The sequence below is a fragment of the Rhipicephalus sanguineus genome, chromosome 2, assembly GCF_013339695.2.
Source record: "Rhipicephalus sanguineus isolate Rsan-2018 chromosome 2, BIME_Rsan_1.4, whole genome shotgun sequence".
NCBI classification, from domain to species: domain Eukaryota; kingdom Metazoa; phylum Arthropoda; class Arachnida; order Ixodida; family Ixodidae; genus Rhipicephalus; species Rhipicephalus sanguineus.
The window spans coordinates 161,365,078-161,437,166 of record NC_051177.1 but is presented as its reverse complement, the minus strand read 5'-3'; positions in this window follow the sequence as shown (position 1 = coordinate 161,437,166).

Below are 72,089 nucleotides of genomic sequence, written 5' to 3'. Positions count from 1 at the left end.
TGGGCAATGGTGTCGATGATTTCTTGCTTGGTAACTGTCAACGATGATATACCTTCGGACGTTCGTCACCAAGGCTGTTCAGTTGCTTCATGCAGGTGCCAATACGTTTTCTAGGACCTCAACAGTTGCTTCCCTTATACGCATAGAACGGACTATCGAAACGTCTCTAAAATATTTGCAGAACTATTGTTCGGAAATCTTACTATTTAGCAGCCATATAGAGAGTTCACATGCAGCAGTACAACTCTGTAATTTGTCCATCCAGAGTAAGTCTAAAAGAGCAATGATGTCACTGGTTCCAAATGTATCTCATTTCAAGGCGCGGTGCATAAACGTTGCAATAATCAGGTGCCGCGAAAAGCTTCCACTCAGAATCTGCGTTTCCACATTACTAATAAAAAAGATATAGAAACACGCGCGAATGTCGTGAACTCTACTACTGTTACTAACGGATAAATGAAACAATCAAGCTTATGCCCCAGGTCGTGAGCCGCCTTCACCGAGGGACCCCATTAGTTAGAGAATCTCCCGGAGGCGCTAGACCAGAACATCCTAATGACCAAAACATTGCCCCTGGGAATGATTAAATAGCCTCTCGCTGTCATTTTATTCCTACTCACCATTCGCTGTACAGTACAGCACTTGTCCCTCAAAGCCCGAAGACTTAACATAAGCCTTTTCCCAATGGTCTTGCAATCGTGTTTACTCGGCTTAACGTAATGATTATATTCGACCATTATCAGCGTAAATATGCGTGATCGACGCCAGCAACAAGTTCGAGTTGCCATTAGTTTCGTTCAACTGGCTCAATATTGTGCGTGTTGCACGGTCTACCTTATTTAGTGATTAAGATACTTGCACTGAACCATTTCACCACAGGTGCACACTTTCTTTGTTATTGAAGGAGACCGTCGGTTATCAGGCCTAGACAATACATAGAGGAGCGGAAAGTTTAACCCTTGAGGTCAGAAATGTCACTCGGCATGAAATTTAAGAAACAAGATCATGGGTAACAGTGGAATGGTATGAGATGTACCAAACATTTACCTATGGAAGCCGCAGATATCAATAAAAGGTATCACTGCTCACCTTAATCAACGAACATTCTCAGCTACATAAGTTACGTATCAAACCGAAATTAGTCAAAAATCATTGTTCAAGAATTCGAGTGATGATGTTGCGGAGTGATGATGATAACGTGGCGGAGAAAACAAAGCTCACCGACCATAACTGTGGGTGAGATTTAAAGCTCCTAGCTGAATTTTGCTATCACTTATAAAAAAAAGCAACTCGGCGGCAGCAGGTGCCTTCAAAATCTTTGACGTCACGTGAAACTCTTGAAAAATATTGCATTAAAGTAGTGCCGCAATTAATTCATCATTATGACTCGCGCCTTACGAAGGTTATGTTTTTTTCGTATTTTATTACAGCAATGGGCTTTTACAATAAACGTGTTAGCTTTCTTTTTTGTTGTTGTTGTTGATTGGCTGCGTTCCTGCTTGCGGAGAAGCATGAACAACATCAGTCATCTCGAATGTTTGAAAGCCTACATAACTTAAAATGTGAATGACGTTACGCCTTCGAATACTTATTATTATTGTTATGGCTTTGTGTGCTGTCTGTTGCATGTGTAGGGAACCCTTCCTAACGTAAGGTTCAGTTAGGCTACAGTTAAATTTCTCGCGCGTAATTCCTGTCCCCTCCAACGTCCCAGCGATTGAGTGCAGCAATAAGTCCTAAGTATACAGAAAATGCAGTTTCGCACGTATGTGTCTTATTCAATGCACTCATATATATATATATATATATATATATATATATATATATATATATATATATATATATATATATATATAAGGTTTCGAAAGAATGTTCCTGGCTATTGGTTTAATTATATGAAAGAAAACTAGTCACAGTGAAAAACATAACAACATTTATTCTGAGCTCTCGGCCGGGATTCTTTGATAAAGGCCGGTCCCCGGCCGAAAGCTCAGAATAAATGTTGTTATGTTTTTCACTGTGACTAGTTTTCTTTCATATATATATATATATATATATATATATATATCGTATAACCAGTAAAATAGACGAAAAATGTCCGGTTTCCTAGCTATATCTAGAACTTCAAGCGGGACCTGATGAATGTACACAAGGAGGAGATTATTTAACTTTTCTAAGTTGTGTGTCGGGACGTACAATTCTTAGCCTAGAGAGGCAACTCCGCTTTGAACGTGCGCTAAAATAGTGCTGTTGAGCTTATTGTGTAGTGATATATGAGAGCTTGTATAATACATATTCGTGTTGGGCAGTTATAGCATCGTTTGACGTGGATGCGCCCATGTTGACAGCTAGTGGCATGTCCCCATCGCGACGACTAACGCCCATGATCATGATTAAACCGTTATGGTAGCTGAAGTGGCGAACACATATTTGGACACCACGAATCGTGAATCCCGCAAAAAGGTTACATCAACAAGCTCATAATCAGCACTGGTACACGATATGCGCTAATTGAAAACTTCGTCAATTAAGGACAGAAACGGCACGGTGTGCGCTTTCTAGTAATGGGTAACCGCCGCCAGTGCTCTTGCATACACTACCACATTGCGCTTCAGCAACACGGGAGGCAGAGGTTCGTAGCTTGATCCGCAAACGCGTGCGTCCCGCTGGCTTCTGTCTCGCTTCAACAAGGCACGACATTCGCCCGTCGAAATCGTATCCTTTCTGAAACGCGTATTCCATCAGTTTAGTTAGTCGGCGCTCTCGCAATCGAAGCAGTCGGCGGCGGAGAAATCCCGTTGGTGCATGTTGAAGCCGTGCTACTCCGATAATCCGGTGCATGCTGACACGAAGCGAAAGGAAAGGAACGTAACTGCGTGTAGGGTGCCTCGGTGACGCCAGCGCGGCCAGTGTCCCTCGTTGTTATCGAGATGCTTTAACCAAGACCTCCGATATGGGGCGCAATCTCGGAATAAGCGCTAGTAAGTGTCCATCGTTATTGCATTACTTTTTTTCACCTCCTACAGCCGGCACCGCCCCACTCTGCCCCGCTTACCTACACCGCCAAGAGAGAGCACCGTGCGGGAGAGAATGTCTGAAAGATATAACGCGCGCTCGTCAAGTGCCCGGCATCTGCAAAGTTAGCTTAGTTGGTTAATGTCGGGCGCTTATCGTCGCGGACGCAGGGTGGTGGGTTCGATTCCTAGCGGCGAATCTTTTTGATGGTTTTTTTTTTTTCTTACCCGTTGGCGTCCATTTGATCAATACCATAATCGTAACGGAAGTACTTGGTGCACACCGGCATAAAACATTTTCGTGTTAAAAATAGCGGGAAGTTTGCGATAAGTCGCGCAAAGCTTGACACAGCAAAGCACGGACCCGTCGCTGCGCGTGTTCCCCGTCGACCGACACGTCAAGCTTCGAGACGCGTGGCTTCCTCCTCCCGAATACGCACCCTGATTATGCACTACACAGCGGAGGTTGGGAGCGACGTCTCTGTCGGTGGGCGTGGCTTAGTTACTGCGCATGCGCGGCTTGGCCAGATGGTGCGGTAACTGCTCGCTTGACGACGCAATTATTGATTTTTCTTTCTTTCCCTTTTTTTCTCTCTCCTTCTTTCTCTCTCTATTATTAATGTTCTCCCTGCGTCTATTTTTTTCTTTGTACACTACTTTCTCTCTGTTTCTCTCTTTCTAATTCTTTCCGTGCTATGCTTTACTCTCCCTCCTCCTCGTTTCCCTCTCCTCACCATCACTGTTCTCCTCCTCATGCTCACTTTTCTTTCCCACCCCCTTGCTACAATATACTATAGAAGTTTAGGATATGACCTGTTGGCGTGCCTGGTTAGCCGACTGGTTAGGACGCTAGCCTTCGGATTGAGGGTACGCGGGTTCCAATCCCGCCTCTTGCAGAATTTCTTCTATTTCTCTTTCTTTGTAACCTTCTCTCCGTCTGCCTGTTTGTTTCTCTCTCTCTGTGTGTGTACTATTTATCGAGGTACTATTACTCAGAGCTACGACATGGCCTGTAATCAGGCCATACCGTAGCGGTGAGTAGTGGGATCTGCGCAATTTCAGTGGCACATACCCGTTCATGACGATGATAGTTTTCGGCCACGGTCATACACTTTACGCCGAGCTAGAACAAATTGGTGCTGCTGACGCAATTCGTGCTGCTGACGCAAAGCAGTAAGCATACCAAATGATGCCGCATCAAACGAAAACTGCTGCGGTGGACGGCATACTTGCAAGCGGGCATGTGGAATAAAACATTAAGGACGCTTGAGCTTCGTCTTCAAGATTAGAAAGTGATAGTTTAAATGGGCCCCGTGCGCATCGCCTTCACAATCGCTAGGTGGCTTCGGCTCTGGGTGCATGCTTCAACCGTGTCGAAAGGAAACGAATGCCTGTGCGCGTAACATTGGCCGTTCCGAACTCTCCTAGAATGCCTACTGCAAATACAGTTGCGGTGTGCCCACTTTGCCATAATTATTCATTTTGCGAATCAGTGAAGGGCCCACTGTGCGTCCGTAAAGCAATACACGAACCTACGCTGCTGCTCACTTTGTTGATGCTTTTACTGATGATGATGATTAAGTATGTCTGAGCGCTTGGTTATGAGTGGACCTTTCAAAAACCCACTCCTTGCTCAATGCTCATGCTGCTCTATTGGCTAAAACACCATTTCCGGTGACTCCCAGTGCCTCTCAGCTCACTGGGTGGCCCTGGAAACGCTGTACAGTGTGTCCCACTGTACTACATCGCGCTGGGAGGCGCTGGGACAGCCTGTACAGCGTGTTCGAATAGGTTATGACGCTTGGCGCGATTCTACGCTTCTGCGACGCAATATCACATGAGTTGAGGAGACTGTTGTTACTACATGAGATTCATATAGTGATTTTTCTGAAGCAATTTCGAGCAATCGCATGCGTCTGTGGTAGCACGCCTGCTTGCCACACAGAATGTCTGTGTTTGCTCCTCACTCGAACCAAATATTTTAATTATATATTTTATTTGCACATTGTTATATTTATTGGTCACGGAAAACGCTGATTTTTCACGCACAACCAATGCTACCGACGCCGACACCGCAATTTCTGAGTAACGAGCTCTTAAGCTACCGCGTTAATATAGGAAGAGCAGAAGGAGCCAGTGCCCGGAAAAGGTCCAGCCGAAGGAGGTGGTACGGAGGTGAGAGACAGTTCAACAACGCAGGTACTTCTGGTGAACATTCTTTCGACAGCACTCAATACTGTCATAAGCGAAATCCTCAAGAGTCGTGCGTGACAGAAAGCAGAAGTGTATATTGTAGTCGTTAAAGAGTATGACTCGAAAGAGCAAAAATCAGTAGCACTACAACGAAAATAAAATGGGCTATTTGAGTAAATCTTGCAACATTATATTTCCTAGATACTTCATGGCACATACTGCGAATTATGACTTAAGGCCAGGGCTTTGCGGAGCATATTTACAGAGAATAAAGGCCTGTCGGTGTCGCTGATTTACATCTGTGTGCCATCAAAGGCACCTACCTTGCAGGGCACATTGCTGCTGTGATGAGGAATTATTACTGAGCCCTTTTTTATGGGTGGGCACTTTTAAACAACCGGGACAGTCTTTGCATAATTTAGATTATATGACGCCACGTGTGATTCTATGCTTCTGCACGATGCTAAAACGATTCCTCGGTCGACACGACGAGTGTATTGGGTCTTTTTCTGCAGCAGTCTCAAGCATTGGCGGGGCTCTTGATAGAATACTTGACCACGGCAGAGGATTCCTGGGTTCGGTTGCGGCTTGAACCCTGCATTTTTTCCCCTCATTATGTGTGACGTCTGCAACGAACAGCAGCGGCGGCACTGATGGACGACATAGTAAAATCGGCTGGTGCGGTCAGATAACAGCTTATGTGGTAAAAATGAGGCACGTCGTCCTAATTCTATGTATTGTGTCTGGGTAACTCGGTTCTCAGAGCCCCGCAATAATTGTCATTTCGCCATAGAATAAGAGCAGAGATTGCTAGCATGTTCTCGATGCTAGAATTTCACTGGTTTTAAAGGCCGGAAACCTCGTGAAGAGATTATAGTTGTTGACTTTCGTACAACTGCGAAATCGTGTGTTATAATGATAATCAAGGTACTAACATGTTCTTCTGCATTCCCGAAATTATAATCTCGCCTTCTGATGCAGTAAAAGGTGCAAATGATTTCGTTATGTGCTTTGTTAGTGTTTCAAATTGTAGTACATTTTACAATGACTGTAATATTGTCTAAAACAGCATTTTGTCGTTTCAAAACAGTTCGCATATGAATTATCAGTTTGGTAGTTGCATTAAACACCATGTACGTACGCCTTATAAAAATCGTGCCATCGTTCAAGCTTTCTTCGCAAGCTGCTGAGTCATGGTTCTATAATACTTCCATTCGTCTTTATTTATTTTGATCTGATTGGTTTTAATCCACAGGAACTGTTAGCCCCGCTCGGCGCAGGTCGCGAGGCAATATTTGGAAAGCTTTGCGATCATTACAGCTTGTTCTGTAACGATTGCGCGCAGGGCACGAATAATTTAGTTTATTCCAGTGCTAGCACCAAACCCAGCGATGACGCTGGAAGGTTTGAAAGGACATGCATAAAAACCGACGCATTCAGCCGTCGACGCAGATTAGTCGACGCCCGACGTGCGAGCAGGCCGCTATCAGTGTACAACGAGTGCTTCTTGTACTTTGCGTTTATCTTTTAGTGGGCACAAGCTTGCCCAATAAAGAGTATTCATCTGTAGCAGCTTGTTTTCTGCGTGTTTCACCGTCACAACCACGCGACAATACGAAGGATGCCGCAGAGCTGCGGTAACGTCTGCTAGAACTGTATACTCGATACACTGCCCTTATATATCTCGCACGCTGCACAAAATAAACATTTAAGAGTGTTGAGTGTCACAACACAATGAACAAGTTTTGTGCAAGCTACCAGATCGTTGTCATTGTTCTCGATAAATAGGACATCTAGAATAAAACGGCATCTAGGATAAACTCGATGCCGCTGTACTTATTACGGAATATCATGAAGAGAACTAAGTACGTCGTGCAGCACATACACCCCCTGCGCTCACCCTCCAAAGCTAACTTCGTTAGGTAGCTGGTCTATATCTAAGAGTCAGTGAGAAACAGCAGCCAGATTTAATATGTCTTCTCTGATATATATCCCGTTCTTTGTCGTAAATGTTCTATTTCCTAAACCAATATGTGCAACGATGTTTAACTGACGAGGACCGTGATCCAACGAGGAATGCTCGAACCACGCAGCAGTGGCTTGAAATATGCAGGAACACGCGCGGGTGTTGAAGCTTCCAGGCGCACATCGTATAATGCGGTGCATGAAAATGAAACACACTTATTCGCAAGCAAGGAGCCCAAAAAACAACGCTATTTCGTTGTAGTTTGGAAACTCGCGACGAGGAAAAATGACCTCAGAGGAGGCCACGATGATAGGCCACTGCTATAGGGAATTTCTAAACTTGAAAAACGTAGAACATTTATCCGACATGTGCACTGAAAAACGGGAACTGGTAGCGAGACCTTGAGTGTCGTATAAAAAATTGTTACATGCAGTTCTATCGTAATATTTTGACCTGCTGGAAAGATAATGGTTCGTTAACTGCCATGAACTGAGAATACTAAGGTGGTATTAGAAAGAAAGCAGCCGTACGTTTTCTAGAGCAACAGGCGCCACTAAAATAGACAGTCATGAAGTAATGAAGTCTCTCGAAGGTAAAAGCAATGGTTCATCGTGGGCGCATGCATATGATGTTCATTATGTTAATCTGTACATGAACTCCGATAGCAAGGAGCACACCTGCATCTGTGGTGATATTTAAAGAAAGCACGTGCAGCAACTGTGCCGAGAATATACATAGACGATGTACTTGATCAAACGTAGCTGAATGAAGGCTTGTTTTTGAGAGTCATTTACGGAAAAAATCTAGGCACGCACACTAACCAGCGTAAAAATCAATGATCTACTCCGCATAGAAGTTGCCCACTGCTGAGTGCATATGCGAGGACGACAAGAGCATTCTGTTTCAGATTAGAGCTGAGGATTGACGCATGAAGATTTGCGTGTGCCAACTCCAGTGAGACTCGAAACTGTACAGTTTACGGCCAACGAGACGATTCGGCGGATGAATAGGAACAAGCCGGCTTATTAAAAATTCAGAGTAAAGAGAGCTCACCTTCTGTGACGTGGTACGTGGCCAGTGGCCCCTTGATTGCAAATTGTTTTAAATATCAAATGGTCCCCCTACTTTGTACACTTGGCTGAAAATGGTGCTTTTGCAGTGCGCGTGCGTTCGCAAAATTGGGTCAAGGATTTAACCCGTATATACCCACACAAAAAAGTGTCACGTTGGGAACGAGTCATTGGTGTGTGTTACATTAAATGAGCGTTCAATCAAGGACAGGCTTGACAAACTAGACCTCTGATATAGAGCACTTAAAAAGAATTCAAAACAGCACCCGTTTCACACCTAATGACATTGTTTACATAACGCATTGAGCAGACAATAATTTTGCTTGATTCGCTGCTACGAAAACACGTGAAAATATATTGTAAGTTTTTGTTTCATTGATGTGCGGTGAAAGGCGTGCTCGCGAATCATGTGCGCTTATTTTCATGCAAAGAGGGGTGAAATAGCACGGGCAAAGATGCGCAGATTGAACGAAATGTTTTAAATGTAAAATTAATGATGTAGGAGTACAACGGTAATTAAAGAGGCGAGCTAGTTTCTATGGTATCAATTGTATTTTAACGTAGTAAAGCATCTCTGTGCATATGCATTAAACGGACACTAAAGAGAAAAGCTATTTTTCTCGTATCAGTAAATCATTCTTTCACAATACCAAAATCGCCGCTCTTGCCGCGAGAAGACGCGTGGCAAGGGAGAAAACACGCAAAAAGAAAATGCGCGTGCCGACGGCAGCTTAAAATTCCCGCACCAATCACCACGATGTCAAAGACTTTGACGGCTACTACTATGGTTTAAGTAGCTCCTAATCGGTAAAAATGAAGCACATTGTACCCTGAGAGGGCCAGAGACTTGGCATATCAAGTTCCAGGAAATATCGTCAAGCCCATGCCCACAAAATACGAAATATACACTTTAAAATGCGTGACGTCACACGCGGAGATAATGACGCGAAATTTAAAAAGGAATCTTTGATATTGAGTTTTTGCTTTATTATTAAATCTGCGATGGTTCAATGAACGACATTACAGTTTTCATATAGAAATTTATGAATCTATACAGATTTACTGTTTCACATTAGTGTCCCTTTAATAAGTCCAACAACATTTTTTTTCTTTTCAGTTTTCAAGGGAGCCGCTAGTGGTAAAAAATTGCAAGTAAAAAAAAAATTGCATTCGGGCGTGGTACACACAGTCGGTCGCGCTTCACAACTAGAAGGTAGTGTTGATGATGACGGCGATTATGATAGTTGTAATAATGTGTTAATAAGCCCTTTGTAATGGGTGAGCGGCTTTGAAGGACCCAATCATCGGGAGCGTCGCTGAGGATTAGTAGCAAGCTTGAAGCTTGCTACGAAGTTTTTATATGCTGCTCAGACTACAAGCAAAGCTTCAAGCTTGCTAACAAGTCCTTATTTCAAACATCCTCCACTCGGTAGGGACAAGTATTCTGTTTGTGCTTTTTATTTTAAAGCGAAAGCCTTAGATGCATCAATAAACGCGAAGATTGACCATCGCTGTCAGCGTCCCGCGGCGTCGAAGACAAAACGAGTGATGGAAAAATCATCATCATGTGATGACGCCACCATATGATGTCATCGTCACGTCACAGATCACGAAAATGTGTGACGTCATTATGACGCCATCGCATGACATTGCAGCTTGGTCAAAGGTGGGCCGATCACGGAGGCAGTGCGAAACCAGGTGAGGTCCCTCCTATCCTGGAGGGAGTGCAAAGCGACGTTACGTGCAGAAAGCTTTCGGAGGGTGGTGGGTTATGATTTATACATCGACTGTGAAGAAAAAGAAGATGGCTTTCGCCATCGAGTAGTCTCAGGTGAATACATTAGGAACGATGTGAGTTTTAAAGACGACAGTCTTTTTTGGGGAACTTAAACGCAGAAATTTTGGTCTGTCTGTCTGTCGGTCAGTCAGTCTGTCTGTCTGTCTGTCTGTCTGTCTGTCTGTCTGTCTGTCTGTCTGTCTGTCTGTCTGTCTGTCTGTCTGTCTGTCTGTGTCTGTTACTCGATTCAGCCACCCGGCCAAAGTTGAACCACTTGCTTACCACCCACCCATCTTGAACTGGTACGGCTGTTCATACTTGTGAACGTTTTTGATCAAAAAGTAAATATTACGAATATCTGAGGCGCGACATCACTAGGTAAGTATTAGGTGCTGCGTTCCTGTAAGAGAAAATACATAGATATGTAATTTTAAAGACCCTAGTTCCTTTAGCTGCGCTGAAAATGCGGCTGCGCTGAAAATGCCATGCTATGCGCGCCGACGAACGTCCTCTGCCAGGGAGGAAAGAAACTCTCTGCACAAGTTCATGTTTCCCGACGTATTGCCAGATGGCGTCCATATCTCACGCAGCTCCTCTTCTATCATCTTTAGATGCATTTGCAGCGGAGCACGCAGATACGCGGCCATTTTTTTTCTCACGATCAATGTTTTTACGTGCAATAAATGAACACCCATGTATTATTACGTGACCAACATTCAGTTTGCTACGCCACGTGATGCCTAGCTTGTTATTTCTTGTTATATTTCCCACTCGTACAATTATTCAGCCTTATCCCTTTTGTATTTCAACGTGTCTTATGTGTGGATATAGTGTATTACAGTGTGTAGTTTCTCGTGAGTCACTGCTGCTTTCGTGCCCTGCCATACCAAGACTTTGTGATGGAAGCGGCTTTTCCTTTAGTATTTCTCGTGGAGAATACGTTCGTAATGCTTGAAACAATCGACTTCAGTATGTGGTCTGCTCTAAATATGAAAAAAAGATGGTTGAACCCTCCTTCATAGGAATCGGAATAACACGAATGTAAAGCGTGCCCTTACAGAAGTAACTGAATGTTTACAGAAGTAACTGAATTGATATAAGAGAGTTTGCACAATGTATATTGATGTCTGGCAGCTATAGCACCGTTTACTGTGTACTTAGCTTTAGGTGCACGTTAATGAACCCCAGGTGGTCGAAATTTCCGGAGCCCTCCACTGCGGCGTCCCTCATACTCACATCGTGGATTTGGGACGTTAAACCCCAGATATGATTATTATAGCACCGTTTAACGTGGATGCACCCACTTCGATGATTGGTGGTACATCTCCATCCCGACGACTAGCGTCCTTGTTAAATTAATAAACAAACCCTTGTGGTAGCTGTAGTAGTTAACGGTGAAAGCGTAATCAAAGAGCGAGGTGTGATAGCCAGAAGAGCGTCGCATATTGGACGCTGAACTTGGTCGCCATCCCGCGGCATGTTAAAATGTGATTGAACACCACGGCCGGACTAGAGGGAAACGCAAAGCGCGTCCTGCCGCCCCGGTAGCCCAGCCGCGATTTTTCTCGGGGCGAGCGCGTCAGCGGTGAACGCGGTGTTACAGCCAGGTGAGGCAGGCGCGCGTCGCAGAGATAAGCGTGACGCTATGAGCGAGGCCGACACTTTTACGACGCTTGGTCTAAGATCGCAACATCGCGGTATGTTAAGGCATTGACAAAATTGAACTTCTATTGAAAACGCGCCGAATGGGACAGACGTGTAACGCGTTGCAGGTGCTAATCGCGGAGGCCACAGTAATGACGAATTACTTTACTTTGCCGCTCGCAGAGGACACCACCACCCCGCCGACCGGGAGAGTGGTAGATATAAAAGGCGCGTTTGTAAAGCCTCTAGAGTCTGTGGCGGTGGCGCAGTGGATAGCGTGCCCGGCATCTGTTGTTGCGGACCGAGCGGTCGTGGGTTCGATGCCCGTTGACAGAACTTTTTTTCTTTGACATCTGATCGTGTAAACTTTTTCTACGTCATTTCCGTGACGAAAATACGTCACTGAAGTCTTGGTGGACCCCGGCATAAAACACTTTCGTGTGAAAATAATAAGGAACTCTCAGTTCCATCATCTTTGTATTATTACAGCAATAATGTTACGATTGATAATGATTACTGCTGGTGCCACTAGTACTACTACAGCTAGTGGCAGATGTTGTATCGCTTTGACTATCGACAAAGATGCAATAAGGGCCGGAGCGACCCGAGTCTGCTCTGCAGGAGTATATATACTGGTGCACCAGCAGCGAAAAATATTATGCGATTCCGCACGCATAACCGGATGCAGAAAGTTGCAAAAAAAAGGAAAGCAAAAATCAGCAGTTGGTCCTTGTACGAATACAACCGATGAGCGAAGTTCCTTACAAATGGGTCTCAAACGACCGTGTAGTACAAGTGTCCCAAAAGTAAAACGGAGCACGCGAGCTGTGGCCGAACTGAGAAAAGCTGCATGCCAGCGCTTTATCAGTAGATGCGCTGCAGACAGCGAGAATGCGTCGGCATATCTGGGTGACCGATCCCGATATTTCCATGCTCCCCGGATCGCCGGGTTGAGCGAACCCACGCTGCTACCATCACTGCTCGTTAGGGGCAAAAGTGGCACCATTTTAGGAGATGAAGAAAGCGCCCCGCCCGAAAGATTTCTTCACAACGTGGGCAAAGAAATACATAAAGCATTGAAAGCGTCCCTGAGAAGTGATGGATGCAGCGCGGATTCTTTCGAGCCGGCGATAAGGCGAGCATTAACATGTCAGGATGGGTCAGCGAAATATGTCGCCGGACTCTCGCTATCTGCAGCGCATCTCCTGATAGAGCGCGCTGGCATGCAGTTTTGCCTAGTTCGGCCACAGCTCGCGTTCTCCATGTTACTTTTGGGGCACCTGCACGTTTTGAAACTGTTTATTCCGCAGCGCACCTTGTTTTTTGCGCAACGTTCGCCTTGTTATATTTTTTCTTGTTTTTTTTTGCGCCGTGAGTGGCGTTTCATTGTCTTTTTGCGCCGGCGCCGCATGTATGTAAAAAATGCAAGACACGCGCAAATTCCGTCGTGTTGCCGACAAGCGTCAAGCGCAGCCAAGGCGTGACAACTCGCGATACTTGAGCGGCTCCACCTGTCTCAGCGGAAGCCACATGACACGAAGTCATTGTGTCAGACCCGTTTCCTTTGTGGCTCGGAGGAGACAGTCCCGGTAGCGGAGAGCCGGCAATCGATCGCTTCCAGACTACACAGCGTCGCTGTGCGCTGCGTGCCTCGCTGTCGTTATCCACAAGCTTTTTTTCCATATTGCTGACAGTGAAACGTATTAAAAAAATTCGGCAGATCCCACGCACTGTGGGAATCGATGTAATGCGAAGCAGCCAGCAAAGAGCTGCATACATCGCCTTGTTTGCCTTTGAGCCAAATGAAATCATTCATGCCATGGCATCTAGTCCACCATATATCGCATGTTTGCCATGCACGCATGCATGCACAATCTAGTATACACCATGCCAATGAAACGCACATTGTGGTATATACAATGCATGACCTGTCGCTTATGTTCATCACGCACTCGTATCGTGCCATGCCAATTTTGTATATATCCAGTTAACAAAACGGCCGGAAGCACACCATGACAGTGGCTTGCAAATCATGTCGTACATGACCTGCATGTCATGTTTCCATGTTACCACTTCTCATCACGTTCGCCATGCAGTCGCGTCGCGCAATACCAATTTTGGTGTATACCATGCAAGCGACACGGCCACGAATGCGCCATGACCATGGCATGTAAATCATGTCGTACATGTCATGCATGTCATGATTTTCATGTTACCATGTCTCATTTACGTTCGTCATACAGTCGCTGCGCGCAATACCAATTTTGGTGTACATCAAGCTGGCGAAGCGGCCGTGAATGCATCATGAGCGTGGCATGTAAATCATGACATACATGACATCATGTCACGGTTTTCATGTTACCACCTGTTATTCATGTTCGTCATACAGTCGCGTCGCGCAATACCAATTTTGGTATATATCAAGCTAGGAAAACGGCCGCTAGCGCACCATGAGCGTGGCATGTAAATCAGGCTGTACATGACTTGCACGTCATGATTTTCATGTTACCACCTCTCACTTACGTTCATCATACGGTGGTGTCGAGCAATACCAATTTTGGTGTATATCATGCAAGCGAAACGGCCTCAAATGCACCATGAGCGTGGCATGTAAATCATGACATACATGACACGCATGTCACGGTTTTCATCTTACCAACTGTTATTCATGTTCTTCATACAGTGAATTCGCGCAATACCAATTTTGGTGTATATCAATCTACTGAAACGGCCGCTAGCGCACCATGAGCATGGCATGTAAATCAGGTTGTACAAGACTTGCACGTCATGATTTTCATGTTACCACCTCTCACTTACGTTCGTCACACGGTCGTGTCGCGCAATACCAATTTTGGTGTATATCATGCAAGCGAAACGGCCGAAAACGCACCATGAGCGTGGCATGTAAATCATGACATACATGTCATGGATATCATGGTTTTCATGCTACGACCTGTTATTCATGTTCTTCATGCAGTCACATAGCACAATAGCAATTTTGGTGTATATCAATCTAGCGAAACGACCACGAGTGCGCCATGAGCGTGGCATGTAAATCATGTCATACATGACATGCATATCATGATTTTCTTGTTACCACGTGTCAGTTATGTTCGTCATACAGAAATGTCTCGTCATACCAGTTTTCGTATATATCCCTTCATTTAAACGGCCGCGAGCGCCCAGAGACCATGCCATGTAAATCATGCTGCACATAACATGCGCGTCATGATTTGCATGTTAAGACAAGTCATTATGTTCGTCATGAATTCTTGTCACGCCGTACCAATTTTGGTGTATATGAAATTAACGGAACGGCCGCAAGAGCCTAAGGTCGTGGAATGCAAATCATGCTGTTCATGACATGCGTGTCATGATTTTCATGATATGACCTGTCATTTATGTTCGTAATAAGGCCATGTTATGACGCACCAATTTTGGTATACATCCGATTAACGAAACGGCCAGGAGAGCACAAAGTCGTAGGGCGGATAGATAGATAGATAGATAGATAGATAGATAGATAGATAGATAGATAGATAGATAGATAGATAGATAGATAGATAGATAGATAGATAGATAGATAGATAGATAGATAGATAGATAGATACGCTCAAAGTCGCAGAAGTTCGCTAAGCAATGCTTCGCATTTAAAAGATGCCAGCATGAAGGACCATGAAAAGCAAGGCTGGCTGGTCCCGCCCATGAGTTGTATGAAGAGAGAGAAGGAATGTAGGAAAGGCAGGGAGATTAACTAGACTATGCGTCCAGTTTGCTACCCTGCACATGGGGAGGATAGATAGCAGAGAAGGATAGACACATTTCACATCACACATACATTGCCGAGTTTCACAGGCGGTCGATGAGTGAAGTTGATTTCAAGTACCGCAGGAGGGCTCGTGTGGCTTTCTGGGCTGATGTGCTGCGTGACCAGTGTGCATTGTATAGACTCGATGATCGGCCCTTTAATAAAGGAAAGATGTCAGGAGTTGTATGAAACAACACATTTAAAGTGAGACTAGCCGCAGCGATGGGCGCTTCGTTAATATACAGGGTGTCCTTTTTTACATGCTTTGTATAAATAATTGCCTGGGGTTTACGTCCCAAAACAACGATATGATCATGAAGGATGGTGTTGCGGAGGGTTCCCGAAATTTGTACCACCTGGGGTTCTTTAACTTGCACCTAATTCTAAGTACACGGGCCTCGAACATTTTCGCCTCCATCTAAAATGTGGCCAGCGCACACGGAAATTGATCCCGCAAACTTCGGATCAGCAGTCGAGCATCATAGTCACTAGACCATAACGGCGGGCTGACACAGAGTTTGTAAAAAAATTAATTATATCACAGCCATTCTAGCAAATACCTTACCGAACCTAAATGAGGCTGACGTCATTAATTAGCACAAACTCGTTAATTAACCCCTTATTTATTCACTTGAGGGCAGTCGTTTACATTAGAAAGGTGGAGTGCATGCCAATTTATGGCATATTCATTTTTAGGAATCATAAAAGCTGCACATATCTCTCGACATATTCATCATCGAGTCTTCAAGGTGATATAGAAACTGACGGCACCAGCGGCGCAGTAAACGTGGCCTCTCTGTTACGTAAGACCGGAAGCATAAGTGACAAGGAAATTACGAAATGTGAATCAAGGCGCGCCGAAGCAGATTCTGGTCAGAAAAATCGGCAAGAAATTTGAAACACACAAGTGGACAGTTTATTATTTGGGTGCGATGTGTGATGCCTATTTATTTATTAAACTATAAACAACCATGAAGAAAGCTATTTCAGCTTTTGGCGGGAAAAGGCGCCGGAGTAGCTTCCCTTCGTGTTATGCTGCACACTGAGAAAATAAATGTTGATATTGCGGATTTCTTGCGCACGACTCGAAAGAAACAGATAAGCACCAGGCATCACACGCAAAGGTAAGGCTGTCCGCTGGCACAAGGAGATTACTTGCCGATGTTCACGAGAGCACACGTCTACGACGCGCCTTCATTCAAATTTTGTGACTTCCTTGCTCTGGTTTTGAGTTTAGATTTTATCCTTAATACTGGATGAGGAATATCTCAAATTATGAGCAACTATTGGGATTTCTGTAAAAAAATACGTGGCTTTAACTGACTTAACTTCGGAAACACTCAAGGAGGTCAGAGCTGATGGCGAGCCTCAGCGATGACGAGCAAAGTAATGCAAAGCTAGGACGTAATCACTAACGCCACACCACCTGCACTCGGCGCGTCTGTACACTGCCTTCTGCCATCTGCGCCGCTGCTCCTTAACTCCGCTCAACCTCTCCTCCCCTCCGCTTGACCACCTGCACGCAACCTCCATCTCCGCTGCCTCATCCACTAGCCTCCGCTAGAATATGGCATACCCTCCCTCCGCCTTTTCCTCCTCCTCACCCACGCACCATTCCTTTTCACCCTCACTTCCTATTGTTACTCCTTGCTATACTATGTTATATATGCTTATGCAGTGCTTTGCCCTCTCCCGCCCTCTTTCACTCCCTCCTCACCCTCGCTTCCCTTTCCTACTCATTACTATACTATACATGGCTATGTCAAAAGTATTTGCAGTCTAATGTCTTAACTAGCACGTATGGCAAGCAAGTGCGTCCGTCCAATGTATCTTCCTTTTTTTTGCGCGCGAGAACCTTTGTTTCCGGTATGGCTTATGCCAACGTTACCAGTAAAACATCTCGGACTAATAATTAGCAACCGAATATACGGCGAGTTAAACACTTGAATCTCTGGTCATTCTATTGGCACAAACATCCTACTGAATTTTCCACTGCACTTTATTCATATTAAGGGGTTTCTCGATTTCACAATATCTATTTGTAAAAATGTTATTATAGGTAATATTATCTTAAGACGAAGGTAGAATTGAGTGGACATCAAAATGATCAACATGTTGAATGAATGCTGCGCGAGTGCCCTCATATCAAAGAAGTTTGCTTGGTCGAAGAAACGTGCTTCCAGCAAAATACAAAATAAATTCAGAGTTTATTATTGCGATAGCAATTATATGGACAGTCTCGGCTGAATTTTGCCGTCGCCGTCGCCGCCGCCTCCGTCATGCACCGTATATGTATAAGTATGTATATATTTATAAAAGCCCCAAAGAAAAATAATTCAGAAAAATACTTCCGAAGCGCGGAATCGAACCAGGGACCTCTTGCTCCGCAGCGAGTGGCGCTAACCACTATTAATTTACCAGCTAACAGTTTCCATCGATTTTCCCTCCGAACATTGCAACATCATTGCATACAGCAGCAATTATAAGTGGATCATGGGAAGACACCACTTTCGATGCTTATAGTAGCAGAGCACTGTGCGCGCAAAACAGTGGTGAGGGCAAGCGTGTGCGCTGTGCAGACCTAGAAGCGCTATGTACTTGTGGTACTTGTAATTTAATTGTAACAATTAATAGCCGCGAGTGTGATATAAGATAGATTACGTCATAAAAGAACAAAATGTATCAATTACAAATGAGTTAGCCACAATGTAAAGTTCGTCTGTACGGCCGTCCTGCTCTCCAGCCGAACTGTTAAGGCCGCAAAGGGAGGACAATGGATCATTGCTTCGCTCTCGCAGTACGTAGATTGAGAACGCAGTACAAGCTTCGTCTGCACACAATGAGGCTCAGATGGTCTTCGTACATAACACGAACGTCCGAACCCAGGCACGCGTGTCTGGTGACATCAGAACTCGGTTTATTATGTCCCTCTTCTTGTCCAGCTGCCCAGGGTTACTTATTAATAGAAATTGACCAAAAAATCTACTTCGAGATATAGCTGTCATTTAAGACCATTCTTTGAACAGAGACGGTATCATTAGACAGGGGCGATCTTTTTCTGGCGCACTACGGAGAAAATGCGCATTTGTCTCGAAGTGGGAGGGCGTGGCAGGTCAGACGGACAAAGAAAGGGCACCTGAATAAAGTGGTTGATGTGCCAACTTTCGTGAATAATATATCTGGATGAACTGAGCTTCTCAAGACTGAACTCTGGTCAACGGTCATTGTGTTTTGTTTTATTCGTCGCTCTTTCTGCGTGCATTCCTTGTACTGCGGACGCGACGGAACCCTTTTGACATACCTAGTTTTTTCCTCACCTTTATGCACGTACCTGTCCTGCACATGGGCCACCATCATCGCGACTCACGGAAGGCCACACCGGACGCCTGCAGCAATCACTTCAACGATCATGTAATCCACCTGAAAAAAAAAAAAAAAACGGAAACATGAAAGCATCATGCAAGTTACCTACAAACGCCACTAACCACGTGACCTACTAAAATAGGATATAACCTTGAGCTTCGCCTTCAAGAGTGGAACGCGATAGCGTAATCGGGCCCAGTGCGCGTGACATTCAACGGTGCCGCAAGGAAGGGAACATTTCTGCGCACAACAGTGCCCGTTTCAAACTATCCTAAAATGCATACTGCAAGTACAGTTGCGAAGTGCGCGGTACGCGCTAATTCTTCCTTTTGGAAATCGGCGAAGTACCTACCACGCATCCGTTAGGTTTCAGACGCACCTATGCAGATGCACATCTCCTAAAGGATGGGCAGGTTTAAACCGCTTACACAATGCGCAATTTTCATGTTTTGCCGCTTGCTGCGACTCAACGTTACTGCCAAGCAATATTACACGAGTTAAGGAGACCCCTCCCACTACACGACATTTTTATGGCGTTTGTTCACGAACAAGTTTCAAGCACTGGCGTGGCTACGTGATAGAGCACCTGCTTGCCACGCAGAAGGTGTGGGCTCGAATGTCACACAGACTGACGATTTTCTCCTATTTTTTATTTATTTATTTATTTATTTATTTATTTATTATTTATTTATTTATTTATTTATTTATTTGCATCTATCTTGAATTTTCGCTCATAACCACCGCCACCAACACCGACACTGGATTTTTTTTCCCAAATGAGCTCTGTAACGCTGTCGCGTTAAAACAACAACAATAGAGAGCGAATCAAGACACGTCGAGCATAACTGAAGTGCACTTTTGATAATAAACTAAAATAGTTTGCAAACATTCAGCAGCACATCTTCCCCCGCAACAATGAAGCCTGTCTCATAGGAGTGACCTCTGATGTCAGGGTGTATGGCCGTTGCCCATTTTAACGGAAGCAACACGTGTGTGAAATAATACGACGCTTTCTATAGGCCTGTCACTCCTGCCTCCAGAAAACGTGTGGTCAGGGCGCGGAGAATACACTGTACCAAAAAATGAGCACCTGTTACTCTTTTTGTCGAGTCTCATTTGCCACATATATAACGCTCCACTGCAGAGTCATGCCTGCCACGACTCTCCGCAGACATATTGTCACGGGTGAGAGTATAAAAAGAAGAACTGTATCTACAAAATATACAGACGGAGATAGAAGCAGCTGCTGCCAAGATGGAGGAACAGCAACATCACGAGCGCTATTTCATTCTTCGTCTTCATCGTCTTGTTGAAGCGTTCTTGTTCCTGATGGCATGTAACACATAATCCCCGCCGTTGGTAGCGCCGTCTCGGCGCTTAAGGAACAGCAGGATCATGTGCAGAGAAGTAGGGCTTGAGGCGGGAGACGTGCACGATATCAGTAACGGGTACCGAAGATGACGAACTACTGTCCAGAGGAGCGATCTCGTACGTGACCTCAGTGAGCTGGCGTAAGACCTTGTAAGGCCCGGAGTAACGAGAGAGAAGCTTCGATGATAGGCCAACGTGGCGGCAAGGTGTCCAAAGGAGGACCAAAGAGCCTGGGGAATAGGTAACCACTCTATGATGGCTATCGTAGCGGGTTTTCTGAGACAGCTGGGAGGCAGAAAGACGATCCCGTGCGATCTGTCGAGCCACTTGAGCGCGAGCAGTTACATCACGGGCGTACTCGGTGAGAGAGGACGTAGCGGAAGGTAGAAGAGTGTCAAAGGGTAACGTGGGATGGCGGCCAGACAACAGATAGAAAGGGGAGAAGCCAGCGATGTCGTGGCGGGGCGAATTATACGCGAATGTCACGTGAGGCAAAGTGCTATCCCAATCACGATGATCTGCGGAGACGTACATGGATAGCATGGTGGTCAAGGTGCGATTGAGGCGCTCCGTAAGTCCATTTGTTTGCGGGTGGTAGGCAGTGGTGAGCTTGTGACGTGTGGAACACGAACGGAGAATGTCCTCGACGACCTTCGAAAGAAATGAGCGACCATGGTCGGTCAGTAGCTGTCGTGGAGCGCCGTGGTGGAGAATGACGTCGTAAAGCAAAAAGTCTGCGACGTCGGTGGCACAGCTTGTAGGTAGTGCCCGCGTGATTGCGTATCGTGTGGCGTAGTCAGTAGCTACGGCAATCCACTTGTTACCACTTAGAGACGTTGAAAATGGTCCCACGAGGTCGAGGCCGACGCGATAGAAGGGGACACTTGGAATGTCGATAGGTTGAAGAGGACCAGCTGGGGACAAGGAAGAATGCTTGTAGCGCTGGCAGGAATGACAAGCAGCAACATATCGCCGCACCGAACGGTAAAGGCCGGGTCAGAAAAATCGACGCCGTATGCGATCATACGTGCGGGTTGCTCCGAGATGGCCAGCCGTGGGGGCGTCATGAAGCTGTTCAAGCACAGTGGAACGGAGTGCCGCCGGAACTACGAGTAGAAGCTCGAGGCCCTCGGAACTGGTGTTGCGTCGGTAAAGAATGCCATCGCGTAGCACAAACAAATGAAATGACGGGTCCGCGGGATTAAGACGTAGACGGTAGATGATAGGGCGCAGGTAGTCATCACGCAGTTGCTGGTTGCGTATGTCGGCGAAATCGGAGAAGGCTAAGACACAGGCATCGGAATCGTGCGCTGGCTCCTCAGGAGGATCCACTGGATGACGGGATAGACAGTCGGCATCCTGGTGCATTCGGCCAGACTTGTATGCTACGTTGAGGCTGTATTCTTGAAGTTTCGAAGCCCAGCGTCCAAGTCGTCCAGTGGGATCTTTGAGGGACGACAACCAGCACAGCGCGTGGTGGTCGGTAATTACCGAAAAGGTGCGACCGAACAAGTATGGTCGAAATTTTCCGACGGCCCAAACTAGTGCGAGGCACTCACGCTCAGTGATAGAAAACTTGCATTCTGAAGGGGAGAGGAGGCGACTGGCGTAGGCAATGACGCGATCCTGTCCTTGTTGCCGCTGGGCGAGAACAGCCCCTATACCATGGCCGCAGGCATCGGTGCGAACTTCTGTAGGGGCCGACCGGTCAAAATGAGCCAAGATGGGTGGTGACGTAAGAATCGTAGTAAGTGTGCCGAATGCAGTTGCTTGGTCGGTACCCCAGTGAAACGGCACGTCCTTTTTCAGGAGTTCCGTGAGAGGACGGGCGATGTTGGCAAAATTCTTGACAAAACGACGAAAGTAGGAGCACAGGCCGACAAAGCTCCGGACATCTTTCGCGGACCGTGGTATCGGGAAATCTTTAGCGACTCGAACTTTCTCAGGATCAGGCTGCACGCCACGAGCGCTGACAATGTGGCCTAGCACAGTGATTTCCCGACGGCCGAAACGGCATTTGGAAGAGTTGAGTTGAAGGCCTGCTGCTCTGAAAACTTCAAGAACAGCTGACAGGCGGCTCAGGTGGCTGTCGAATGTGGGTGAGAATACGATGACGTCATCCAGATAGCAAAGGCATGTTGACCATTTGTATCCACGAAGGAGGGAGTCCATCATCATTTCAAATGTAGCCGGGGCGTTACACAAACCGAATGGCATAACTTTAAACTGGAACAGTCCGTACTGTGTAACGAACGCTGTCTTTTCACGGTCGCGAGGATCGACAGAAATCTGCCAGTATCCCGATATGAGGTCGATAGATGAGAAGCAAGCGGACCCGTGTAGGCAGTCGAGAACGTCGTCAATCCGCGGTAGTGGGTAGACGTCCTTGCGAGGCACTTTGTTCAAGCGACGATAGTCTACGCAGAAGCGCCAGCTGCCGTCCTTTTTCTTTACTAACACGACCGGCGACGCCCATGGACTGCGCGATGGTTCGATTACGTCTTTAGTGAGCATTTTGTCAACTTCACGCTGTATAACTTGGCGCTCATCATGGGCGACGCGATAGGGACGCCGTCGGATTGGGCTGGCGTCTCCAGTGTTGATGTTGTGTGTGACAAGAGCTGTCTGACCCAAGGGGCGGTCATCGAAATCGAAGATGTCGCGGTAAGATTTCAGCACGCGCCGAATATCAGCTGTCTGTGCTGGAAGGAGGTCAGGGGAAATCATCTTGTCAATGTTGTCATCGGCTGTGCTCTGTGGAGAAGAAGACCGAGCAGAGGAGGAAGAAGCATCGGCAGCGAACGCAGAAATAGCAGTTTTGATAGAAGAGACATTGGCCAGAGTCATGCCATGCGAAATCAGTTACGTGCACCAGATGAAGTTTAGTACCGGGAGGGACACTCGGTTATTCGTAACTGTCAAAAGTGTGTGTGGAACGGCAACGTTTCTGGACAGCAGGACGTCGGCAATAGGTGTTAGCATGTAATCACCGTCCGGAACCGGAGGTGAAGACCGTAAGTGCACATACGTAACGGCTTGAGGCGCCAGACGAACATAATCTACAGAGCACAAACGCGGTTGAGGTGGCGGGGAAGCGTCGTAGTGGCATGGTAAGTCAAGCTGAAGCAAGCCGGTTCCACAGTCAATCAGGGCAGAGTGGGCAGACAGAAAGTCCATTCCGAGGATAAGGTCATGGGAGCATTTCTCAAGCACGGCAAACAGGACAATTGTGGAGCGGTCAGCAACACTGATACGCGCAGAGCACATCCCAAGCACGGGGAACGTCCCACCATTGGCGACTTGGACGAGGGGTATCGTGGGGGGCGTTAGAACTTTCCTAAGGCGGCGACGAAGCTCCGCATTCATCACCGATATATGAGCCCCTGTATCGACAAGAACAACAACGAGTACGTCGTCCACTTTAACATCAATAAGGTCGGAAGCGTGGTCAGAGGATTTGGTGGGCACAAGGTCGATGCAGCGTCACCTCCGGGAGCTGCATCGGCTAGTTTTCCCGAGGCAGGTGGTCAGTCGGCGACGTTGGACGGCGAGATTGGGGCGAGCGAGACGATGGGCGACGCGACTGCGGTGAACGGGACTGACGGCCATGCGGAGACGGTGAGCGAGGACGATACGGCATGGCAGGTACGTCGTCGCTGGTGGCTTGAGGTGGTTCGCCGTGAGGTTGGAAGCTTCCGTGGTCAGTGTTTGGGCGACGGTTGTACCCATAGGATGTTTGATGCCAATACCACGAGTTGTTGCAATGGCGGGCCACGTGACCAACACAATGACAGTTGAAGCAAATAGGGCGGTCATCAGGAGTCCTCCACTCGGCGGGATCACGAGGGGGCATTGGACGGCTTTGACCTTGGGCATATGGACGTGAGGGGCGACGGCGGTTCATCGGTCGAGAAGGGACTGGAGTGTATTCCGAACTCAGGCCAGCACTGGAAAGCTCCTGACGAACGAGAGCCTGCACGAGTGGTACCATCTGGGAGCTAGAGTCACAGGTGCGGTAGCACGGGGAGGTAGGAGCCATAGCTTCAAGTTCACGGCGGATGATCTTCGTCACATGCTCTGCAGTTAATGGCGCCTGGACGACTGGTACGTCGTCACACGACCACGTTGCGGCGGTGTTCGGAAGTATAGCGAAATGGTGGGCGATACGTCGACTTTTGGCGGCCTCGAAACGCTGACATTCCTTGACGATGGCATCCACAGTGTCACAGCCCTTGCAGATGAGAAGATTGAACGCATCATCTGCAATGCCTTTGAATATGTGCCCCACTTACTCGGTTTCGTCCATATCATTGTCCGCTTTGCGGCAAAGGGCAAGAACGTCCTGTATATACGTCAGGTACGACTCGGTCGACGTTTGTGCGCGAGTTGCCAACTCTTTCTTGGCCGCTGCCTTTCTGCCTGCAGACTTGCCGAAAAGGGCCCGCATCTTTTCCTTGCATGCGTCCCAGCTTCCAATTTCTTGTTCATGGTTCTCGAACCATACTTTCGCTGTTCCTTTGAGGTAGAACAAGATGTTCGCCAAATTAAGTGTGTCATCCCAGCGATAGTTTTGCTTGTACGTTCGTACATCGGCAGCCATTCGTCAATATCGACATTGTCGGTGCCACAGAACGTGCCAGGATCTTTTACCTGAGGCAGGACAACGGTTGTTGTTGTTGCGGTCGCTTCAGTGGGAGCCGAACCCTCTTCTGCCATTGCGGGAAAGGCCAAGCGGCGGCCACTGCGGAGTTTCGTTGTATGCGGTTGTCACCCAGCACTTCCACCAAATGTCACGGGTGAGAGTATAAAAAGAAATGTATTTACAAAATATACAGACGGAGATAGAAGCAGCTGCTGCCAAGATGGAGGAACAGCAACAGCACGAGCGCTATTTCATTCTTCGTCTTCATCGTCCTGTTGAAGCGTTCTTGTTCCTGATGGCATGTAACAATATTAATGACCTGCTAAGGAGAGTTAACCGCTATCTTTAACTAAAGTTATATCTTTGGCAAATTAGCGCTCGCCAAATTGTGTAACAGGCAATTAGAGTTATACATGTGGCAAATCACGGCTCACCAACTAGTGTAACAGGCAGTCGTTGTTTACCTACAGTAAAAAACGGGAAATTCGACGTTGAAACTATCTCTCATTTCTGTCTGTCCTTTTTCTTGAGTACAACCAGCGATGTACTTGAGAGGTGTATAGAATGCTTCATGGCTACTCTGGGCTTCGGCGACCCATTCGGCTTTCTTGGTCGAAACAACAGATTAGTTAACCGGAAGGCTTAAAGTAGGGTTATAACGAGGCACTGGAGCGTTCTTTTTGTTATTGTTAGAAAGCTGGTTTCGATTTCAGCTTTCTCAATGCAATTTAGAAGCGCCGCCATCAGGCAGTGGTGCTCACTTTCATTACCACTGCCGGTCCTAAGCGCGACCGAGCTCTGGACGCAACGTTCTTTCGGTTGATTGACTACATACGCCTGCTGGCACAACAGTAAAAGTGTAAGAAGGTTAAAAAAGAATACGGACAGCAGGACGGAAATATGCATACTGCACACTTAACTTTCAGCGAAATGGCACTGGAGAGAGAATGTTAAGCTTGTTCATCAGTTATGACCAGTACTTTTCTAACCAGTCATAGACCAAGGAGCAGCGACGTCGGCTACAGCGAAGTAGATTATGATAGCCTATATGCCGGCTGTCTAAACATCTCTGTGCGAACTGCCGCTAGCGAGAAAATTCATGCCTAATTCTCTACCCATACACTACCGAATGAAGCACTGTATTATGAATAACAAAATAAATAGGAACCCACAAAAAGCAGGAGGAAAAAGAAGAGCGAAAAAATCAAGCACAAGAGGAGCCACACTGTTGGACAATGGTTCCAAGGGTATGTGCATCTATAAAGCTGCTGTTCATTAAGTATAAAAATCGAGTATTAACGCTATAATGTAAAGGAGCTCGTTTCGCAGAAATTCCGGCGTCGGCGTCGTTGGTTGTGAGCGATAGTCATCTTGTCCGTGACCGAAAAATCGAGAAGGATGCAATAAATGAAATAATAAAAATCTTCGGCTCGAATGAGGGTCGAACAAAGGCCGTCGGTGTGGTAGGCAGGTGCTTTGCCGCAGAGCTACGCTATTGCTTTTTTTCTTTATTACCTGTCTTAGGTACACAACATATAGTACAATCAACACTTGTCATAAAAGGAACCAATGTACAAAGTACATACGGCGACTTTGCTGTCAACCACGTCAGGCTGGTGTCGTCATATTAAAAGTCAGGTAAAGTCACCAGCGGCTCTACTCGTGAGAGCCACTCCGGTGGTTCCGGTGCCGCTTTATGTATTGTTAGAAACCAATGCATGCTCTCTCTGAAATACGCTCGTGCAGGCCGCGCATCCTTGTCGAAGTGGTAGCCTGCCTTTCGCAATCTCCACAAAGAGTGGAGGTCCAGGAGCATAACTGCGTCGAACGGAACGCCGTCTTCATTCTTTACGCACAAAAACCGGATGCCATACGGGTGCAGTGGTAATTCTCTGTAATACGTCCCAAAAATAAACCCCCTCCCAACAATGTAAAAAAACGTGATCTATGGTTTCCGGAGACTTACACATTAAACAATGCGTACCCCAAGACAAAAAAAATTCCTTTTTCTCCAAAAAAATTTTTAACTGGTAATGTTCCCGAATGCAGTTTAAAGAAAAAAGTTTTGCTTCCTGGCTGTACATGCATTTTTTGACCCTCCTTAAAACATTGATGCCTGGGCCTCCACTGTACAATGACCGGTACAGCGGCACTGGAAAAACAACATCACATAATGCAAAATAAAGTTCTTTTCTTTTGACATGAGAAAGGTACTCTCGTGAAAAGCGTACACAAAGGAATCTTACACTGGACACAATTTCCTTATAATAACCCCCGATCCCTCCCATGCAATCTTCGGTTGACACAACGTATTCGGGGAGTGCTCTACACAGTCGCAATGACATAGTGTGCGCTGGAACGGATCTGTCACATCCCTAAAAAACATAAACCGGTTAACTAGCTGGCGCAAGAAGAGGTGGCCCAATCCGAGCCCCCCGTCTTATACCCGTCGAAAAGGGTTGGTACGACTGCATCGTTCCCATCCAGAAGCCCAGACAAATATCGCAAATATTCTGTGGAATTTCTGCACATTTGTACGGGAACAATGCAAGACCTGCACGACATACCAGATCGTGCTGATAAAGAACAGGTTGCACACGGCGGCTCTGGCAAAGATCGATAATGCGGCTCCTTTCCACTTTTCCGCTTTCTCCTGCGTGTCTTTAGCCTGTCCTTTCCAATACTGATCGCTGTCGCGATAACAGTCGAGCGGAACGCCCAAGTATTTGCCTGGTGTCGTCACGCAAGGCACGTTAGCAAAGTGGTCTGGCTTATTTGGCCACGATCCATGCCAGAGCCCGAGGCACTTAGACCAGTTAACCCCACTTCCTGTAATTTGGCTGAATTTGCGCACAGTATCGACTGTCTGAATTACGCTGTGTTCGTCCCTTCTAAAAATGGCTACATCGTCTGCATACGCAAGGAGCTTTACTTGGGCTGACAGTAACTGAAAACCATTGATTCTACTGTTAGTGATTATATTCAAGCACAGGGTTTCAATATAAATGCGAAATAACAAGGGGCTGAGGGGGCAACACTGACGTACCGAACATTGCCCGACTATTTCCTGAAATGAGGCCCGACTATTTCCTGAATGACGGCCTGTAGTCTTCGAGCTAACACCTTCATGTAGATTTTATACTCGACGTTAGTCAGTGCTATTGGTCTATAGCCTGAAACAAGTTTATGTTTTTCCGGGTCCTCGGATTTTTGTATGAGTACAGTGTGCGATGACCTATATGACGGAGAAAGTGTTTCTAATCTGTACGCTTCATTAAAAATAACCGACAAGATAGGGCTAATTTCAGTCTTAAACTCCTTATAAAAGGCGGCGGTAAATCCATCAGGTCCAGGTGATTTGCCGGGGTTTAACTCGTCGATAGCATCCTCGACTTCGGTTTCTGTTACCGTCCGTTCCAAACATTCCTTCCTTTCGTCATCCAAGCGGGGCATAACAGGCAGATACTCGCTTTTGAATTTATCTAAGTCGACGTCATGCAATGCGAATAGCGCCCGATAATGCTCCGTAAAAGCCCCTTTTATGCCGTCTGTGTCTTTTGTTAAGGTACCACCACTTTCTATTCCCTGTATGTGGTTCCTTTCGGCTCGTGCTTTTTCCAAGCCAAGCGCACGTTTCGTTGGGGCTTCTCCTGCAGCTGTGTCCTCTGCCCTTGCCCTCATAAGCGCACCCCGATAACGCTGCTCATCCAGTTGCTCTATATTTTGCTTTACTTTTCTAATATCGTCGATCCACTTCCCTGGGGCTCGGCATTCCTGCTTGAGTAGCTTATCGAGAAGCGCTTTTAACTCAGCCTCTTTTATTTTCTCGTCATATCGAATACGCGTAGCCCTATCAATTGCTTTTCTTTTTAAAGTTTCTTTACACAGTTCCCACTGTTGCCAAATGTGCAGGTTTTTGCTGGGGTCTAGTTTGCCAATTTCCTCCCTAACTGTCAAATTAAAAAGTTTGTCTTGGAGAAGCTTATAATTGAATTTCCATAAATCCCACGAGAAGGAATTACTTCGCTTTGAACATGCTATAGAGCACTGAAGTAAACAGTGATCAGAAAAAGACACCGGTACTACTTCGTAACTGGTACATTCCGGAAGGATGTCGACAGATACGTAAATACGGTCGAGTCTTGCGTGGCTTGTGCCTTCGAATCGAGTGTACTTTACGGCACTCCCTATTGAAAATCGTGGGTTGGTGGATACTGGAAATCTTGGTGGACATGGTGGAAGCAATAGTGGGCAAGGTGGAAAGAATAGTGGGTGTGGTGGAAGCTGTGGTGGTCATGATGGCTGATGATGGCGAGAGTGGAAAAAATGGTGGCAGATGGTGGTGGTGGTGGCGAGCTTCTTTTGGTGTTAAGTGGAAAATGCTGGCTGATGGTGGCGAGCAAAACATGTTTTGGTGGATGACTTGGTGAACAAGCTGGATGACGGTGGCAGGATGGAAGCATGGTGGATGACGGTGGCATGATGGAAGTGAACGTGACATTATGTGAAGTCGCTGTCAGTTCTAATGTTTTCCTATTGAATGTGCAGAAATATATGCAGTTCAAAGAAGCCAACACCGATCATTAAGCTTTCCAGCGCTATTTTTTTTATTCATGCGGCGCCAATAACCGCCACAAGGTTTCTGGAGCACAGCAGCCGTGAATGTTTACATTTTACGCACGTACTTATCAGGTTTACATCCGCGATCTGCTGCTGCATTTTTATGTTTACAAGTATAGAGGTGTCGGTGTGAACAGCGACAGTAACTGTGTTACATCGCCGCGCATTTGCCGAGAAGTAAATGAGTCCTTCCAGCGGGGAGACCAGAAAACAGCTTCCGCTTGATACCGCCACGCTTGAAACGCAACTCTGGCAATTCTTGCACACTCAATTACCTCAGCGGCACTTTAAGGTAATAGTGAAAGTGCATGCAAAGCTAAAATGCACAAATTTTTACCTTCGGCCTGCGTCGAGATAACCTCCACCAAGTATGACTTCCACCATCATATTATACCACCATGATTGCCACCAAAGGTTAGGCATAGCGTAGCGATCGAGTCCGTCTACGTGTTATCGGCGCTTCTGGGTTTCAGTATATACGATTCCGATGAGTGCGAATGACTTTACAGCACACCTGTGGCATCCGCTAACCTAAATGAAGCATTTTTCTCTTGTGTACGGTATCCGCACAAGAAGCGATGAGCATAGATGCGACGCACTTCCAGCAAACGCCTCCGGCCACCGACAGCCGCCGGTCGCACTCGCCGGCGCTTCTCTGACACGTATGCGAGAACATAGACTTGTCAATTCGTACGCCTTACTGAGCCAATATGATGACATATTTTTCCCGCGCACTGCACTTGTTTTGGCCCAGCTGTTATGCAGTTGTAGCTAATGATACAGCGTCAGATCAGTGCGCTGGCACGGCTGCGCCGTACGTTGCGCGAAAAAAAAAAAAACATCACAATACTCAATCAATCGTACGCGCGTATTTATCGAATGAGATTAGAGTGGACAGAAAGCCTCTGCACATGTCGCACTTTGGAAAAAGCGAGAAACGGCTATTAAAACTTCGCAGTAACACCCGGTTGACTATACTCGCGCTCCTCGCTCCACTTGACATATTTCTTTGGAGTTACGTTGTGAATTTTAAAAGAAAGTTAGCGCTGTTGCCATTATCGACGTGTCCTTCGTTACCGGCAGCAGTTTGTTTGCGTTTAATAACTACGCCAATTTTAGTAGGATGTGAAGAGCGCGTCTGTCTCCAGTATGAGGCATACAAAGCTGAAGTCAAACGGTGTATTCGTATGTTGACTAGTCATATTGCAAGTCGCTAAGCAAGTGTCAGCGTGGCGTAGTGGTAAAGTACTCGGCTCGGGATCCGCAGGTCGGACGTTCGATTCCCGGTGGCGGACATTTTTTTTTTGCATACGGTTTTTTTTTCTTTTTTTTTTGTACTAGTGCTATCTACATCGCCTTCCATACAATTATTTATGTGTGACGGCTAGGCACGATGGTGCCGACGCTGTAGAGCCGTTTTACGCTCCGTCATTCTCTAGCATCCGTCATACGCTAGCATCCAGCATACACCACGTACCACCATCTTCCAGCACCATAATCCACCATAATGGTGGATGGTGGAATCCACCATTCCTCATGGTGGATGAATTTTCAATAGGGCTCTTACTTTCGAAAGTATCTGCGACATCCTCCAGGTCCGAGTTTTCAACAATCCGCGTCAGGGTTTCAGTGCTCCTATTCCTAAATGCACGAGTGCTCGTCTTATCGTGCGCACTGAGGACACAGTTGAAATCACCAAGCATGATTAGCTGCCTTCCTGAACACAGCCGTTCTTCTATGCCTTGAAAAAACAAGGCCCTCTCTTCCATCTTATTGGGCGCGTATACGCAAACAATACGCCACGCGGTGTTGTAAATCAAGCAGTCGAGAAAGACACACCGGCCCGACGATGGGCGTTCACCTGAAGCCCCGGCAACCTCTTAACAAAAAGTGAGCATCCGGCCGATGTGCCCACTGCATGACTGACGAAAAAAAAATCTAGACGCGAAACGTTGCACCATGCTGCCGGTCTCTTCTTCTCTATCGACTTTCGTTTCCTGAACTGCCAGCACGTCTATCTCTCGTTCGGTTACAAGTCGGTAAAGCTGGCTTTGTTTTCTTTTCCCTGCCAGTCCTCTAACATTTATCGTCGCGACTTTTAACGGGCAGACATGCGCCATTTTAACGAAAGGAAAAGAGACCAACATCATGGTGCCTACCTCTCGCGTCTAGCACGTGGCTAGACGATGCCATCGCCGGCGCTGCCATCCAGCGCCGGTACTTGGACTTGCCCAACCGGCTCCACGTTGCTGCCACGCTTCTCAGAAGACACGTTCAGCCGCGGTCGCAGAGACGACCGCCGTACTTGGGCTGACTTTGCCGGGGGTTCCTCTACGCCGGGCGTCGGCAGTTGGGTTCCGTCGCTGCTGGTCTCGGGGTGGGGACGCTTCGACGCGGCGGCGGCATTGGTAGGCGTGTGGACGCCACTCTTCTCTGGCTGTGGCTTCTTTGAGGTCTTAAAGTCGTCGACCTTGGCAGCTGGTTGACTGTCCGTAGCTTTCCCAGTAGTCGTCTCGGTTGACCCAGCCGAGTCTACCGTCGCCCATTGCTGTGCTGGAACGACACCTTTGCCGGTGTGGCCTCCCGACGACGATGCAGGCAGGTCCTGTAATGACGGCTCGTTGCCCGTTGAGCGACACGAGCCAGCAGCACTTAGTTGGACCCCAGAACAGTCCGCTTTCGGGGCGTCACTGCCGGAAGTCGCCGTCGTGTCCTGTGACCCCGCCCGCTTTCCTGCCTCCTCTGTTCCCCTCGCTGCCTCCTAAGCCACGGCGACGTCCATAAGTTCGTCGTTGTCGTCCGCTCTTAGAATCCCGGTCGCCGACGCGTAGGTACGGACGCAGTCCGCGTCCGCGTGTCCATAGCGCCTGCACTTCGAACAGAGGGGCACCTTACAGTCTCGGCGAACATGACCCGTGCCGTGGCAACGCAGGCATTGTATCGCCCTCCCGGGCACCACCACGAGGGCCAACTCTGCGGCGACCCTAACCTTGTGTAGCAGGTCGTCAACCTTAAGGCCAGGCTTCAACTTGCGGAAAACGCTTCTAATGGTTGAGCCCTTATCTCGCATGCCCTGTACGCGCCAACGCTCTTGCGTCACCTCGGTGACGTTACCGAACACTGCGAAAGCTGTCCGGATATCGTCGTCCTGCACGCCATAGAGCAGCCAATGCAGGCGAAGTTTCACCTGCTGGTCTTCAGGGTCGAAAATGACACAGCGGCGCCCTTTCACCTTCAGCGCAGCCAGTTTCTTCGTGGCTTCTCCGGTGTTGAGGGTCACCGCCCAGACATGGTTTATCTGGTACGCCCCCAATGCCACAACGTCGGGGAGCACACCAGCTGTGACAAGGGCGTCTCGAAAGTCTTCGACCCTGTAGGGCCTCTAACGCACGTCTCCGTGCAGGAACGACGTGTTGTTAACAACACGACCGGTGGGCAAAGTAGGCAGCACGATTTCGTATTCCTTATCTTCGTCGATGGTGGTCCTGTTACCGCGGCCGGCACGGGCCGCTATCGCCGCTCCATCGGAGCCGTTCATTCTGCATCCGTTCGCTGGCGCGCCCGGAAGTAGAATGAGCTATGCTATTGCTTGAAGGTGCTTCGGAAAAAAAAACTTTATGAATGTCACATAGGAAAAGGAGTCTCCTTAACGCATGTAATATTGCGTGGCGAAGCGTAGAATTGCTCCAAACGCCAAAGATGTGAATTGGGCAATGAGTGGGTGTTTTAAAGACCCACCCTTTACAAAGCGCACAGCCATATTTAATCATCATCACCTGCAAAAGCATCAACAAAGTGAGCAGCTGTGTAGGTTCGCGTGTTGACTTACGGACGCGTAGTGGACCCTTCGCTGATTCGCAAAAAGGAAGAATTATGACGTATTGGGCACTTGACAACTATACTTGTAGTAGGCATTATAGGATAGCTTGAAAGAGCGAATGTTACGCGCACAGTCGTTCGTTTTCTAACGGCACGGTTGAGGCATACACCGAGAACCGATGTGAGGCTAGCGATTGAGAAGGCGATGCGCTTGGGGTCCGATTGTGCTATCACGTTCTACTCTTGAAGGCGAGCTCAAGCATCCTGCAAGTTTTAATTCTTTTCTGATTACAGGATGTATCAATCAGGTAATAATCATGTTCAATTGAGAAGCCATATCTTGAGCTAGAACGCCAAATTTGTTCATTGTTTAAGAATTTTCTGCTGATGTTTATTATTTACAATATAACAAAGCAGGAAGTGGGCGTTTATAAACATTTCATTATGACAAAATTGTGTAAGTGGACCTGCATTATATGGCAGAATAATGGCTACGGAATATCTAGTTTCATTTCTTTCAGTTCCTAATAAAGTTACGTGCGCGCTATTACGGCTAAACAAGGAACCACATTTATGCGAGACTCAACTCCTTTTGTGTAATCGAAATAAAATGCAGCGCATTGTGTGCGTGTCTGTTACGCTACATCTGACGTCAGTTATGCGTGCAAATGAATATTTCGATTATATATCGTTCTCTGCAAAGTATGTGGTATACTACACTGTCCTACGGTAAGAAATAAATCTACTTTAGAGTACGCCTAATACTTTCACTCCACAACAAATGAGAAATCATTAGACCCAGTGGACAACGTACCATTTTAAAGCCGACGCTGTACATGAACCTCCAGAAAATACCGAAGCGCTACGACCCAGTGGTAACATTAACTGCTACACACGGATAAAATATCAGTGCTATAGCCCAGTGATAACTTTAGTTGGTACACATACCACTTGGTTTAGCTTTCCTGAATTTCTTTTTTCTTGTATATTCCTTAGCTGAAGTTGAACTACTCATGCCCTGAAACATTGTGGTATAGTAGCCAATCCCCCAATTCTAGAAACGCCTAAATAAACACGCGAGATACGCGAAATGCACAGGCGACAACGCATGCGTGATGAACAGCCTGCCACGTATAAGATGAAAAACGCACCGAACCATTGGGGAGGGGGATTGGTGCGCTGTACTCTTTGTGTAGAACTGCACACGCACTTCCCTAAATTGGGCCACCACTTCTGCAAAGTGCTTTTGGGATAAAACGTGGCTCACTTTAAACTCAGTGATGGCGGTCCCGGTTCAGAATATTTGAAGAGATCGTGCAGTCGTGCCCTAATTAGGGCAGCCGGCACTCAAGGACAACGCTCTACGGCTCACGCTGAGAAGCTGTATCGCGACTTCCCGCACTTTCATCCAAAGCCAGGCGGGCGAGTCGGATAAACATGTCTGTTTAACAGCTTCAAAGGGCTCGTTCTTTGTGATTTCAGTCAGTCGCTTTACTAGCTGTGAACAGAAGGCTAGGTTTATGTGAGTGGGTAGGTTTCCCTGAATGCAGGTGTTTCATGGAAAAACTCGTTGTTTTGACCATCGCTTAGACCAGTTCATATCTTTGCTACATCGTTGGTGTGTACAAGAAGCATGCCGTGACGTTCTAGGTTATAGACTATTTCGAAATACAGATGCATCGATATAACATGACCGCAGACCCACCTTTTCGACTATTCTTAAAGGAATGTATAATAACGACTCGGCACGCAAAATGACAAAGTACCCTGCAAGTAGTGTTGCAATTGACGGGATAGTTACTTTTATCCGTCCTCGGCCGACGTGCGCCCTGATACAGGTGACGTAACTATGCAACTTAGAAACCGACACTGAATTTTAGAAATAATTGAAACAATCTGTAATATTTTCGACACGCGAGTAGTTTTCAGTGTGGATGCCATACTTAAAGTACTTCAATAAGTCCTATAATATAAGTATACACCCTAAACATTCACTCATACTGAGTGATACACAAGTGTTGATTCCGCATGAGCGTATATTGAATTCCTAGATTATTCCCTTTATAGCACTCATAATTACGTACAATAAATGAAAATGCACGCGTTGTTGAGTAGAATCACTGGTCTCGTATCTTACCAATTATATTCCTATATACGCTTATTTTTGTCCTGATGCTTCACGAGTTCATTATGTAAGCGTCTTTGCAATACCTGATATATTTATGGAGGTCCTATCGAAGAAGCAAATGAGCGTCACGCTTCCTTAATGCTTATGCCATATGGTTATTTTAAGCTGGAACATTTTTCTACAACTGCATTCAAATCGTCATATTATCGCTGACTAGTCGTCGTCAATTGAGCACTCTCGTTGTCGACGTAACGGTGTCGAGTTGAGTATTGTCGCACTGATTTCGCCTTCGTTGTCCTTGCCAATCAAATGATACACGCCATATTGTCGTCTCCGTTCGAATATGTTTGTCACGACGTCGTATTCTTCGTGAAATGCATGGTGCTATTGTCGGCATTGTATAGTCGCTCTATACTTTGCATGTCATGGACGCATCTTCACTGCAGTAGCAGTGAAGATGACGATGACATGTAAAGTTGACATGGTTGACATGTAACAATGACTACCACCGCAGCGGTTTCTGCGTGGTAGACGTCCGATTCCAATGCGGTAGGTACCGTGTTCGATTCCCAGGGCCGACCGAAAATCCACTGGTTTTTCCTAAAGGGTAGAGGAGTACACCGGCCTGGCGCTAGGTTGTTCTTGGGTACTCATCTCGAAAGGTGGCCCCTTAAGTTTTTGTGAATGCCCCTGGGCGCACCTTAACCCACCACAGCCTTGGTGAAATAGTCGAGCATCCGCCGCCGCTGCGGGAGGCAGAGAATCGCTGCCGCCGGGTACTTACCGGCAGATAGGCACAAGCGCACTTCCGGCCTGGTGCTCGGCAATACGAAGCACATAGTCGGTTGGGAGGGCACCCTTCCTTTGGGAAATTGGCGGCATGGGACCGCCAGACCTGAAAATAGTCACCCTTTGTTTTTGTTCACCAAAGTGGTCATATCGCTGTCGTCAGCGCCGCTATGACGTTGTCGCTTTGACACCGCCGTCGAAAGAGCCAACCATAGTCATCATTTTTTTACACATACGATTGCGTGAGATAGAGGATGTATTACTTTAAAGCATAACGTACATTACATTACACACATTGCATTCAATTGAAATACAACGCTTGAGTTGTGCGCTATCTTCTTCGCGAGCGTCATTTTATTTCCTAAACCACGAAATAACCAGATTCGCCCAATGTTCTTACTTGATTCAAAATATTTACGTACATTGTTTGCCTTAAAGGCCAACTCCGGCGATTCTTTGGCCATGTCAAAGTAATGGTGCTTTTATGTTCCTGAGACGCTCCTGTTACGGGCCCGATAGCAGGAAATACTCGCCAAATTGGAGAATAATTTTAAATAAGAAAAAAAAGCGCAACACCGAAACCGGAACCCAACCGAGTGTATGTCTACGTATGACGTAGACGTTGTTACGAACGAACCGGAAGTCGTGCAAGGCATGCCGGTCACGCCGGCGCGGAGTATGAAATCTGTGACAGCCGGGACGACCAGCGAAACGCCGCCCAAACCAACGCTGTCTGTCGCCTTGTGCACAGCAGACGCTCGCTGTAGCGGCCGAAGCGCCGAAGTTAGCGGTGCCCTCGGCTGCGTCACTTCCGCCGCCTTCCCAATACTGACGTCACAGACGCAATGTTGCCAATAATTGTGGGAAGCCAGGAGGGCGTTTGCAGACAATATTTAAAATTCATTTGCAAACAATCTGCGCATGTCTCCAGCCTGTAATTTGGCATAAATGACGAAACGTGCAAAGGAACGTAACCAGTGAATTTCATTGAGATCCATCGACCTCGAAAAATCGCCGGAGTTGGTCACACACACACAGCATCACACGTGCGTGAGAAGAAGTTGTGATGAACTACGAAAACCTCAAATAATTTTATTAGTGACTATGCACTTTCTTGTTTTTAGCGCTAAAGTCTTACCTATTCATTCAATTTTCGTTCGGCTTGATTCGCGAGAAAGTGTGACGGCGCTGTCGCCGGGATCTCTTATCCTTAGCTAGACAGTTGAATAATAAAAACTAGACTGAGTGAAATAATAATCGTTGAACAAACTGATCCTGCATTTTCCTTTAAGCATGCGCTGTGTCACTTATTCCTTATATTGCGTGCAGCTAATATTGACGACGGCTACGGAACGTCGAGCATGTAAGGGTCAAAACACCTGCTTCCGCCAATACACGAAAGGGATTACCACGGCAGCACAGTACGTCGGTGTGGACGTTCGATTATGGGCCCCCTGCTTGCTCATCCATCTATTCGCAAGAGAGAGAGCGTTTAGAGGAGGACGAGGCAAGAGCGCTATGACAGTATAGATGGTTCACCTGCATCAAAAGAAATCGATGGCGGGCCCTTCGCAAGCGGGTTCCCCTCGTGTCATCTGCGGAGTCAGCCACTGTCCTGTGGAGTCTTCGTCAACTTCTTTTCTGCCTTTGCGGCGAGCGTGTGTGAGTTCGAGCAGATTGCGAACAATTGCTTTGGCCATAGCCAGCGCGAGATTACCGCTGTGTATGCTAGGACCGTGCCGGTATAGCTTTATATAAGTCCTGAGCCGCACTCCGTGAGACTTCGTTAGGTAATATCATGTTGGACAGGAAACCACAACTTTTGTTGGATTTTTTCTTACTTACTTTTTTCTTACTTGGCTTTTTCTTTGTTTATTGCTCGTATGCCTTTTCTCGTACTTTGTTGTCATGCCGCTAATGCCGTCACTGCTGAGCTGGTTTAGGTGTTAGTATTAATACTTCCTTCTCTCTTCAGTAGTGTTCATTCTCTTCACACGCCGAGGGAAGGGAAATCTTTGGCAGATCGATGGATCCAAAAAAGATGGCCTCACTCTCATTTTTTCAAATAAATCTTGAGGATTTCTCTCTCTCTCTCTCTCTCTCTCCCATTTTAGCCTGTTCATGTGACTTTATTAACGGTTGTTCTCAGTGATTGCCTCACCTGCAATCTGCGCTGAGATATCACTAAATGCAAATTTACTGCCCTACAGTTTGGAAGCTATTGGTGAAGTCGAGTGTGGGGCCGATGTAACACTATTTAAGAAACAAAAATTACAGATTAGAATTGAAAGAAAAGTGCACAGACAGGTCTTCTTTGCAGACGAAAAATGTTTAAAATAATTTTTTTATTGTGAGAGCAATTATATGAAAACTGTAAGCGCATTTCCTCCGTTTCCGTCGCCGTCTTGTTCCGTAAAAGTGAGAATTGAGAACCTCGACACACACTTGGTATGTTACATGTGCGAGCAAATGCTTTCGAAGGCTGCAGACGCACTCGGCTCAAGCAGAGATGAAACGCGCCGCGCAGGTCCGTCAGACGAAGGCGCATGAAGGGGTGCCGGCGGAAGGGGAGGGGGGAGGGGAAGGGCTGCGTTCTTCGGGCAGCAACTGCGAACTTTGATCACAAGGGGGCGCCCACTATCTCGACTGTGATTAATAGACGACTCATACCATTTCAGGTTAAAGCGACAAACAACACGAAAAACGCTTCGTTCTCCAGAGAGGTCGTATTAAGCTTATGGCAACGTTTTCTGGTCACGGAAATCGGACCCTAATGGATTAGCTTCTACACTATTTGGTATAATATACCAATTTGTTGCTCTTTCATTCAGCGCTTCGCCATTGCAGCGAAGCTGTGACTTTTTTCTTTAATTTTCGATAATTGAATAACTTGCGCGGAGCTATTTAAAACGCGACCTGCATAGATACTTCTGTTCCTGCAACATTTTATTTTTATGTACTGATATTCTCTATCACAAAACTAATGTATATTTCAGGTATATGAGGTTTGAGCCCAAGCTTTCTTAAAGTGTTAAGTACATTTCATTTTCATTTGAGAGAACGTCTATAACAGGCATCTAATACATGGCGCTGTGATATTCATTCGCTAGATCGTAGCTTTTTACTGCTAGAATGAGCACTCTGGTTCTCTAAAGAAAGAGGTACTCTTTACAAAGTCAGCGGACACCGCATATATCCATGACTGAAGTACCGCCCAACGTAAAAGTATCTCTTTCAGGCTTTTTTGGCTATGTGAGGAGAATAAAATATAATCGACGGTACCCACGCGTCTGCAGTTGGCAAATGTTTGTGTTTGTGAGTGGGAAAAGAAAGATCTGTGAGTGACGTAATACAGTAGGGCGGAAGCTACAGGGCAAGTGGTTGATCCAGTGAAATCTGAAGTTCTTAGGCCGTTTTTAGTTTAATATATTCATGCTTTGAGAAAAGGACTAGGCAGATGAGTATAAATGTTGACTTCCATGACCCACTTGGAATATCTTGCACCTTAGTTGATACACGCGTGCTTGTCTTTCCCTGCTCCTTCTACATAAAAAACTGTAGTCGAGCCCCCCAAAACTATTTTTTTGTTTACCGAACTATTTTTTGACGAAATAAAACTGTAAAGAGCCAAACCATGTATTGCAATGTTTCTGTGGTCAACGAACCGCGCGTGATGGTAGGCTGAGCAGCCGTTGCGATGCGCTACGTAATTTTTGATCCTTGTGCGTTCGCACTTGCGGTGAAACATGGTAGGCGATATGAATTCGCTTTCGAAGTAGTGATGCGATACTCAGCGGGCTCTTGGCTATAATACAACAAGACATTGGTTTCCCCTGTACTGATGCTCACGTGAGCTCTTGAGAGCTTCTTCCGCCAAAGTCCTAGCACGCGGAAATATCATGATCACACCCAGAAAAAAACGCGCATTTCATGAAGGCTAGCCCAACATTCGCGCACTCGCTGAACACGAGTTACTCGGCAACAACGCATAGGGAACATCACGCACATTTCCACGCCAGTTACTTACAAGATGGGAAGAATAGTAGAGAGACAGGAGCGATTTTATAGAACTGTCGTCTACACAATATAGAGATGAGCTGCTCATAAATAGCAAAATTCAATGTTCCCGAGGTTGATGTGGTGTTGTTGCCCTGTTCGAAAAGCGAAACCCTACGAGGGTAATGAACAAAAAGAAAAGTGCTATAAATCTTTCTGCCTCGTTAGTTATCGGTGGGGGTTTATTTGCTATGAATATTGCGCTTTACACCACAGAGGGTGTGTCAGTCAGACTAACTTCGTGCGAACCGCCCGGCAGTATTTACTTTTTATGAGGCACTTAGCTTCTCTTCTCTCCGAACATGAAACCAGCGCCTGAAACGACCGGCACAACCAGAACGGAACGGCCTGGCGAAATGGCGCCTCTGACAGCTTTTTATGAGCAACGAATGTGCAGGAGGAAACAACAAAAGCCCATATTTTACAGTGATGCCTCTTCAGGCAGGGCAGGACGTTGGGCGGTCCGCCAACGTGGCTTCGGGTTTGAGAATAAACAGACGTAGAGTTAACACAATGATTTCACTCAAATGTGCTTTATGGAGCTCGCTATATTTATGAGCCCCGTCAGCATAAACCTGACTTTTGTCGACCGAAGCCCATTCCTATCACCACAATTATGCTTCTTGATGGAATCTCAGGAGTGCTTGCAATGATATCTCGTTTAGAGCCATGTATAATAGTTTCCTATTTATTTCCCAGTACATCATATATATATATATATATATATACATATATATATATATATATATATATATATATATATATATATATATATATATATATATATATATATATATATACATATATATATATATATATATATATATATATATATATATATATATATATACACATATATATATATATATATATATATATATATATATATATATATATATATGCGTGTGTGTGTGTGTAAGGAGCAAATGTGCACCATGGCTATGTGAGGATTTCATTTTCTATTACTTTTCTTAGGCTGTTTCTGCGAAAAAATCACACGAAAAGACAAACGCGAAGTTATGTAACTACAGAACATGCTTATGGACTGTTTGGTTCGTACTTGCTTCTTTAAAAGCCCGCATCACGGAAGAGCAAAATAAGCACAACGCAGTGACTCCCAGTTAAAATTAATTCTTGCGGGCTGGTATTGCCGCAGGTCGCTTCACTCAGAGTGCTATTTAGCACCGACAATTCAGGGGAGGAGAGAGCGACTAGGCGTATCTGGCGTGCTCCATCTTTTCCTGTCATCGGTGCGCACAAACACGATCGCAGTAATGTACAACGCATACATAAAACTGTAATATCTGAAGAAACGCGGAACCTTTAGAATGCTCTGATGAAAACTGTATTGAATGAAAACTATTTTCCCGTGCTTGTCGAACTTGCTGCGGCCACATGTTAATTTGATTGAATGAATGTCTGTCTAACACCTGGCTTGTGCGCATTTTCCGCTCAATTTTTGTAAGTTAGCGCTCTACAGTTTATGTGTACTGCCCTCCAGAATGTTTCCACCTCCTTACTCCATATGTCCAAATGTAATAATCTATTATAATGCAAAGGATGGATACAGTACTTGTCATGTGGTTGGCTCATCGTGCCGCCAATCGCACGGGATGCTTATCGTCAAATGAAGGATGCAACAATACTTTTAATTTTATATCAGTTTTCTTAGACGTTCATATAGAGCGCGTACGTATATTAATGTTTCACAAAAACCCAAATTGATATTCTGTTGTTGAGAACCCCGTTCGGTATGGATACCTCACGGTTATTCATCATTCATCAACTAAGATGCACATTATGGTCCTTAAAAATGAATCATTAGAAAAGTACGGGGCATACTCTTCGCGGGCGATCTGGTTGCTAGACCAAGTGAATAAAACCCTAGTCATTCTTCCTTAAACACACAAAATAGGATCTTGTGTTTATGAAAACCATTGGATTAATACCTATTGATACCAAATGAAAGGAAGCATACAAGTTAACCCTGACACGCAACAAAGAAATAAAACCACATAGCACCAAAAGAAATACGAACACAAGCGTTCGGTGTTACACTTTTAAAAGCGGAGGTCTTGAAGCTATTTGTTGCGCCATGTAGTGCGATCGGAAACCATAATCACCATGAATTGGCGCGCGCTCTTTTAGTCATCTTCTTTATCTTCAGATTCGCTCCCGAAACACGTGGGCCACTTTCTCCGGCGGGGCCTGTAATAACCCTGACGGGTGAGATGAGAGAACGAGTACAGAGAGAGAAAAACAAAGAAAGAGAAAGAAACAGAGACAGAAAGATATAAAGAAACAGAAAATAGGGGGAAAATCCTCATGAGGCGGCGAGATTCGAACCCGCGTACACACGATCCAAAGGCGAGCGTCTCAACCGCTCCACTATCCAGGCAATTCTTCTGATTCATTACAGGGAAGAAAACCGTTGCACTTACAGCGATATTATAAAACTTAAGGATCAGGCATATTTAAGCGCAACTCAAACCCGGAAAACCAGTCTAGAGCGTTACGGATAGACGAACGTCTTCTTTTGGCTTGTTCGTCTATCCAGGCAAGCCGACAGCACATCGCGTAGCCTTGTATCGTATCGTATAGCAAGGGGTTAGAAAAGGGAAATGAGGGTGAGGTAGAGGGAAAGGAGGAGGTGAGAGAACAAAGCATGGCATATAAAAATGAGAAATAAAGAAATAGAAAGAAATGTAGAAAGATGAAGAAAGAGAGAGAATCAAAGAAAGAAAAAGAAAGAAATAGAGAGGAAAAAGATAGAAAGAAAGAGGAATCAAGCGAGCAATAGAGAGAGAGAGAGAGAGGGTGAGACGAAGATAGCAAAGAAGAGAGAGAAAAAGATAGGAAGAGAAATAGAAAGAGAAAGCGAGAGACAGAGAAAGAGAAATAAACGCAGACAAAAAAAGGACAGAGAAGAGAGAGAAACAAAGAAAGAGAGGATGAAAGAAAGATAAAAATAGAGAGAAACAAAGAAGGCCGCCCAGCTCTGCACTTCCTTCAGGCTTGGCACCCCTAGTGCGAAGTTACCTTAATTTTTTTTTTTGTTATGTACGTGTTCGCGCTACACTTCAACCCTTTTAATCAAGCTTCAGTATCGTGCGCTACCAATAAGGCTGAAATTGCCCCTCTGAATAACACTCGGTTCGGGAACAAGAGCAAGCTTGCATTGGTTGTGCAATCGCTTGCGAAACAATGAGCTAAATGCTTGTTTCACATCTCATTCTGGAATGTAAACGTAAATCTCACAGAAACGAAATCGAACCACAGGAGCCTAGAAGGGGCGCACTCGCAAATTGAGGAAAATGTCAGCCGCGCAACGACGAGATGCAAGGTCGATTCGCTAGTCCAATGTAGACCTGCTACTGCAGGATCAGTTTTTTTATTAACCGCATCAATTGGTGAGCTAGCTACTGTACATAGATTCTTAGAGACTCGTGTGAAAGTCAAAATTTTGTTTGATAGTACGGTCGTGATTGCTTTAAGAATATCGCCTCTCAACAAAACGTTCTCAGTGAGACTGACAAGCACTTTCAGCTTCCCCATAATCGAGTCAAAACTAATTCGAGGTATATAGGCAAACATTAAGACAAAGCAGTACTATTTATTGATACGCTTGAGGTTGTAACTATTGAAGATGTTTTTTTTTAACAGCGAATATGTTAAAGCTGGTAGTCAGGTTTCCGTTAACAGCAACAAAAAAAGAAACGCTGCTGCGCCGTTGCCATGGCAACCGCTATAGCTGCGCGCCACCTGTGCTAGAAATATCCAAGCTGCAGCAGCGCCGAGCAGCAGCCGCCGCCGAGCCGTCGCCATAGCCACAGCCACAGTTTCTCACACCGCGGCGCAGGGACAACGATTTCAGCACATTCAGAGTGACAAGCTTTGCGCGTATTTAGGATCCGTCTATCGCCGTCTCTTAACTAACTTCTGCGGCCAAGCATGCTAGACCCAATCAGCGCCGGCGTTTTTATTCCCATGCTGCAGAACGGCGAGCTGACGATCAACCAGCGTCGATGCACGAAGCTTTGCGCAACTTAGTGTAAACTTCCCGCATGTTTTTTATTATTCTTGTATCTAGAAACATAGAGTTTCCTACAATACTTACTAGAGGGAACTCTGGTGCTAGTGTCTATGGGAGCTGCAATGCATGATGCTTCAGCCAGCATGGGAATGATGGGTAGTACACAAATTTGTCTAAACTTTGTACTTTCGGCTCCGTTTGGCTCCGCGTCGCCTGCGTCCGCTTTGTCGCAAACGAAGTTCAGCAAAAGTCAGCAGTTTCACTTCGCCACGTTAACTTCTTTAGGCTCAGCGATTCAAATCTTGCCACGAAGTTCACAACGATCCATTCTTTTATGCGAAAGAAAACCAAGACATAGCAATAAACAAAGCCACAAGTACGTTTGAAGCCGCAAACACGAAGACTAGGCAAATTCGTGTACTACCCATCATTCCCATGGCAGCTGAACGATCGCAGCGCCAGAGTCCCCTCTAGTTAATTTTAGGAAACTCTATGTCTAGAATGAAGTGCCGAAGATATTTCGTAGGAAGGAAAAAAAAGAACAGCTAAACAATTCCTGGCAACTCGCTGTCTACCAGACGACATCCAACCACCAGTGCAACTCAGACACTTAAAAGAACAGAAGCTCGTTTCCTTTAACGCATCCGCACAGTTTCATCATAAACAAAAGCGTGGTCATGGAAGCTGGAATTTGGTAAATGATGGCCTCGCGTTTTGTGTTATGTCCTCGCATTCACTGAACATTGCTTTTAGAGTTATAATTCGACGCGGAGCCTAAAGCATCAATAGGTGATATACTAAAAATATGTGCCCTTACTCAAGTGCAAATGACGTTTTGTTCCCTCGAAGACATGCCATATTTAGCAGACGTGTTTAGGCTTCTTTCTCGTGGTCGGGCAATAATTTGAAGTCTGGCGGGTGCGCCACATGCAGTAAAGCGCGTCGTCGTGTCTTGCGAGTGCCCAAGATTTCAAAAGTTTGACGTCTACATCGATCGATCTGCATTTAAAGGTCGCGGCAGCCCTCTTGAGTTCGGGTGGGGACTCAGCTGCTTAACCGCCCTGATAATTTTGCGAAGCAAGCTCTTTGCCTCAGGCATTCGTTAGAGAACACCCGCTTGTCTCTTATACAGCGGCGTACTAGAGGCAGCGGGTTTGCGCAAGTGACTCCGAGAGCTAATAAGCCTTTTTACTTCCGCCCGGATGACTCTGGGTGCGTTGTGCAAACAGACGAATCTGAAAAACCCTTGGCGCAGCCGCTATAGGGGACGTTGCCACGCAGTTGGCGCGTGTCTGCCTCAAGCATTTTGAACGACTTACTTTCATGAATCCCAGCTTTGTAGGCAAGCCGGCTAAGCGATTTAACGATTTCCCCAGGAAAACGAAGCTCGAGAGAACATTTGCCCTCGAAATATAAGTTGTTCTGATAATGTGGCCATTTTGCCACTCCCATGACGGCAATAAGAGGTGTTCCTAAAAATACATTGCTCAAATTGGTGTCGGGATTTCAAGCGGTCGGCCGGGAGTACAAGCTATCATTTTCGCAAGACAATATTTCTTTAGTTCTGCTGACTCCTCCCGTCCAATGTCGTACAAAATATAAGAATATTCACATTTGGCGGGGTGCAATGTCGTTGCGAAATATATAGTAGTTACGTTAGCCTTTTTTAGAAAGTCTTTGGAAAGTTTGAATTCCTTGGACTTCTAAGATATATGTGACTATATTGTACTTTTGTTAAATGCCAAAACGTGCTTCTGAACACCATCTGAAAAGCTTGCGTTCGTAGTTCTGAAATATGACGCTCAAATAACAAAGCTTTTCTCTTTCAAGGAATGGAACATATGCATGGCCAATAGGACGCCTTTCACTTCCGACGGATTATAATAATATCTGGGGTTTTACGTCCCAAAACCACGATATGATTATGAGAGACGCCGTAGTGGAGGGCTCCGGAAATTTCGACCAGCTGGGGTTCTTTAACGTGCACCTAAATCTAAGTACACGGGCCTCAAACATTTTCGCCTCCATCGAAAATGCAGCCGCCGCGGCCGGGATTCGATCCCGCGACCTTCGGGTCAGCAGTCGAGCGCCATAACCACTAGACCACCGTGGCGGGGCCCTTCCGACGGATTGATGATTACGTTTCTTATTCCGTCTGATTTGGATTCATTATTACGTTTTATGCCAGCGCATATTATTTAGTTGCTGTGGAGCCTAAACTTTGGACTCCTATATGTAGCTCATGTTTCTCCATACCTTTATTCAACGTCTTAATGACCTTAGAATACAAAATACAATATGAAAGCAGAGCAGGCGATAAAGTTGGGCAAAATCTTCAAAGAGAAGGTTTTGCTGGGCATGAATGCGTGCTTGCGTCTGCACCACCAGACACATTTTTAGGACTGTACATTATAGGACACACATTACGCGCATTGTTCTAGTCGCGTCGCTTTCACTAAATCTTCTCCCTTCCGATTTGGCATGGAAGACAGGGCTGCTTGCAACTACTGCGGCAGCGATGAAACGACAGACAACGTTCTTTGCCACTTTCCTCGTACAGCAAGCACAGACTGCCGCCAGCTGCTGTGTTGGCCCGCCTTGACGACAGACACCTGTCGGAACAGTCAGTTCTGGAATGCCGACGTGAATTGTCTTTGCACTGGAAATCAATTAAGCCCTTAATAAACTTTTTGCGTGGCAGTCGCCTATTGAATAAGCTGTAGTACTCACGCTCTACGCCTTCCTTTTCTTTATTTTTTTCTTTTTTCACGCTCCTGCTTTCCACTCGGCTTTTTTTCCCTCTATCTTTCTCTCTCCCCATCCCCTTCGTGCACGGTAGCAAACCGGATGCTACAATTCTGGTTGACCTTTCTGCCCTTTTTCATTTTATTATATAATATATTTCTCTCTTGTTGTTAAAGTGTTTATCGAAGTAGTGCTTCTCCGCACATGGAAGAAACAGTGTCAGGTAGATAGCAGCCCTAATTAATGAGATGTTGCAGTTAGCATCGGCAACCTCGATACGTAGCAATTATTACATATGAATATGACGTCCATTCTCGTTTAGAAGGCACCGCTCGAGCACATTCCACGCGATCGTTGCCATCCTCAGCTTCCTATAAACTCGAAAACACATCGTTAGAGTGACTGGTCCCCAGCTGCTTAGTCACTGTGTTGCGTTTTGCATTTTTTGAAGAAATGTGCGTCGTAGTTCTGGGAGCTCGAAGTAGCTTGTCATGATGGGACACTGGTCATGAATTCGCAAGACATACAAAATGCTGAAATCAGTGAAACAGCGTTGTGGTCATTTAAGGTTTGCAACTTTACACCGAAACGATGCTAAAACTCCTTCACGGCGGCAAATGTGGCTTTACTACCGCATTTTTGAGATTGCTAACGATTCAGTGGGCTCATGCAACAGAAAAATGCTTCCTGAGTTAATTGATATGCTAATGAAACGTGCTCACATAAATCGTTCCAAAGGCGGTAAAATATTACAGAGTATCACTCGATTAATTCTTAATTCACATTTATGTCACTTGATACTCCCTTCATTAACTCTTGTCACTTCGTTTACACTTGATTCACCCATATATATCGTTTGTATCAGTCATGGTTGCCTTTAAGTACGTTGATTCATGCTTAAGTCATTATATTTACGTTAACGTACGTTGATTCATGTTAATACCATTTGGTTTAATCTTGATTAATTTTAGCGTCTTTGACACAAGTGTGCTTGAGTGTGTGTGCGTTTTTTTCCCCTTTCTTACTTTTCTGTCCGCCATTCTCCTTCCCCAGTGCAGGGTAGCAAACCGAAAGACTTTCTTCCGGTTAACCCTGCCTTTTTCCTAACTTTTTCTCTCTCGCTTAACGTAGATTTATTCACTGTTGACTCACGTTTGTTCCTTTCGCATTCACTTCAATTTGTAGTCCCGATCATTTGGTATCGTTACATGATTAGATCTGTATTTAACATCTGGATAATTTTCTTTCCATTTGTGTTCCCCCGCCGCTGGACGTCGGATGTCCGCAAACTTCCGCATCCGGATGTCGGGTGCGGAAGTTTTTTTACTCATGATTTATATACAAAGCTTTCGCCTCTGTAAGCACAGCCGCGCTAGGATGCGCCTGATACACACACACACACACACACACACACACACACACACACACACACACACACGCGCGCGCGCGCGCGCGCGCACGCACGCACACAAATATACATGAACATTCGCGCACGCACCCACGCGTGAACTCACATGCGCGTACGTAAATTCACGCGCACACAGATACATACAAACACACACACATGCACACAGACAGATGAGCGCGCGCGCGATCCAGCATGTTGTTACCGAACTCAGTCATTTATGAACGCAAATGCATTCACCAGCGCGAAAGACATTACGTGCCGGCATTTGGCGCAAATGCATTTGATAGCAGCTTGCAGATGTCGATCGAAATCAATGATGTGTAAGTTTGCGCAAGTTTGACGTACTTCTAGAGCTGTTGCTAGCGGCAATTGCTGCGTTTCCCGTATTCTCATGACCCTGCCGGGTGGATGCTGCCGCAAGTCGTCGCGGGAGTTAAGGGGCGTTCGAAAGGCTCTTCATTTTTTTTTTTTTTTTTTTGCAGCATCTCCAACACAGGACTCTAAAGAGGGCAGGACGCACAAGGCCTGAGTGTTTCACGTTCACAAACAATAACACCTGACTTCCATGACACGCAGGGGAGAGAAAAGCACTTAAATAGTTTTGGACGGAAATACGCACAGACATAAGCAATTCAGAACGGACAAGTTCTGCATACAGCCACGGGTGCACTATGTTTAAGGCACAACTGACGACATCGTCGGAGGGTAGGAAATGGCTTCAGGGCGGCATGGAAATGTGAATCTGTTTTTTTTTTTTTTTTGCGCACGCCGTGGAAGTGTTTGCAAACAGTTCGACATATGGATTTCTCCGTCTCTAAAGAAGGGAAGTCGCACCACTCTGCCAAAATCGATTCGTGCTGGTGGTTCCGACGGAAGGTCGGAAACGAGGGCACAGCTTTTTTTTAAACGCTAGGCTCTGGTGGGACTCGGTACTGCGGAAACACTTCGCTTCTCGTGGTCATCAATATATTTAAGAAAACTAGTAAACAATATCTCGGTGCGAAATTTCTTATGCAGACATCATTGCGCACTTGCACAATGTAAACATGCTGCCGGAATAACTTTGCGAATAAGTGCTGTAGTAAGGAAGTTACAGGGCATAGAACTACCCGCTTCGTCTGCTTTCGGTTTCTCGCTCGTCCTTCCCATCCTTCTCAGCAGCGAAGAGAAGTAGGCCTAGCCCTTTGTCCTGATTACGCCCACCTGACAACGTAACACGACATCAGCGATTACGTCACCGGCACGCAGCCAACGACCCAGCAATGTTTCCTCTACGTATTTCTCTTCAGTTTTCTCTTTCTTTCTTCGTCTGTTCCCTTCTCCTTTTCTCTGTTTCTTCAATCTCTTCGTTTTCTCTGTTTATTTCAACATCTATTTTTCTCCCGCTATCTATTTCTTTCTCCTTTTCGCTCTTTCTAACTTTCTTCACCTTTCATCACTTTCTAATTCTCGCTTACCCTTCCTTTTTCTGTCTTTCTTCCATTCTCTGTTTCTTTCTCTTTTCGTCTTGCTCTCTCTCTATTCTACATTTTTTTTGTGTCAGTTTCTTTCTATATCTTTCTCTCTCTGTCTTTCTTTCCTCTGTCTTTTTTTCTTTTTCTGTCGTTGTTCACTTTCTTTCTCCATGTGTCTTTCCTATTTCTTCCTATCTCTTTCATTACCTTTCTCTCTATGTCTCTGTACTAGTTCTCTCATCCACCAGAGTTCTTGCATCCCACGCCCGACAAATCGGCGCACGCGTTCTGGAAGCGAAAATAAGACGAAGAAGAGGACGAAGAGAGCGCGTGCCGGTTCATGATGATGATAGTTTTTTGTTCGCTCTGCAAGGACTAACGGTGGGCTTAAACAGCTCGGCAGTTAAAATGAAAATGCGGACTACGCGGCGAAAACGGCATTACCGCCGGGCCAAGGCGCCGTTTGTTTCGCACTGTATAGGACCAATCGAAGAAGTCGGTGCTATGTCATGTTACCCATGGGCATGATTACGTCACGGCGCAGGCGAAAAGGACTGGTCAGGTGCAGGAGAGGGTCACGGCAGTTGTTTATCGAAATTGAGCTTCGGAGCCGCGCGCAGCGCTGTGATATTCACACAATGTTGTCGCCACGGCCTTGTGCACTAATTAGCGAGCTTGTTTGGGAGGTGTAAGAAAAAGTCGGAGCCTGTATACTAGCCCTTCAGACACAGTCGGAGGGCTGTGTATTCCTACGGTGTAGTTGTGTGTGTGTATTCCACAGTATTCCTACGGTGTAGTTACCGAGAATATCAATTTGGAAAGCATAAGCCTAACCTGCGATATTAAACTACGTTGCACATCACCAGGATCTACAACTCCCCAATGAATCAACGTATAGTGGCGAAAACTTCAAGTCTCCGCAAAAAGTAATTAATGTTCAAACATAGTAATAGGGTTAACGTCAGTTTGGTAAATTTCTAAAGTGGGTTAATAGCGGTGACACTTTCACACTTTCCTTTAAATCCCCAAACGCCGATAATCCTGCCGAAAAGTCCACACGTCAAAGAAATGTTAAAGGGCTTGAATATTCAGACAGGACAAATAAAATGTGAATTAATGCCCACATCAGTACTCAAAATTGTTTTCCTAATTATTTCCTCAACTGTTGCCTCACTCTGTTGGTGTATACGTTGGAAAATGCGTGACGTCTGTTGTCTCATGACAGAAACTGAGGAAGACATCAGGAATCAGGTTAACGTCCCCTGTTTGACGTTTCCCATGTTTTTTTTTCTTGTATGCGCCTGAGCGCACACGTTCATAATTGATAGTTTTCTGTGCTTCGTGTGAACTTGCCGTGGTTTCCAAGTGTGTTAACTATGCTAACTACTCGCAAAGCTTCAATGTCTTCAATGGCAGAGCTTCAATTGGCTCTAGTTCAAAGGGAAACACTTGAACATGGAAAATCTTCTCTTCCTGTAATATGTAGTTATACCAAGCACGTTTTATTTTTAGCAAACCGAGATTTAGTCACGTTTACCTTAAATTTCGTCAGCATTGTCCATAGTAACAAGTCAATAACCAAATTATGCCACATTTAGTAATGTGGCGAGAAATATTCTTACTCTTTTATGGAAGAAATTACATTAGCTAAGGTATTCGCTGTCTCACATGTGCATCACTAAAGGGGCGGAGCTTCATCTTGTAAATAAATAAGACTTTCTCGGAAAATACTGTGTGGCATCTTGGAGCGCTATAAAGGTCATTTGTATAGCACACGCATATGAATACTTGTAATAACGTTATCAGTCAGCGCGGCAGGAATAGAATGAGCTTATTCAGCCCCGATGTACCTATGTATGCCGATACGTGACGTCACATTAACTGCACACAGTTTGTCGGCCAGATATACATGTGGCGCGACGTGCTGCGCTATCTCACTACTGAACAGTTATGAAAAGTGTTAACGGCGCCTCCATCATTCACGCATCATGCACCTACCGAAACATGCACGTTCTCTCAGAGCAAAGAGTACTTTCCGCTCAAGTTTCCTGCTATGAAGATTTTCCACGCGTCACAGTGTCATGAAATATCACGGCGCCCGTCACAGCACTTGTTAATATGTTTTCATTTTCGGAAAATCTTAAAAATATTCATTAACATTTTCAGTGCAAGCACAATATCTCATGCTCAGTTTTGAGAAAGCCGTGAGTGAAACATTGTGTACTATAAAAGGGAACAAGACTTGTATATATTTGCTTTTGCTTTCTAAGTTCTGCTCTAGTGGCGAGTACATCCCCTCGCGGCACTCGGATATTTAATTTTCAAGACAGCGAAATAGTGCGCACACAACATACATTTGTATTTGAAGTTCAACACAAAGATGTCGGCAGTTCACGCATAAACGTCTCTGAAATAGTAGAGGCCATGTCACTTGTCGTTTCAAAAGCGACATCGATCGTTTCTTCCGTCCGAGAAGACACCACAGCAACTGAGCGGCGGGGAGGCTTTTTCTTCACTCAAGTTACATAATTCCTGTGATCTCCCACTCCCACAGTTTCTTCAGCCATCCGGAATCTGAGGGGTCCCTTATAGTTAACTGCTTCAAAACTGTATACGTAACTAAAAATAAACAAATAATTACTAAACTATCAAAGCAAAAAATTACACCTGGATTGTGCGCCTATTTTAGGGAGAAATGTCATCAAACACCACAAATCAATGATGTTCACAGAGCTACGAAAAACATTGGCTTCCAATAATTACGTAATTCTTTTGTACCCCCAGCTATTGGACTACATGCTTTTGCAGTATAGCTTTCTTACTTTATAACAGAGCAATTTAAAATAATATAATACACCTAGGCTTAGTCGTAATGAGAGTTCTACGTTTTTGAAACACACCCTCAATGAGCAAAAAACGTCTTTTTATATCTCCAGCCACATGCCTCGAAACATTGACGTTACTAAATTTGCAAAAGCAAGAAAGATCACGTAAGAAAAACAGTAAAAAACATGAAGCAAAAGCAATTTGTCGCCGCACCTATTTGCACACGGCGCCATGTCCCCAATACACTGACACTTATTGCGCGCAGCCAAGACAGCTAGGAATGGGGACTACCTAATAAAATAAAAGGCCTCATTTCTCCGGCGGAGTCTTAGGGAACGGCGACATTTGTTTCCTGCTCTCCGTCAATATATCCTGTGCCTAGCAGCATAGATTCAAAAACAATGCGCAAGAGCAGCAGTGGCCGCCTGCTCTTCCCGAGTCGTTAAATCGGATGACTCGCCATTGAATTAGACGAACTTGGGATGCAGCGGTACACTAACCATTGCATGCACACCCCGCACACAAGGAACAATTATGTTAATATGTCGACTGCCTAGTTGGAAGTAAGGAGGGAACAGGAAAGAAAGGAAAGGCAGGAATGTCAACCAGTTTCGAATACCGGTATGTACCTTGCAGCGGGGAAAGGGATGGGGAATCTAACCGTTTAAAAGTTACAAGAATAAACAAAAAGTCGGAACACAGGGCAAATGGACGGGCTCTCTTGAGGTTTACGAGCAACAAAAGTGAATAAAGAGAGAGAAGAAGGGGAGCACACAGACATTGTCACAGTCCGTCTGTCTGGCGAAGTACACGAGAGCACGATTAGTCTATAACCACCTGGGCAACTTTGTCATCCTCAATAATTTCAATAGTGAACTTGTCGTCTGAGAACGCCTCTCATTCTGCGCGCATACGCAGACGTATCAGTGGGGGTATACATATAGCGGGGGTGATGATAAGCAAAAGAATAACGAAAGGAGAGGGAGGTTAGCCATTTGTCAGACCGGCTGGTTCGCGTTTGCCAGCGTGGTATAGCCATGGAGAAGGAGGGCGCCAATGCTGCTGTGCGGCGCAGAAAAGCGGAGAAGCTTGACAACCAGGAAACCTAACAATAATCAGCTGAACCTTAGCTAACGCTACGTATATATTAGCATAGCCGAGCTAAGCCACTGCAAATTTTTAACTTTCTTTTTCCATCTCTTTGTAATCGTTTCATCGCCTTCTATCTTTCTCAATCTTTCTTCCCTCTCTGTATATTAACATGAAAGTGTTTTATGCCTGGGTCCACCACGGCTCCACTGACGTATTTCCGTCACAGAAATGACGTTGTAAAAGACTAACCGTGGGCAAAGAAAAAACCACAAGAAGTTCCGCCACCGGAAATCGAACTTACAACGCCCCGCTCCGCAGCACGCAGCGCAAAACGATTCGGCCACGGACGGTACGTTCTTCACAATGCTAACGGCGAGCTATTTATATACACAATTTGCCGGTGGCGGAACTCAGAGATCGGCGATACAGCGTGTTTTCGTTATCACTAGCGAGATGGCGCGAAGGGCTCGAAGAGCGTAAAAGAGCGCGCTTGAAAGGCCGTCGCCGTTGCGACGAGCGCCCGCGTCTACAGGGCGTGGTCGCTCGTGCGTGCGCTTATCTCGTGATCGCTGTGGTTTGTACGTCTCGGATTGAGAGCACGAAGGTCACTTGGCTCACTAGAGCGGCCGCTTTTACGAAAGGAGCGCGGTGCTCACGCAGAAATAAGTTACAAATGAGTTCGCTCTCATCCTGTGTATGTTCGTTCCGTGCGTCCTTTCTGCTTGAGTAGCGCGTTGCAAGTTTCGAGCGGCTTGCCGTTCTTCGCGTGACATTACAATTTGTTGCTGTAGCATTCATTCCTTTGCCATTGGGGAGAAAGAATACGCAACAAACGCTCAACTACGTCTGTGAACACACGTTTCCTACGACCGATTCCTACGACAGAGGGATCAGCCATGTTTTTTCTCTCCTTCTTGCTATCACGTTCTTTTTCTCTCTCTATGTACTCATTCTCCCCTTCTCCATTCCCTCCTTCTCACATTCATGTCCGTTATCTCACCCTCACTTCCCTTTGCCACCTCTTTGCTGTACTAAAATATGCTGCGGTATGCTATGCTCTGCTAGCGTGCCTCGATAGCCGGGCGGTTGCGATGCTGCCCTTCGGATCGTCGGCACGCGGAGTTTATCAGTGGAACAAACCAAGCCCCGCCAAGGTGGTCTAGTGGTTATGGCGCTCGACTGCTGACCCGAAGGTCGCGGGATCGAATCCCGGCGGCGGCGGCGGCTGCATTTTCGATGGAGGCAAAAATGTTTGAGGCCCGTGTACTTAGATTTAGGTGCACGTTAAAGAACCCCAGGTGGTCGAAATTTCCGGAGCCCTCCACTACGGAGTCTCTCATAATGATATGGTGGTTTTGGGACGTTAAACCCCAGATATTAATTATTAATTAGTGGAACAAACCAGTGATGAACACCGTTGCGGCGCCTTTCAGCTTCTCTTGTTAACTATCTGCGCAGAGTGCTTGGGAGGTGACTGAGCGCGTGCCGGTACATAACGATGGTACTTTTCCATCTAAGAGACACGGCAAACCTACACCATAACAGCACTGCTGGAAAATCACCATTCCAGCCGCGAATCACAATTCACTTAGCCACGACTGTAACTGAAGCTGCTTAGGAAAAATACCCTATACAGGAGTCATGTGGCGGCAACCTCAATTTTGGTTCCAGTGTTGGCTATCCGCTTTTATAACAATGTAATAGACATTAAGTACGTACTCCTATGGCACAGCAAGCTATAGCCAAGCAGACCTCGTAGAAACGCGCCAACCATCGTTAGCTAGGATATGCACATCATCACCACGTAGAGTGCACTTCGTTTCGGCAAACTTGACATCTTTGTCAACGTGGATTTTTGGGCTAGTTGGTTATATGCTTCAGAATGGGGCATAGCGCTAACACACACGGACGAGGAAGAGACAACAGGACAGCAACTGATTTCAACTGATTTCAACTAATCTTTGCTCGATTGGGAATGCTGACGTTACGTCAGACCATAAACTGTTTACTCGCGTTGTGTGGTTCATCATGCTTAACCAACCCGCCCAAGTTCACTCTATTGCATAAACTACCATTTAGGAGGCAATTTAGTCGTTGGGCGCGGCAAGCGCACGATATACACATGCGCACGACTGCTCAGCTTGTATAACTGCGTCGCTCACCGTCAGAAGGTTTGCCTGAAAGCAAAACAAAAGAAGGGAAGAAAGACAACTTAGTCAGCTATCAGCTAAGTGCGTCGCCTGAAATATATTCGCACAATGCGTAGGATTGACCGGAAGTTTCAGGATCTAGGACTAACGCAGGCGCTACATCGGACGCCGCTGAAGAGTTACAAAGAGCTGTCGCTATAGAACTCATTATTTTTGACAGCGTCTTTTTCGTTTTACGTGGAAGTTGTGAACCTGAACGGAATTAGACGCAGAACGCGTACGAGCGTTTTGTCGCGGTCACAGTTCCCGATTTTTTTTTTTTTTTTGAAAGGAGCTTCGTAAGTTGTATAATTTTTTTTTCAGATTACTCACGTCATTCAAGCATCACTGCACTAAAAGATCGCGCCGAATTTGAACCCTTATCTCATCGTCGCCAAGCAGCTCGCCTTTCGCTTTTTCACAAGCTATACCATCATTCAATTCTTTCTGACGATTTCTTTCAGCCCCCTGCAGTCGTTTTTCCTCGCCGCGATCACCAGTACAAAGTCAAACGACCCATGTGTCACACTCATCGTTTCGCTAATTCATTCATACCACGCACTATCATTGAATGGAACCATTTATCATCGCACGTAGCTACCGAAAAAAACATAACAAAATTTCAAGATCTTCTACGCACTGAGCGTATTGCCTAAACGTGGTGTCCTACCTAATTCATTTCTTTTCACCTTTTTCCTTTTTCATTTCGCATATTGTAGCGGTATTCCTTCTGTATTGTGTATTTCATGTACTCTGTTTGCGTAGGCATTCAGTAACTGCCTACTGTGCTTGCACCTTTTCCTTTTTTTACCATTTGTTTCTAGTTACTTCAGTATGTTGTAGTTTGCACTTACTTCATTTTCGTTGTTGTTGTTGTTTTCTGACTATGTATACCAGCCAATTGTCAAGATTGTACTTTTTACCGTTTTTCTTACTCTGTTATTTTTCACAATTTATTGTAAAATGTCCCCCTATGTAATACCCTCGTTGAGGGCCTTTAGGGGTATTTTGAATAAAAAATGAAAATAAACATGAACAGGGAACTGCGACACTGCTATGCAGTTCTTGGCTGCAGTTCTTGGCTTGCTCTGTATATCACAAGATGCGCCAGCGAGCTTAAATTTTGTAAGGGATCTATATCTGGGGTTCGTGGTTCCAAGACCGAGGGCCGGCCACAGCCCGATTCAGTAGTTCAACTGGCCCGATTCGCCCCAGTAAACCGGGCGAGGCACCAGGCTTTCTGATTAGGCCAACCCTGTGCAATATGCACTTCTGAATAATTGATTTCAAGAAGTTAGCTAAACTTAAGACCATTAGAATAAGTGCTTCGAATCGCCGAGGACACAGGAAATGGCCGCCCACAGTGATATCGATCACCATTACTATATAATTTGCTACACTTATGCGACAAGGAGAGCAGGTGCGAAAAATCATTTCACTACAACCGAGGTATAGGCAGCGGGCGTCTTGTTTTGAAAGTCCTGCGTAGTTAGATGGCAATGCTATAGGTGCTTTAAATATAGTATACAATGTTGAAATAAGACCTTTATACTTGCTTCCCCTTTTTTCTATCTTATAGCCTCTTTTTGCTTTATAGAATCCTCCCCCTGCCGACTGTGCAAAATGAGGGCTCATACTGTGCGCCGCTAGGGCATTCTCCTCCCCTGACATAGAGGCAGGACTTTCGTAGACAGCAAGACGACGGAAAAGAACGAAATAACGCCGTAATGATCCTCTTTGACATAAATGTCACCGGAAGCAGCGCTGGCAACTTCTGCAGTACTAACGGTTTCAGGAGCTCAATGGCTGGCACGTACGGTCGAGCAAGGAAACCTAGTTAGACTGATGACACGGGTGAACGGTCGGAGGAAATGACGCCAGAAACCCCACTACAGCGCTTTTGAGCCGAGGAACCAAGCTTTGTGATCCTCGGCTCTATCCTGTTTGAGCACCGTTTCATTTCGTTACTTACCCTCATTTTCACTTTTTTTAGTTATTTTCGCAGAGACTGGGTATACTGCAAGGATGAGCTCCTAGCTTAAATAAGAAATCCTCATGACTGCCTTCTTTGGCCTTTGTCCGATAAAAACAAATTATTCGACTTTTGCATGGGACTGATACTTAAAACAACGTCTCGAGCTATGTTCTAATATCACTGGGGGCTGAGCCCCCAGTGATATTAGAACATGACTTACGTGCTCATTTGACAGCTGCCTTAACTGCGATCTATTTTTTTTTTCATGTTTCGAGAACACGTGGCGTCTAGTTGTGGGCATTTATTTCATCGCCATCTCGCTAACTGATGTTTCAATCAGGACATTAAAATCCCATTGTAAGAAAAAGCTTTCCTGGAACCTTTGTCATAATGGCTGATGAAATTTTTATGAACGGTAAAAGCGCACTCTAGACATTCACACATTCAAGGAACACACGCGCAGACATAGCGCGACTTTGAACAACTAATTATTGTGATCGCGGTATTATTTATATAGTAAAACATGAGCACATTTGCTGCGCAAGAGTAACGAAACATTACTAGGCAACATCACGGACACCAAGGAAATGAAATTCTTTTTTCTGTCAGCGCGATAGACGGTATTCTAATGCACTTGTCACCCATCTTTTCAATCTCCTCCGCGTCTATAATCTCGCGTGTAAGTTGATTCCTATTTCTTCCCACAATTCTGCACGTGTCGAACAAATGAAGGAAACTGAACTTCTTACAGTGCATCGCTAGGAAGCCACCTACCAGGTTTCCAACATTGTTCACGCAACCGGTCATTCAGACAGCGACCGGTTTGTCGATGTAATTGAGACCGCAAGAGAGCGCGAGACAATACACCACACACTCAGCGCAATGAACAAACTTGTTTTTCTAATTCGCGTTGCACCCGCGATTTTCATTTGAATTTCTCGTCTCGTTGTAATCCCGCAAAGCCTTTCCAACTTGTTTGGCGCTGAAGAAAGCACACACTCGTTGGCTCGCTGAGCGATTCTCTCCAAATTATGGGAAACATTGTGTACGTAAAGTAACCCTAATGCTATTCCCTTGCTCAAATATTCTCGCCGCAGTTCGTGTTTCGATTTTGTCGTCCTTCAAGATACATTCAGCCACGGAGAATGGAGACTAGCAAAGGCTGGGGAAACCCTGCAACCAGCCACCTTTTTCTTTGCTGGTCGAAACTAGAGTGCATCATGTAGTGACACGACTTCTTTAGGGCATCGTAATCGTAATCACCTTTTTCGTAATCTTCGTAATCTTCGTAATCTTCGTAGTCGCCTTTTTAACTAGTTTGGAATGCTCCGAGTGGTAGCGGAGCAGGCGTTTACTTGCGAGTGGTTCATAATGCCAACAGAAGTGGTCACCGCAGAGCGACAAGCGAAGGTCCAGAAACCTCATGATGCCATTCTGCGAAAGTTCATGGGTAATTTCTAAGGGCTCAAGACAATCTCTGATTACTGGTAAAACGTTCAACTAAGTCTCTAGCTGTTCGGAAGGGCAATTCACGCACACAAAAAAAAAACGAAAATCACCCACATGTATAAAAGTCTCAACTACCTTTGTACCCTGTAATCCCTTCCGAACAGCTAGAGGCCGAGTTCCCTCACTCAGCCTCACTCAGCTAGGGGCTGAGTTTATATGAGGCTGAGTGTGTCTGAACGTTTAGTTTGCTTGCTTGGTGGCGAGGTACACATGCTCAGCAATTTTTTTGCACGTGACCTAAAATCCAGCGCACACACGGTGTTGGTGTTTCGTTTGCTCAGGTTTGTTAAATAAATTTCACTTCTTAGACGGCACTACTCACTTGTGCTTCTTTTTCTGTTCATCTCCGTCGTTTTAGCGCTGGTATTTTAGGTATACATAGTTTCCAACTAAAGCATTTTTCTGCCTTTGTAGGAAGGTCAGCTTTTATTTTTGCACAATGCTACCGATGCGCCATTTGAACGGTTTCGATATGCATGTGTTATTGCGGCATCCCCGACAATTTCTCACATAGGCGTTGAGTTGTGCCTGTATGAATGGAACTGTAAGGACGATTATTGAAGGCGGCTTTGCAGTCACAGCAGCGAACACAAGCCCGACTTTGTATCATGCAATTGTCCTTGAACTGCAGATTAAATAGCCAACAACTGCGAGCGACACGTTGTTCAATTGACTTCGTGCTGGGCGTTATACACCAAGGCTTTACAAAAGTGGTAGGATTTTAAACTGGATGCCTCCAGACAACTGGACTTCACTGAATTCACGGTAAGATTCACGACATATTCGCAAATGCGAAATTCGTGTTTGCTGCATCTACAGCAACGTATCGACTGGTGATCCTTTTTGTTGGGTTTACGCATGCTACGGCGTGCTGAAACATTCCTCCCTTAACGTTTTCATGAAGCGACGCACGCGACACTTATATTCATATCTCTGCAAAATAGAGCCGCAGGTGGGCTTCTTTACTTGGGCTAAAATAATTCCAGGTTTGCATCTATGCTGAAAACGCCTTTTTTATCTTGGTTCTGAGATCACACTAGTGCAAAGGATTAACGAACGCGAAACGCTGACATTCGGTAAAGAAATCTTTCTATCCTACGTTTTAAGTTCCACCTGCATTAAATTTAACGTTTGGCAACATTACAACGCATTTACCGTAATTCTTGAACTTGCGAGAGTCAGTGCGTCTGTGAATTTAAGGTGGCTCCCTATTCTTTTTTTTTGCGTAAAGGCAGCGTGTGGAAACTTTCTGTACTCCATCCCAATCACGCATTTGTTCTAAAATATACCAAAACATATTTTTCGGATTGTGCCTGAAAAGCTTACAAGATGGAACCGAAGTGCTCCACTCTGTTCAGTCGCGGAAATCGGCTTTTGGAAAGGAAGATCTTAAAAGTGAGAACAAATTGTGCGCGTGATAAATACGTCCATGGCACCCGCTGCTTTCTGGTTTTTTTCACGCATTTAAGCGGCTTTAGCAAGGCAGCGACAAAAGTAAAACGCAGAGCTTGATTTTGCATATTAAGATCAGAACAAGAAGGCAACAAGAGCTCTGGCCTGCTGCCGTCCAGCTGCAGTCAGAGTGAATTGCCTGCGCCGCACCATGTTTTCCTTTATTTCCGCAACGACGTTGGGCGACTACCGGTTTCCGGTGAATTGCGCAGCACCGACGCTTCGGAATTCTCAATATACTGCGGCGAATCTACGCTTGCTGCCTATATATCAAACAAAAACGACCGCGACATCCATTTAATCTTCTGTGACAGTAATGGGATTAAACTGTCCTAGAAGGAAGAGCTTTTTTTCCCCGGCAGGGGGCCGCCTTTCGTCAACAGTTCTGCGCCTTGACTCCATTGCTCTTCGAAACAAGATAATGAATTATGACATAAAACAAAACGCGGCTGCTGCACAGATAACCAAACATCGAACTAAAGGGAAATAAAAGTCACAAAAATAGTTTATTGACAAGCAAAAACATACATGCCTCGTGACATCTATTCGGGCACGTACAAACCAGTCCTTAGTCACAGAAGTTGGAACGCAGCCTACGACTCAATAAAATAGCTCCATTTCCGGCGTACACGAATCTACGGCACATCTGCCCCCAACGACTAATGTTTTTTTTTATTGATCAAGCACTCCACTTTTCGCTGAATCACTAGCCTGTCAGTTGCCCTTTGGAACAGCTCGTGACTTCTTTTGTTTAACCAAGAAACAAGTCGAAAATGGTCAATGGAGGTGTATTCATTGCTATTCCGTCCTAGAAATGTTGGTAAAGAAATGCGCCTACTTTGATACACAGATTAGCTATATATCTCCATTATTATTATTATCTAGACGAGATTCAGCGCACCAAATAAATCTGCATTTGTCGGGACTGAATTCACGAATATTGAAATCTTGTTTTGTTGCTGATGTTGTGGGAAAGAACATGGATCAAATGTGAGACGCGTCGGTATTATTCTGAAAAGTGCTTTGTGCGTTTGTTTCACGTTATGGTGTCCCGTTCCGACAGGCTTCAGACCACGGTGCTCACGAGTAAATAAAGTGTCATTGCATGCGCATAACATATAGTTTGGTGGGTGAGCTAGTAAACAATTATCTTTTTTTCTCGTTGATGATCCTGATGCAATGGTCCTGATGCACTGTATGCTTCTAGAGTGTTATGTTATATTGTTATAAGGACAGAGAGCGGGCAGTGAAATGCCCCTTTCATAGAGAGGACAACATAATATCCTCTCAGGCAATGTTCAATTTATTTACTTTATATGTCCTCTTAAGGAAAATAACTTAGTACCACTCATTTTACATTGAAATGCATCTACCCCGTACAAAGCAGACTGTGTGCCAAATGTTTTAAGGGTGCACGCTACCGCGGCCGTTTCTACCTTTCTCTTTTTTTGAACACTGCAACTCCACTTGTGAGTACATATTTTCGAAATAATTATAGCCATTTGGACGACTGTGAAATCGGAGTTAGCAGCGGAGTAGCCAAGCAAGCGCCACCAGCTGCCGCACTAAGATTCAGTTAATATTCGTTCTTTTTTTATCTCTTTCTATAGGCCCTCTCTCCCCCTTTCCCTTCATTGAATCCTCACATCACACCTCCTCGCCATCATTTCCCTTTCCCGCCATCTTGTTATACTATTGCACGGACGACTATGCTTTGCTCGTTGATATTTATACAAGGCTATGCATGTTTTACCCTCACCCTCCTCCTGCCCTTCCTCCTCACCTTCAGATCACTCCTCTCTAACCTCACATACCTTTCCAACCTCCTTGCGATGCTATAATCTACATGGCTATGCAATACCCTTCGCTTAACTATACTATACTAGGCTACACCATGTTTTACCTTATCCCCTCCTCTTTTTCATCCTCTTCACCTTTACTTCGCTACTCATCACCTTCACTTCCCTTTCCCAACCCCTTGCTGTACTATACTATGCATTTCAAATTGTGGTTCAGCGCAAGGTAAGACACGAGGCAGAGAGCAGCGAAGACAGCGCTCGTCTTCGTTGCTCTCTGTCTCGTGTCTTACCTTTTGCTGTGCTCAAAATTTGAAGTGGAATACCAGCAAGCGCGTACAAGACCTTGCTTCAGTATACTATGTATGGCTTAGCTAGGAGCTGCTTGGCACATAACCGCATTCGGTGAAGCACACTCACCGTGTTCTCCTAAACGACGGGCGACGCAACCTGAAGCTGAAACGGCTCCGCTGTTAAAAACCTTGCTAATTCCAGAGGGATCGCAATGCCTTATTATATGGAAGCCAGCAAGACTTCGCCATATTTCTCGAAATACGCATGAATGGTGATATTCCCCAGATGTGATACATAAACTTCTTGATAAGAAATAGCCGCCAGAACTCCATTTCGTATGCCATCTACACCGATATGCTACATGTGCGTGGTATCGGTACAGGTATGCTACCTGTGCAGATGCCGAGCACGATGGTAATTAATATTGTTATTATTCTAACTGTCCTGATAATGCTGACATTTATCAACGTCGCTTTGAAAATGCGTGGCGGCAAGTAGCCACCTAGAATGTCCGTTATAACATGATTGCATTGTATGTACTGCAGATTTGCGCCTTGGTATAATTTTCTGATTTTTTATTTCTTCATTCCTGGCTACATTTTTACATTGTATTTTCAGCTGCGCTTACTTTTCTTCTACCAGTGTCCCTTTAGGCATGCCTTTCTGGTTTCAAACGTTGACCAATCAATACTTTCCGTCCTCTTATATTTCCAGGGCCTAAAAGAGCAGTACGCCTTTTGCGAGTGTTGATGTCTCAATGCCATATAATGCTCTTACAATATGTTGAGCAGTTTGGGTACATTCTTTAGAGTATACAGATAGCTTATCAACGTCCGGTGTTCATTTGCCCTAATGTGGCCAATTCGACCTTGAAGTAAGAACGTTATTCGCTGTAAATTTATTTTTGCCATGCTTGTGAGTCTCCATAGTCCATCTGTTTCAACTATGCTCTTGCAATTAAAATGAACCCTATCGGAAAAAACAGCGTCGCCAGTGCCTCCCAGTGCCTTTCAGCGCACTGGGTGGCACTGGAAACGCTGTACAGTGTGTCCCAGTGTACTACAGCGCGCTGGGAGGCACTGGGACAGACTGTAGAGCGTGGCCAGTGCCGCCCAGTGCGCTGACAAACGCTGGGAATACTATACAGTGTGGCCCAGTGTCTGACAGCGCACTGGGAGGCACTGGTCACGCTGTACAGTGTCTGCCTGCGCACTGGGAACACTGGCAGCACATTGGATAAAGCTGGGTGCGCTGGGTGGAATTCATATATGATTTGGTATTGGGTCGCGAGAAGTCAAAAGAAAAGCTTGTCGAATATCGTGAAAATATTATTCTATTCTGTGTCCTACACATATATAGCTTTAGGTTTGTTAAACGACGGACGTACACTAAAGCAATCATCTGCCGAGCGCGAGCGCTTTCTCTGAAGTGTGTGATCGAGTGTCGTGAATGTAGTTCATATAACTGCATCGAAATAACTTATCATTCGCAACACAATATGACATTAGTATTAGTCTGATAATAACATCAACCTACTCTAGCAGCCAGTCCAGTCTTTCCATATGGGCTCGTACCGCTGAAAGCCGCACGTCACCGGCAACAGTGAGCCAATGTAACGCTCAATCTCGTCGTTTTTAGCTTCTGATTTGTGTAATCGAAGGTGCAAATATGGCCTTGCTTGAGTCAGGTATGATCGAATCTGCATTTTAACGGTTATTAGACTATTCGTAATTGAATATCCACGTTCATCACAGCGATCGTTGCAAACGGAGTATAGCTCTAAGCCTAACGGTCGGTTCGGCTAGCATGACCTACTGCGCCTGTATAGTACTCGGAACGTAAACAAAAAGGACAGAAAATATGTTCAAACGGCTGACAAAGCTGAAGTGTTCAGTGTGCAGGTCAGATGCACACTGTTTTTTACATAGGTATGAATAACTGCTTAGCGAGTCAGTGCGATTGCCGCAACACATCTGCGGTTACGCTAATATTTTTTGCGGCAAAACCTGCCAGATAGACGTTCTGATCCTAGGCAGCACATGACAAACAAATTAACTACCTTCTCTTAGGTTCTCGTGAGCAGGAAGAAACTGAAATCTGCGTTTCTAAACGAGAAAAATGAAAATACTGGCTACCGCAAGTAGTTCTAACATGAAGAAAATAGAAACCACCTCTCGTCTTTGAGGTGTGGGGCAACGGTAACGTGTCAGGTTCAGGATGCACGGTGCGTCGAGGTGGTGGGTTCCGCTCGCTCGTTTTTTTTTGTTTTTTTTTTTTGACGCTGTGTTTTTCTTTTTTTGTCGCAGTGCTCGCGTTTCAGCCCTAATTACAATCTGGGTATGCCCAGTTTTAAAACAAAATTTAAAAGCCCGATTTCGGCCCGTAACGGGTGGCCCAGTGTGCAGTGCGCCAGCGTCCAGTGTGCCTCGTGCAGCGTGCCAGCGTCCCAGTACCCAGCGCCACACTGATCCAGTAAACAGGTATGGCACTGGGACAGTGCCACTGGGTTTTCCAATAGGGAACCGTCTTATTAACCGATTTGCTTACTGATGTGTCGCACTTGCCTATTTACAATTTTAGTTCCTCTCTTCTTGGTTGCCAACTGCCTTGAGCTGTTCCTCGTGTCCGTGTCCACGCATTTCAGGCACACAAACTAGTGCTTTTTGAGGCGCCGATTTTCTCCTTCATATTCTTAAGTATTTCTTCATACAATGTTTTCCTAAGTGCTATTGTCGCTTCAGTAGAAGCCCAGTCCATACCACCAAGCTTTTGCCTACTAGCGTTTTGGTCGTAGGCTATCCATTACCAGTCAGCGCACTTACCATTGCGTAAAAGCAAGGGAACCTCCAATTTTAATTACAGAACAGCATATCCAAACGTTAGCTCTGGCACCAATTTCTTTTTCAAATTCCCCGCACCAGTTTGTTTTTATTACCACCCTATAGCGTTTAGTGCTTTATTACTTCTGCATTATCCTTTGAGTTATCTTCATCATATATTACCGAATGCATGATTCGGTGTTTTCTTTTTAATTATGTTATTTGTGAACGGTTGAATTACAAGTTTCGCTTTAACATAGGTTCTAATCATCAAACGTGCTCATATTCCCTCACTATGGGAAATGCTTCTTGTTCAATTGGTGCCGCGCGATTACTCATTTCAAAATTTAGTATCCCAATTCTAGATCACTGTTTGCTAAAACTGAAGCTGAAAGAATCGCGCCTAGCAGGACTAAGGTTATGGCGATTGATTAAGCGCGAGTAGCAAGCACGCGCAGTCACTAAGCTGTTTGAGATGGCGCAGATTTTAAATATCGTTACAGCGTCTGCCGTGTACCTGGGCAACTTTCTTCCCTCATTTATTACCAGAGCTTGAATGTAGATTATCATTATCCGTGGTACAATGCTAAATTATAAAAAATATAGACACCAAAATTTGGTGCGAGGACTAGATCTAGTAAATAAGAACTGGAGGCTATTCTGAACCTTAGCTTAGGGGCCTGGCAGTGGCACTGGCACCCGAGCGTTAGTGTGCCTTGTTTTATTCCTATAGTAAACTTCGTGGTTCGTCGCAATGTGGAAGCAGTTGTCAGAAAAAATTGTCAGTTCTGCCGCAACGGCGAATCCATGAATGTAATAGCAACAAATTTCAATATCACAAAAAGTTCAGCGAGCAGCTCGATACTTGCAGCGCGCTGCTCAAACGCAAAGGACGCACGAAAAGATCACACACAGGACGAGCGCCAACTAACAACTCTCACAGCTAAAGCAAGGTCTCAGTACGGGCTAGTTGATATTCCATTTCAAATTGTGATTGCTCACGTTGGCTTCGTGTTTCGTAGGGGGGTGTCATTTATCGCATGTGTCATTTTTTTATAAAATGATTGTTCTTCACAATAAAATTTTAGTTGGAAGTCAGCGCTCCTCTTCGTTGGTCTCTGTCTCGTGTCTTCCCCATCGCTGTAAATCGCAATTTGTCACAGCTAGACACTTGCAGTACGCTGTTAAACCACAAAAAATGAAGAAGGAAAACAACGCACAAGCATACACAAGACTAACGCGATCTAGCAATTGCCACAGTTGTTACTTCAACTACTTTAACTTCAACTGACTTTAACGCTCATCATCCCCTCTGGGGTAGCACGGTAATGAATGGTCGTGGCAGAGATTTGTCGGATTTCGTGTGTAATTTCGGACTAAGGGTGCTCAACGACGGATCACCTACATTCATTCGAGGAACTTCTTACAGCAGCTGTCTCGACCTTACGTTTGTGTCCAGGAGTCTGCTGTCTTCTGCATCTTGGTCCACGGATATAGAGACTCATGGTAGTGACCACCTTCCAACCTACGTTCAGTTTAAGTGGTTCCGCCGCTTCGACTTACGGTGTAGTCATCAAACAGACTGGAGTTTATTCAGGACATCGGTGAAAACCGGCTGTCAGCGCACAACTATGCCATCCGAAGTTGAAGAGATCATTGCTTCTTCCTTGCGTGACACAACAAGACAAGTTAACATCCCGATGCAGCGATCAGCTATCGATGTACAATACGAGGCCCTTCGTGCTATCCGCCGCCGCGCAGAACGGCGATACAGAAGAACAAGATCGCCGTCAGACCTCTCAGCCTGTCGTCATGCTCAACGACACGTTCTTCGGCACCTCGACAAGCTTGACAGGCAGCGATGGAGGACATTCTGCGGATCTCTGGACCCAAGACAGCCTCTATCTAAGATCTGGCGGATAGTACGAAGTCTGCAGTCATTTCCACAACAAACTCAGCCATTCCGTGCCGTTGCTCTGCATCAGGGTCGGAGCGAATTGGAGGTAGCCAAGGACTACTGTTGCCTTGTCGTGGACACTTCTGATACCATGATTCAAACTCTTACCACCACGGCCCCCCCGTGTTTTGATGAGCGCCTTGATGTACCTTTTACAATGCAAGAACTGGAAGCAGCAATCTCACTTTCCCGACGCTCATCGGCTCCAGGGCCGGACGGAATCACGTACGCTGCGCTCCGCCATCTTGATACAGAAGCACGACAGATCCTGTTGTCCTACTACAACACCTCCTGGGAGTCGGGAAATGTTCCAGAGAAGTGGAAGTGCAGTCGCATAGTTGCGCTGCTTAAACCGGGGAAGTGCCCTAACGAACTCTCATCCTACCGGCCGATCGCCTTAGCCAGTTGCGTTGGCAAAGTGATGGAAAGGATGGTCTTGTCGAGGTTAGAGTGGCTCTTAGAGAGCAATAATTGCTTTCCTGAATTCATGAATGGCTTTAGGAGAGGCCGATCAGCCATTGACGGTGTCATCAACTTGGTCTCCGACGTTGAGCAGGAAAGATGTCGACGCAGATTAGTGGCCGCAGTTTTTCTTGATATAAAGGGCGCCTACGACAATGTCCTGCATTATGCCATCCTTGATGCGCTAGAGGATTTAGACATCGGCGGCCGAATGTATGCATGGATCGTGAGTTACCTTAGTGGCCGTACCGTGTATATGTCGACGAGCGACGGAGATACCGATCGTTATAATATTATCCGCGGAGTTCCCCAAGGGGGTGTTCTCAGTCCGACCCTCTTCAACATCACGTTGATTGGACTTGGTGCTGAACTTCCTGACACGGTGAAGGTTAGCACATATGCTGACGACATCTGCATATGGGCGTCTGGAGCTACACGTCCTCAATTGCGTGCCCGACTGCAACGTGCAGTGACCATCACAGCAAGGTACCTACGACGTCAAGGTCTCGCACTCTCAACTGAAAAATGCGCACTGCTAGCATTTACGCGCAAACAAATGACGAGGTACCCAATAATCGTGAATGGGACCGAGATTCCTACGGTAGCACAACACAAATTCCTTGGTGTCATCATCGACCGGAATCTATCGTGGTCTAAACACGTCGCTGCTATGAAGACAAAGCTGAAAAGTTTTGTCCACGTGGTTCGGTTCTTGGCAGGAGCAAGATGGGGTCCGCCGGAGGCTGCTCTCCTACAACTGTACCAGTCTTTATTCGTAGGATACTTACGATACAGCATGCCCGTGCTCTCCAACATGAAACCTAGTTGTGTGCGCACGCTAGAAAGCATCCAAGCTCAAGGTTTGCGCACATGCTTGGGCCTGCCACGGTGCACATCAACCAATGGTACTATCGCCGAAGCTCGGGCTTGTCCCATGGATGTATATAGGCTCTGCGAGCCCCTTCGAGTCCATCTTCGCTTGCTGACCCGACACAGGCAACATCCCCTATCAGCACTCCCAGTTACCCACCCAGACTGCTGTTATTCTAGAGCTCTATCGCGGCACGAGAACATTATGCCATCAAGATTCTCTCCAACATCTATTCCTGTGACACCTCCGTGGGTTCTGCCTAGACCGCTTGTTAGGCTTCAGATACCTGGAATTACGAAGAAGTCCCTGGTACCATCTATCGGCCTAAAGCAACTTACCCTCCTGCACATTTATACAATGTATGGCGGTGCGGCACACGTATACACTGATGGATCTACCACCTCACGTGCTTCCGCCGCAGCCTTTGTCATTCCGCAAATGACCGTCGCTAGAAGTTTCAAGTTGGATCACAAGACCACTTCAACTGCTGCGGAACTTGTTGCTATTCGGGAAGCAATACGATTCCTTTCCGCAGAGCCCGCTCGAAGATGGACGATATTCTGTGATGCCAAAGCTGCTCTCCAAACCATCGATTGCATCATGATACAAGGCCCGTATTATACCTTATCGATAGAAATTGCTGAGCTTCTTGGCAATGCTATGAAAAATGGACATCATGTAGCATTCCAGTGGATACCTGCTCACTGTGGCGTGATGGGGAATGAAAAGGCTGACGCCGAAGCTAAAACAGCTTTAAATAATGCCCCGGAAGTGTGCATTGCGTTTTCGCGAGCAGACACTAACGCCTTACTTCGGCAAGTAATGCGCACCTACACTTCGGAACACTGGAACAAACCAGAACGCCGGCACAAGCGGCTTCATAAATGGGACCCAGAAATGAAGTTTCGTATGCCTCACAAGCTGAAGCGAAATATGACATGCATCATTCACCGCATTCGTCTTGGTGTGGCATTTACAAGACGCTATGCCCACTTGATCGGCTGCAGTGACACAGGTCCCGATTGTGGTCATTGTCGGATACCAGAGACACTTCAACATATATTTTGCGCCTGTCCAGCGTACGCACGAGAACGACAACAACTGATCTCATCGATTGGGCAGTATCATAGTAGGCCTTTAACCGATGAGGTTGTGTTAGGTCCTTGGCCTGACGTCAGCAGCACAAGTGTGGTCATCGATGCAGTCGTAGCCTTCTTACAAGCCACTGGACTGGATGCACGTCTTTAGATTTGCCCCAGCGTCACGAACTATATTCTCATCTCCCTACCTTACCATCGTCATTCATCACTCTTTCTCTCCCCTGTCCCCCCTCCCCAGTGTAGAGTAGCAGGCCAGAGCAAACTATAGCTCAGGTCGACCTCTCTGCCTTTCTGTAAATAAATTCTCTCTCTCTCTCTCAACTAGCCAATACTTTGGCTCTTCCAGCTTGCAGCTAACTTATTTCGCAAGAGCGGCCACTGCAGCGAGCGAAGTGACCTTTGTTCCATAGCTTCTACGGTAAACTTGCGGTGAAAGCGCAATACGCAAAAAATCTTCCTCCTCAAGAGCTGCGCCCGAGCACGCCCTCAATGTCAAAATACAAGTCGAAGGCGCGCATCCCAACTCCGGTGCGACGACCTTTAAAGGGCCCCTCACCAGGTTTGACAATTTTGAGCTAACGAGCGCAATGCATACACTGAGCGTTCACGATCACGTCTGCCAAAATTTGCAACGCTACGCGCCGCGGAAATGGGTCAAATTTCAAGGTGAACGCTGCTTGCCCTTCCTCTCGCGGGCGCGCGCTTTAGAGAATGAGGGGATGACGTACATGAGAAAAGGGCCCTACGTAGATGGTAGTGCTGTGACGTCGCTCCCCTACGTAGACGACTGTGCTCTGACGTCGCCAACAGTAGCACGTGGCACTGCGATAATTATTTGACACGACATGTGTAGTTTCTGTAATTTATTGCTTGAACAGATTAATAAAACTTGAGAGAAATAATGAGACACACAAAGGGAATTTGTGCGTCTTTTTAATTTTTTTTCGTGAATTGCAGCGAGATGCGGGGCTAACGTGCCTCCCTTTCCCATGCGTTCGTGCCCCCGCGGTTAGCGCATCGAGCAGACGCCAGCCCTGGAAACGAAAGTAATGTTCTGGCGCGTTCGAGCACTCATTATGCTCATTTATTCTACCGCGCCCAAGTAAACGTTAATGCGGCACTGGCTCATGATACCGCCACTCCCGTGCCCGTACAAATGTCTCAACTTTCATGCTCGTCCCGCAGAAACAGGCATTACACCACAGAGAACGCCGACAAAACGCCCACGGCCGCTACATAAAAACAAAGGTAGCGGCCGTGCAACGCCGCTCGCGTGCTCGGGCTGGCTCGGGCACGTCATGCGCACGTGACCATGCATGCGCATGACGTGTCCATGCGTATGTGTCAAGTGAAGAGGGCAGGGAAGGCATTTGGCTTGCTAAGGCTACACGGGGCGAGTGGCAAGGGTTTGAAACTCGCCTACTCGCATCATGGTTTCGCGCCGCTACAAATTATTGGTTTTCTCAGCTTGTAATGAACCGATATGAAAAATTCTTGCGGCGTACTGCTCTTCATTCGGCACACAACAACTTCCAGCGTCTAACTAAAATTTGCTATGTGGCCTGGTGAGGGGCCCTTTAAAGCGTGCCCTTCGCGGCCATTTCGCGGTTGATAGTGAACATGCGGAAACACGTCCGAGCTCTGCCTACCACCATTGGTTAATGGTGTATAAGAATAGCTCGCCGTTAGTACGCTGCGTGGCGGAATTGTCTGACGCAGTGCGCTGCGGTGCGAGGGGTCGCAGGTTCGAATCCCCGGTAACGCGCTTGGAAACATATATCTTTTTGTATTATTTGTATCTTTTATATATATATATATATATATATATATATATATATATAATGTAT